Source organism: Lygodium microphyllum, chromosome 7, assembly GCF_053477565.2.
Source record: "Lygodium microphyllum isolate KBCC chromosome 7, Lygodium_microphyllum_v1.1.10, whole genome shotgun sequence".
In the NCBI taxonomy this organism is placed as follows: Eukaryota; Viridiplantae; Streptophyta; class Polypodiopsida; order Schizaeales; family Lygodiaceae; genus Lygodium; species Lygodium microphyllum.
Window position 1 is genome coordinate 44598924 of NC_141141.1, and position 72089 is coordinate 44671012.

Below are 72089 nucleotides of genomic sequence, written 5' to 3' on the forward strand. Positions count from 1 at the left end.
TAACTATAAGATGAAAAAGTGTCTTGATTCCTTGGATAACCATTGGGATACTAAAAGACTAAATTTGTTAAAGAAAGGACGATATGTAACCTATAATTTGTAAGCACATGGTTGCGGATTAGAACTTTCATCAAGGGAGTTTTGAGGTCTCAAAAATGCCTTTTAGGAGATAGAGAGAGAGTGCTCGAGACCAATAGGAGCAAAACCTCCATAACGAAACTTCTATTTTAAAAAAGGCAAAAAATATTTTACTATATATATATATATATATAATATTATAATTTATATTATCAATATCTATTTTTAGCCCCTTATATTTGTGATTACGATATTCTTTGCATTAATTACATACAATCTCAACCACTTTTATTTAATGATATGTCTAGATTAATGATATAATGACTAGTTTAATCTAAATTTAAATTAGTAAAAATTTTGGCACTCAAATTTTCTCCTATTTTCTTTTATCCCTCTCATGTTTTTCCATCCTTTGTGGTAGCCTAGTCCTGTGTGTATGTGTGTGTGTGTGTGTGCGCGCGCACACGCATGCGCGCACGTGCATGCCATGGATATAAAATTTGACCTTCAACAAGGCATCTAAGCTCCTAAATCACATTTATGTTAGTTTTTAACTCATTTCAAAGAGAGGGAAGATGGATTCCTATAATCATTAGCAAAGGCAGTTGAATCACCATGCAGCAGGCAAAATGTGGAAAAAGGCGAAGATATGAGAGCTCATTCATCTCTACTTGGAAGGGTTGAATCTGAGATTTCAAGCTTGGAGTAAATAAGAATAGTATAAAAGAGGTACTGGTGCAACATGTTTATGCATAGAGAGCTATATTTGGAACCTAGAACTTAAAATCTTCCAATGCATAGAGCAAATTGTAATAATTTGATTCTTAAAGTCTTTCTTTTCTTGAACTTGGTTTAAGGTTTTCCATTATAATATTTATTTGTTTTGGAGATGTCTAGCTCTCTAAACTTGAGGAGTGGCAAACCAGTTGAGTCTATTGTTAATGTTATTGATGTTATGCATGGATCGATTGAAAAAGAAATGTACAAAGGAAGAAATATGACATAGATTGTAGAGAATTGAATATTCTTTTATGACCATTCTTACATTGTCTCCATGCATCACAACCAATGGGGATCAATATCCCCCCTTCCTTTGCTAGATTTTTCAAGCTTTGAGTGGTCTTTGCCAAGTCCAGCTACTAGTGAGGGCTATAGATGTAAAATATTTTCTAAGATACAGAGAGCATTAATACCTAATATCTCAAGTAGGCTAAGCAAAGTTACTTTGTTTATGTCTATTAATATATTTGTTGATTTTTTTTCTAATGTTGAGATAAGAAGATCAAAGGCCATGCTTTCAGTGAAGAGACTAACATATGATCATGTCATATAATTTGTTGATGAGGGATGGGACACTAGGATAGAAGGAAAAATTATATGTAAGATAGATCAAGACTCTATAGCTTGTAAATATATGGTTGCTACTCAAAATTTCATCCTTAGCTTTTATTAAAGTAGATGGCATTATGTTGGTGGTAGTTTGGTTACTTTAGACCAAAATCTTGATAATTTTAGCAAAGATCCCATAGTGGATCTTGATGTTTGGTTCAATGAGGACATTATTGCACTGCTAAAGGTTAGATCATGTACACTACATCAAGTGAAGATGGAGTTATAGAATGAAGATATTGAACTATCATGCTCATTTGTGTTCCAACTTAATGACAAACGAGTAAGTTTTTATATCATATTATATCCACTTAGGTGTATACTTGATTCCATTTCTTGATTAACAAATATTGGTAACATATTTTTTGCACATATGAACGAGGAGAGAGAAGAATATAAAATGCGAAGGTACTGAAGAAAAGATATTTTTATTATCAATATAAAATACATGTATAAATTTTGTGAAAGTTTTTTTAAGCCATCTCCATGATTTATACACACAAGGGCTTACAAGCAACGAGGCAAAGCTGCTTCTTTTTTTGAGGACTTTTCTTAGGAGAAGGGACATCCTTTCTATGAGTCATTTTGCCTTTTTTTAATGCTTTAGTTGCCTTAGGTGTTGAAGGCATAGCTTCAACTGTTGCAAGTACACACACCTCCTCTCCTTCATTGTCCAAGCCTCTACTATTATCCATTCTTGCCAGTTTCATACAGTTGACAATTATGTATTTCATCACCTTTGCTCTTACATACCGAACATGCTCACTTATATAGCAATACCTTGAAAATAGTCAAACATTTGTAAGAAAAGTTTCTTAGTTCATTGTTATTATTTACAATGGACTATATTATTATCATCAATGGAATATTTTGCAATGAACCTCTATCTTAAAGTTTAGTATCTTTCACATTACCTTTACAATTTTATCATCATTGAGATAAATAAACTTAACCAATCTTCTGGCATTTGGAATTACTCTCTAGCCACAAGAGTGACTATAATCTTGATGAGAACACTACAACCAATAATATAAAGTAAAAATATAAAAATTGTTTAAGGTAGTTTATATAATAAATTTTATTATTATGTTCCAATCATGCTAATTAAGACCTTACTGCAACTTGTCTATATTGCATTGTTGCAAGTAAATAAGAAGGCATGGGAGGCTCTTTCTCTAGCATTTCCATCAATCTTTTTATAGCTTTGTACAAAAAATACAATAAAATTTAGAGTAATTACAAAATAGATCAAAATATTTAGAGTGCTTGCAAAAAAAAGATCAAAATATCAAGGATACCCTGGATTATATAACTTACAACTTAGCATTTCTATGGCTTCCTTTCACAGAATTGATGAGGAAACATTGCCTCTCCACACAGTCTATTCCAATTAAGCTCTAATGAAAAGTGAAAACAATCATACTTCAGTAATTTAGCAAAACAAAATCTCAAAAAATCTAATAGAATATCAAATTACTTACTTTTCATTGTATGGAATTAGAAGGACCTCCAAAGTTTCAAAGTCAATTGGATTGAATCAATGATCAAATTGCACTTGCATCAAGCTCACTCCTCATATAGTATGAGATAGATGGATCAAGAACCTTAAATTTTTGTTGTATATCAAAGGGGAGCTCATGTGCTACACATCTAGCAAAGGAATGGAGATAGTGAGCATAAACATGAAAGCTTATTGCTAGAAAAATATAGCGAGTAAAAATAAATTTGAGTATATTATACCTCATCCCGGCAAGAATAATAGAGAATACAATCAGAGTCAAAAAATATCATATTAGATCTTTTGTTAATAGCACAAAGTAAAAAGCAACAGACATTGATGCCCTTAGGATTAGTCCTTTCAAGAAGGGTAGATAGCTCTTTTTCAAAAGATGATAGCTGCTCTACTTCCTTTTCTTCTGCTTTCTTCCTTCTATACTCCCTTGATTTATTTACTTGCTTGTTTGTGGCATTCTCCTCTTTCTCATGTAGTCTTGTGACCTTTTCATGGGTGCCATCTTCAACCTTAGGACTTGGATCATCCTTCTTTTTTCTATATGGTGATACATTTAAAATATTGAAAGTCTTCACATCAGTAAAGGAAAGTGGTTCAAGGATCTTTAAAATCCTATTTCTCAACCTCCGAAGAATTATAATGTCTTTGTCCATAAGTGTAAGCCTATGTGCATGAGTAGCACATATATAGGAATCTTGAAAAAACTCAATAAAAAAATGCTATGTAGCCTCCTAGATGCAATTGAGAGCTGTCTTTGTCCATCTAAAACTATTAAGACTAGGCTTGTTACAAATTCATCTGACAAGCCTTTGAAAGGGCAGTTTTGGCATTGCATTATCCAAAGACTTCATTGCACTTCTAATCTCCTTCAGGAATCTAACATGCTGTGAAAACTTTCTCCTTGGCTTTGATTTCCTTGTAACTTTGGAAGGCTTGGAGGATTGATGGATCTTTGAAGCAAGGCCTCTAGGATCAACTTTTTGCTTTCTTGTAGTAGCCTTAGTTCTAGCCATCTGAAATCTCTAGATGAAACAACAAAAACTTAAAATTACGATAGCCCCAAGTCAAACAAGCAAAAGATTGAAATAGCCAAGGATCTTATGCATATGCAACATTGTTAGCTTGATGTATACCATAGTTGCTACACATCATGAGGTATTTGAATGACACTGGTGTTTGCTTCAAAGTGCATGAAAGATTACTTGCACATTTATCACACTATGTTCTACTGGAGTAGGCCTCCAATGGCCAAATATGTAGTCAGGGTAAAGCCCATAAATTTTGATCTTGATAGAACTTTATCCTAAAATAGAAGAATGATTCAATAGTTGGTTGATGGTTGATAGTCAAACAATATTGATTTTGAATGATAAACCCATGAAGTAAGATTGCACATGTTTGGATAACAAATCACACATATGACTGATAATCCATTGCAAAGCTTTGAAAGTTGTTTTGTAGTCTAAGGAGATTCTCAATTGTTTGTAAGATCCCAAACATAATTTCATTGACAAGATGCTTAATGCCTTTCTAATCTATCAAGATAAAAATTTTGGGCTACCATTCAGATGGAAACATATACTCGATGTATGAAACACGAACTACTACTAGGCATTGTGCACGAGAGAGAGCTATTTGCGTTTTGTACGTCAAAACTTTTCGGAGGAAATTAAAAAAAATTCAGACATATCTAGAGAAAATTTCAGAAAACATTTGTTAACAATTTCAAAAAGTACATAACTATTGAGCATCTATGTGATGAAATCTTACCTTATATGATGGGTGCTCAAAAATTTGGGAGAAAATGAAAGGCCCAAGACTTTAGCATCTATGTGATGAAATTTTGAGCTATAGTGAAGTTGCCTTCCTGCAATACTGACTCACAGTAGGAAAAGAGCTTAGTGATCAAAAATTCATTTTAAAAGGACCTTTCCTCGAAGTATGATGCACAATTTCCTTCATATGTGTGGTGGGTATACCATTGTCACTTGGGAACTTATGCCACATGTCATTGACATTTCCAAATGTTATGGCACTTTTATATCATTATTTTTCGAATGAAAGGGAAGATTTATAGCCCTTTCTTTTTTAGTTTAAAATAGCATTTTTGAATTAGTCCATGGCAACCATTGATAAATAAATACACAAACTCAGACTGATGTTTGCATAAACTTTTCTTCTATGCATTTTTTTCTCTCTCCCACAACCACATCCTTTGTTCATTGCAAGCTAACACAATATGTGTGCTCATGACAAAGCCCGTTCATTCTCAGAAAGCAATACATTTCTCACGTAAGAAACTTCTATCTGTCATTTCTTTTGTGTAGGTGTTGAAAATGATTGAATGAGGTATTTCAAGGTGTTGAAAATGATTAAATTAGTTATTTTTCTTGTGAAACTATTCAATCGGTCAAATTTTTGGATGAAATGTGATAAAGACGATCCATAAAGCCCCTTTGACCTCCAATATCGCATTTCATTTTTTGGTTTGCTGTGCCTAGTTCACTTCCTGATGAAATGCAAAATGTGATGCTTGGTTTGTTACTAAAGACTCAACTCACGTTTCATAAGGCAATCCTCTTTTGATTTTGCCCTTGGCATAGCTAAGGTTATTTGATTACAAGTTATAACTAAGTTGTTTTCATACATGTGTGATATGCTATGTGAGAATTTGCAAAATTGGAGTATGATATATGGATTAAGACAAGAAATGAGTAGAAAAAAGTGTTATTTTGGCGCATAGTTTCATATTTGGTGGTCCAAGAGGAGGAAGAGGACATTGAAGCTTTGCTCAAGTTCCCTTGATGAGCATGCTTCACACAAAAGGGTAAAATTTAAATCCAAGAGTGAGTGTCTCACAAAATGTCAGAAAGCCAAAAACGGCATGAAGGGATTGATGGGAGTTTTTTGGAAATCTTGCTTTGATCTTGTATACATGTAAAATGATGTGGTTTTGATATTCTATGTGCATCAAATTACACAAATTTTAATTTCTTATTTGGATGTAAGCAAATGTGGATTGGTACTTTGTATTCCTAAACTTGTCTTGTTGTTTCATAATTTGATTCTGTGAGTAGTCAGGATGACCAAAAGGAACATTTCTCTAGAGGGAATGGAGGAAGTGGATTTGGAGGATATGTGTGATGAGAAGGGGCCCTTTGAATTCCTCCATGCAACTGGAAATTCATCTAGATTCATTTACATAAGGGATATACTCAATGTTTCCTTTGATTTGCAAGAGCTCTTGAAGAATCTTGAAGACAAACTAAAGGATTATAGGGAGTGTTATGATAGACATGTGCAGATCCTAGAGACTGAGAGATTTGTCCATTACAGTGATGTAGTGGAAGCTACCAATGTTGCTAGAACAAATTTGCGAACAAGGTTTAGCCTCAATGATGAGGAACTCAAGAAGTGGGAAGTAGATTGCTATTTTCATTAGAATCAGCATCAATTTCTTCTTGTCCACAAGGATGTTGGATTTATTGTATATCATCAGTATATGGACAATTGTTCTTTAGATACAATACAAGAGAAGAAGACAAAGGATATTGCAAGTAAAGATAAAGAGGTTGAAGAGAAGGGGAAAATGTTTTAAGAGGATATTGAGAACCAACTAGTGCAGGGATTTGATATTGCTTTGTTTAAAAGTAAGAATATTACAAAAGTGAAAGAAAAGGAGATATAGTTGAGTGTAGAGATTGAAGAAGGTCCTCTTGATTGTGTCCCAACATTTCCCATTTACCTCATCAACAAAAAGAGATGTATTGCTAAATTATATTCAACATCTTTTTGATCTTAGAGAAGATTAATGCTTAGCAATCCTTGCAAGATGGAGCCAAAATGATAAGAATGTTATAAGTTATGAATAGGAATTGCTAGCAAGTCTTGATGTTGAGGGAGAGAATTTTCAAGACAGTTATGTAGCCTTGAATTCATGTATTGATCAAATCGTGGAATATGAAAAGAAGAGGCTACCTACAAAGGAAGAGTTCTCACAAATTCAGTAGAGACTTGGTATTGATGGCATGGGATATGAAGAGAAACTAAAGTCTCCATCAGAGGAGAAACCAAAAAGTTCAATAAATATTTAGGATGATAGTCTTCTTTAAGAAGATGAAAACCCCAAGGTATGGAAGATAATTTTAAGATATCCATTGTGGTTTATATTAGAAATTGTTATGTATTATAGACAAATATTATTTGATATTTATCTATTGATATCTTATACTATTGTGGTCTATTATGCAGATAGAAATTGAAGATCCAGACAACTTTCTCGAAAGAGCCAATGGCTCAAGGCTATTAAAGCTGGGAAAAAGTCAAGGCCTTGGTCATTATATTGGAAGCTTAAATAATCAAATAGTTGCAATTTATCATAGCAGGTTGTCAAGCTCTCCAAGCCTGCCAATGATGGGTTTGAAAGCTATTTCCAAGGTAATTGGATCCCAAGTTTTCAATAGAGGATCAAAGGAGATAATTTTGGTAGAGAAGGAAGAAGCTATAAGAGTTTTAGACTTTATGCCTAGATATAGTAGATCTAGGGTATGATAATTTGGAGATCTTGGCTCTTATTTGCTCTCTCATGTAGGAGATGCCAAGAATTTGAAGCTCCTTCCAAGTTATAGGAAACAAGAATTTTTGAAATGTAGAGGTCTTATTGAGTGGGATGAAACAAAATATTCATCTAGAGGCCCTAGTGAGTTGCTTGAAGCTAGAGACTATTTTGTAGAGTTAGACTAAAAGATGTCAAGGGTTTGTTGAAACCCATATTTTTCCATCTCTTTGTCTAGTTTGTAACCATTTTGAAAATCTTTGCTTTGCAGGAGAGTTTAAATATCCCTATTTTTTTCTTTGGGTGATAGTTTGTATAGTCCTTGCCAAAGATGATGTATTATATGATGTGGTTGTGTCTTTGAGCTTGAATTTATGCCAAATTTGTTTATAGAACCATTGGAAGACCTCTAATAAATTGTTTTCTTTGTATCTTCCACCTCCATGACTTGCGTGTCTAAAGTATTTTGTTCTTGCTTGATAATGTGATTTTTTCATACCTTGGGTTGACCAGATAGATAGAGATCCATATTTCTCGATAAAATATGGAGCATGCTTGTATAAAATATGATGTATAGCAAACAAATAAAGAAATTTAATTTTAAAAAATATAAGTTAGACAATGAAGAGACTACAAACCCCACTATGTTCTTGTGAGGATGAGAGGAAATGACTAGCCACCTTACTGTACAATAGACCATGTATAATCACACGATCCTTATGGCCTAAAAAAGGGTTGAATTAGTCATAATTAGTTTGAAGATTTCATTGTGCTTCAAAAATTTTAGCTTGAAAATTGTGTGGGTATTACAAGAAAGAAGACCTTCCTTTTGTATAAGGAAGCAAAAATGTAAATTTGACAAGCAAATTTCTGAAATTGTTCAACATGTTGGATAATATATAGGAGGAGGGGGTAACTTTTGGGTTGGAAGTTTCCCATCTCGAACAATCCATACCATCTCCATCCCCCATGAAGTGTGAATTTCAAAGTGGCAATGCATTAGCCAAACCCCTACAAAATTGTAAGCATATGAAGGTTTTTTAAGCTCAACATAGTAAATTGCCTTTAGTTTCAATGGCCAAATTTACCATATTTCTTTCATGCATGAAATTAGTTAAACTATAAGAAAATTCATGCTGATACCTGGATTATCTGCAAAGAATCGCAATGCAACCCAACCTCCAGCAGGAATAGCTACAGTGTTCATAGATGGAGGGTCGATCAAGTTGAAGCTTTGGGGGTCGAGATTCGGGTTATAGTTACCTAACCCTACCCCAACCACAAAGAAGTTGTGTCCATGTAGGTGGAATGGATGGCTCTCAAAAAAGAGGTTCTTAGTGTTTTGTAATACTAACTGTATGTGGGATTGAAAATCTAGTATCATTGCTTTGGTTGCAATCTCAGCATGTTTGTTGGGTAGATCAACCCCAGTGTAATTGTAGATATTGAGGGGATCATTAGGAAAATCTCCTTGGTATGTATTAGCAGCTAATTGAGCTCCAAATGATGGATCATGGATACTAAAATAATAAGCCTGTTATTGTCAAAATTTCCAAATGATTGATTTAATTAAAAAAAAGAATTAGTACTTTGTAACATTAAGTTTCACACTTATGTAGGTCCTCACAAAATGGTAATCTAATTTTCCAAGTTTGATTTGTGCATTGCCATACATAATAGAGATATGAATAGCCTCTATAATAGTTTTTTGTTTTGTATAATTATTTGATCAAGTGAGGATGGTTTTATAATTAGATGATATTTGTTAAAAATGGTTATAGTTTTCTTAAGCCATTTAGTCCCTCACCTATCTAGCATACAACCATGTTTCCCCATTTAACTTTTGCAAGCATGAAGGATTGAGTTTTCATAAATTGTTTTTGGTTGAGCATCAATAATTAGCTTTCAACTTTTGAGAAAAAGGAATTAGGAAATTCAAGGTTCTTCTTAATTTTCCCAATTGAAGCATTAGAGGTCTTGCGAGTTCACTTACATTGTCTGAATAAATCATCAATAGTAAAATGTAGCCAATACAAAATCATCTGTGAGCATCTTATGGCTTAATAATCTTCTCCTTTTAGGCTTGTTAAAATTTAGGAGTAGGAATATTTGCCAAATTTTCATGATAAATTTAGGTGTGGGAATCTTTAACAACATTTCATGATAATTTTTGGCTGATTTTCTCATTTTTGAATTTTCAATATGACATTTTTTGTAGTATCATCAAATCCCACTAGAAAACAATATCCTCATAATGTCCTAGCTCTTGAAGACTCTTATACTTCCCTTCTAAATTAGCCTACTAAAAGAGACTATATGTTTGTGTTATAAGGTTGTTGGTAAAGTGATGTTGCTATATGCGACATATTTGAATTAAAAGGTTGCTACTAAAGTAATGTTGTTATGTGCAATATATTTTAGCTGAAAGGCCTTTCATTTGGTTGACTTCTTAAGGTTAGATCATATGGCAAGAAGGCTACACATATACTCTAAAGACATTAAAAAAAACATGATTATGAGAATCTAAACCCTCCTCAAAAGATTATGCTAGACCTTTGCATTCTCTAACACTGGAGTCCATGCGGTCCAATGTGTTGTGAAAGGCTTTTATTATGTGTTCATTTAGTTGCAAGATCTCAAAGTGTTTTATGTGTTGACTACTACTCAAATTGCCTTTAGGTGTCACCTTTATATGATAAAGCAGGACATCCAAACATACCAATTGTGAAGACTTGTGATTTTTTTAATTAGTGGATTTGATGGGAATATATGTCATGTTGCGTGTATGCATGTGTGTACAAAACCAAGGGCTTCCATGATTCCTAATCACATGTGTCACACATGAGTACAAGCTCTACCCAAGATCTTCACAAAATGGAAATGTAATTTGCCTTTTAAACAAAGGACCTCTCTGTAGAGGACACATTTTAATAAACTAATCCTTGCTTTGAGAACATCCTTTTGTACCTTAATGAGAGAGAGAGAGAGAGAGAGAGAGAGAGAGAGAGAGAGAGAGAGAGAGAGAGAGAGAGAGAGAGAGAGAGAGAGAGAGAGAGAGAGAGAGAGAGAGAGAGAGAGAGAGAGAGAGAGAGAGAGAGAGAGAGAGAGAGAGCACGTGTGTACACATGCATGCACATTCCAACAACCTAGAGACATTTATCATATCCATGGTCATGTCCAACTGTAAATTTATCCCTTGAGTTTTTCCAAGCAATAATTGAGTATGTCAGCATACTGTCTGTCCCTTAATTATCTACTTCAAAGTTTAAATATTCTCCCTTCTTATCTCTTTAAGACTTTTCCAAAATTGGATAGGACTATCTTGCTCTTTGCAATAAGATGTTTGAGACTAAGACAGTCAACTATGCATTATTATAGATTTATTATGAAACAAGCATTCCAAAAGAAAATGTGTTTTGGGCACACAAGCACACATGTATACTAGAGATGTGATCCACACTTCTAGAGAAATTGCCTCCTAATGTTGAGATTAGTTTTGGGTCCCACCGTTGTAAGCAAGCTTCTGACAAAAGATCTAGGGTCAAGGTCCTCCATCACCTTTAGCTTTTGGGGCCTAGATGGTCAAGCAAATTCTGGAATCTTCAAGTCAAGCATGCAATGGCACATGCAAAGTGACATGGGTGTGTTCGCTTAAGAAGGAGAGGTGTGCCTACAATCCACACTAGTTGGCCTAGGAAGGAGAGGTGTTCGCTTAGGAGGAGGTGTGCCTACAATCTACACTAGCTAACCTGCTGGCCATCTCCAAACATGCCCTCTAGAAAAACCTCCAGTATCTAGGCATCTCCAACTCACCATTTAGGGCCATCCTATTCTTCTTTGTTCTCTTTGTAGATCTTACCAGATGATTGTGTTGTGCATGGTCATGCTCATATTTCTATGACATGGATTTCATGATGGTTTTGGCGCGCTTTTTTTTAATGCGGTGATGCTAGCCTCCCTGGTCCATTAAGTATTTTACCTATCAAAAAATCAAGGTTCATAAAGAAACCAAATGGGCAAAATCATTTCTTCATTTCTCTAAAGGATGAAGGGCCCTTTGAAGTAGTGTGGGAGAACATTTTTCCGAACCGATACAAAAACCTTCAATCTTGATGATTGACATGTTTTCTCTTAGATTTTGTAGGTCTTTTGGCCATATTATAATTAAAATGACCTTAAGAGTTGAAAATGTAAACAATTCCCCTCCTCAAATTTCCTTTTTTTCCCCCCCAAAAATAACAAAAGATCACAGTTGTTTGTGAACATTAGCTTGGAAGGGTAATGCAACCTTCAGAATCAAGTCCGATTTTAATTTTAATGTCAATTTTGTGAATGCATCAGCTGGACTTTTCTCATGTTTCTAATGTGGAGTCTTAGGTGTCTTTAGAAGAAGCGAGTGCATGAGGCTCTGCATTGCATGGAGGGAGTTTTTACCTGCAAGACTGATGTGTGTGGTGACTTGAAGGTGATGTTGCTGACAGAAGCAGAGACCTTAGCTCCTGAGGGCCCATGGCAAGTCTGACCAGATGGGCAGTCCTCTATGGAATAGCCAGCAGTAAACAAGAAGCTTCTGTTCACAACTCGAGGGACTTCATGCTCACTGTTCAAGCCCCTCAAACTCTTCAAGTAGCCCAAGGCAAAGGTGGAGTCGTTGGCCATGGGGAACACAGGAAACTGCAGGTTTGGTGTAGCACCTGTGGGCTTGCCTTTAGTCCCTTCGTATTTCACCACTGCAGTTGCTGCAATGCTTGGGTATGGCACAACCTGTGCAGATGGAGGCGAATAGACTGTGGCTGCCATGTAGTAGTCCCCCACTTTTCGATCTGCAGTGAATAACACATCAGCTGTCTGGCCAGGAGCTAAAACCATCACTTGGGTTGTGTATGGCTTGGCCAAACTGGCATCTGTCTGCACTACTATCAGGCTGTGCTGGGCCACTTGGAAGTAGAGCTGGAAATTCATGGCTGCATTTATTAGCCTCAGCAAATAGGTCTTTCCTTTCTTCACATTCAGGATAACAGTCCCTGCACATACACGAGTGTGCAAACACAAAAAGCTTATTCTTCAGGTAGCCTGATTGATTAATTGTCAGGAGTTCCTTGTGCTGTGTCTCTTTCTCATCAAGTTGTATGCATGCTTGCAGGTTTATGTACAAGAAGTCCCACTATAATTCTCTCCTTGTGAGTAACTACAACATCATGAGCTTTGGCGAGGGAGGGATCGCAGACCTATCTAGGTGCAGTTGGGAGCAGGGGGACTGCCCCCCCCAATCGCACCTACCTCATGATGTTGAATACTGTAGGGAAAAACAAGGGAAAAGCATCCTTTTTCCAACATGGGAAAATGCCAAAAACTTTTTCAGAAGGCCATTTGCACAGGATTGAAGAATCCACTTGATGTGTTGTGGATAATTAGTTTGTGTTATCCTTTTCCTTTCTGTCTTTCTTAACAGTGAGGGTTTCCACTATGGCAAGTTAGAGCATAGCTTACCATCAGACGAGCAATTATAAAGGAGGCCAGGCTGCCCGTTGATTGTCAGAGCATTTGATATATTATAACCTCCCCCATCTGCTAAGCCATACTTCTCCACATCCAACACATCTGCATTCCACCATTCCCCTGCCAGAAGAACAATCAGCAAATTCCTTCTGACAAAGAAAACTTATCATGAGCAAAACTCTGTGATAGCTGTGAAGTTTATCCAAATGCAGCACAAGCAATTGAAAGGCACATGGTGCCAATGCCAATCCCTCCATTATATCTGGCTCAATGCTGTTTTCTTGAAAATTTAAGAAATATAGAATGATTAGCTAGCTCTAGTTGTAATAAGGTTCATCTTGACCTGTATGGATTACCTAAAATGATCGGGAATTCTGCATGTGGGAGCTTGGGAAAAGGGTATGATGTGCCATCTTTGGGCAGAATGAGGAATGCTCCATGGACTGTTGCACGAAGCCAGGTGATGTGCGCATGCCAAAAGAGGGTGCCCATTTCCCTTGCAACTGTAAAGTTGTATGTGAAGGAGCCCCTTGGCTGAATTGGGCACTGCGTGATGTAGGCTGGACCATCTGACCAGCATGAATACAACTGCCTGACTCCATGCCTGAGAACAGGATAATCATCATCATCATCATCATCATCATCCTTCCACTGGCAGACACTTATTAAATATTAGGTTATAGTTTGAGAAGTGAAGTACCAGTGGATCGTGAGGTTTGTGTCAATGCGATTTAGAACTTCTATGATCAATCGGTCGCCCTGGCGCACCTTCAGTGTAGGCCCTGGGAACTGCCCATTCACTCCCACCAGGCTCTTTGTGTGGCACAGCCTGGTAACATTCATGTAATGTACCTGTCAAATTCAAGACCTGGTTTGATTTTGTTAAGTACGAGCAGCAATGGCCTGGTTTGTATCTCCACAATCCCCTTTATGAAAACCCATCAAGATCTCTGACTCGTTCAGAATCTCCTGCCCCTCTTAAGCAAATGTTATGAAGACATGATATGCTCAAGCATGACTTAATCATCCACTAGCAAACAACCAATCAGCTTGTGTACACAATGCACTACACTGGACAAACCCACAAGGAAGTCTAGACAAATTTCCACTATAATTCCCACATTACGAATAATTAGGACAACATCATGAGCTTCTATGAGGGAGGGATCGAATATCTAGCTAGGTATGGTTTGGAGCAGAGGGCTGCCGGCCATCTCCTGAGCAGAAGCTCATGATGTTGATCACTATAGGGAAAAACAGGGGAGAAAGGGAGACATGCTATGCCCAAGCACGGGTTAATCATCCAGTGCGAAACAGACTGCATTTTAATCCTACACTGGACGAGTTTCTAAGAACACTTGATCCTGATTGGAGCATTGTCATCTGTGGCTGTTTTGGTGATGGTACCTTCAACAACCTCCAAGAAGACCTCCATGTGTAGCTGCATAATGTCCTGTGATCTCCGAAAAGAGAGAAACCTATGTGCACTTGCCTAGTTGCCCAATGATTCTCTAATCCCCAATAAAAACGCAGTGTACTTAGTTTAGGATCCCAACAGAGCCCGTGGCTGTGATATATCAGAGAATTACTGTTTTGATGCTTACCCATACCTTAATCTCCTGCCATTATGCACTTAATTTAGGGATCCCAGCAGAGCCCACAGTGACTTATGGGTGAATTCACCGTTTTGATGCGTAGCCATACCTTAAACCTCAAAAAATGTGTGGTAGGGGATGTGTGAGCTCGGGCAGAGCAACATGCGCACAGGAGGGTTAATGCAAGGCCAAGGCAATGGCAAAGATGATCAGACGGTCGTGCCATTTTGTGATTTGCGTGCACGCGCGCGTGCACAGTTATAAAGGGCACCTTCGATGAGGGCTCTCATGCATTCGGGGATGGCGGTGAATATATGAGAAGAGGGATCTCTGCTGATGATGGCTCAACGATACGAAGAAGTGCACGAGGAAAGGTGGTGGTTGGAGGGTTTTTGTGTCACAATCTTTCCTAGCAAAAGGCTTACTCTCTCTGATTCCATTATTAGTTTTATTACTATTAGGGCGATTCGACCTACGGCGATGGCGGTTGTGCCCTAGGCCTGCTGGCTTACTCAGTCAGAGAGAGAGACATCAAGCCGTTGGCCTCACTCCTTTCAGCAACATTCAGAGCCAAACAATACTCTCCTCTTAGAAAATACCCAATGTACTTCATGTTATCTCCAATGTACTACAAAGCCATGTGATCAAAGTCACAACCTCTTAGAGAAGAGTATTGTTTTAGCTAAGACCATACATGCATTTTATCTCCATGTTGAAACCACAATCTACATATATCCTAAACCATCTTATAAGTATCACAATTCAGACAACAACCTTCGTATATTCTAAACCATTTGATAAGAATCATAGCATCTTGCCATAACCCAGTAGGAGTTTAACACTAGCTAAAGAATCATAGCGTTCTGCCATAACCTGGTAGGAGTTTAATGCCAGCTGAAAAATTTATGTGTACCAGATTTTCTTTTTCAAAATGCGAAAGTTTAGTATCGTAAAACCTACAACACCCTTAAAGAACCTCGTGTGTTATAGAATTTGCACAATGTATTGCATATCAACTGTACAAGATTTCGTGTGCGTGTGTGAAAACCTTTCTTCACATATTTTACTCTTGTCAAAAAAGAGCATGACATATGCATGCCATATCCCTAAAGGAGCCAAAGTTATTAATAATACAGATTAGTCTTCAAATGCTTACTTGCAAACATTTGGTTGGTTTTGAGGTAAATATTAGCATTTACAAAGATTTTTGGTATTCCTTTTGTGGCTTTCACCCCTCTCTCTATATAAATCACGAGTGTAACCAATCTTTACTTATTTTGTTGTAGCACCAAACTTTCACATTGATTCCCAATGTCCCAATGTTAGAATGTCCATCTCAATGTTTGTCACCATAGTGACTCACTTTCTATATGGTCAATTTGTCAACTTGATGATAGGTATATTTCGATAGAAGGATTTTTAAAGAACTAATTGACTAGTGAGAAATATGTTCTTTCTTATGTGAGTAAGAAACATTGACATATGAGACTACCAACAATAAAGTGACAAGAAACCCTGTTATTTTGAGGCAATTGATGCTCTAATAGCTCCTACCTTTTAACAAAAAGTAACTCCCTTACATCAGCATAAACTCCTCATCATTACTCCTTGCAAAAATAAAGCTTATTGTTCCTTGAGTTTGTGTCTTTCTTTGGTGTACTACTATGTTGTACTTAGTATTACGACTAGTCTTTGAGAGAAGCTTTTATTCAATCCACGTAAATTAATAATAATTTTGTCAACTGTAAATGAAAAGGCAATTAGTTTTTGTCTAGATTCACAAAAGTAGGGTGTTAAGGTTTTTTTAAAGTTACAAATGAAAATATTGTTCAGGAAATATTTTGTTTTTCTCCTCTTTTACTTGCTTCTATGACATAAGGTATAGTACCTTCATAATATTCCAAATTGTATTCAAGGTTGGGAACACCTCAAACAAATATGAAGCTTCATGATGTGGTGGTCATATATTTCCTTTCATGGTCTTTTATGAACTTCTTAGACGTCTCGATAGAATTGCATCTAGCATGATATTTGCACTAATTTTTCATGAGAATTTGATTAACCTTAAATTCGTACTAATTGTTCATAAACATTTGATGAAGCTTAAATACAATATGAAAAACAATTATAATCAAGCTGACTTATATACATGGATTCATTCAAACCACTTAATTTGGTTGACATGTGATGTAAATTCTAAACTAAATCAAATATTCTCATCTCACACATCACATTGACACTTATCGCACTGGCATTGCCCTTTCTATGATAATAAAGCAACACATTTTTGTGACAATAATAGGGGACTTTGGCTAGCTATACTTATAAAGTTCAAATGAAGAGTATGACTATGTTACTCCCTTATTGCAACATGTAGGTAACCACTAAAACACTTTATAAAAAGTTGGAACTTGGCTATCCAATATACTAGTAAACTAGGCAACTGCATAGATAAATATTTTTAGCTCTTCTAGTATATGCTCAAAAGGCTTGATACACGTTAGAAACTTTCCCTTGACTATAAAATTTTCCCTTGACTGTAAATTTTTTGATTCTTATGATCATTGTATTTATGGCAGGTAGATACGCAGTTTACATAAGAAGTTTGGCATTACATACATAGGTGAATCTCTAACACATTCATTATGATATTTTTGGCCCTATGCCGTGTTAGTCGTCACATATCCCACTCTAGAATGGTATTGCTAATTGCATAAATATAACAATTTAGGATAGAGTCTATAGTATGCATAGCTAGGTAGGCTCACCACAACAATTTTGGGTTGAGACAACTACTATTGTTGTATATTTGATTAATAGATTCCCATGTACTGCTATCAGTTATCGGGTTGCAAAGGATGTATGGTCTAGAAAACCTCCATCCTATTCTCATTTGTGTCTCTTTATGAGGCTTTTAGCTATGTTTCCAAGGGCATCTGTGAAATCTACATACTCAAAAAGTCATCCATAGTCATGATGTTATTTTCCATGAGGAGAAAATTCATAAGTAGCCTAAGTAGGTAGTTGAGATTCATAGGGTGATATTCTAGGATGAGCCTCCTACTCCTTGTTGGAAGAGAGGGAGAGAGACAGAGTGGAGCAGAATATGAGCCTCAGCTCATTGTTGTTCTTCTTCCATTATTCTTCCATCATACACATTGAAAGAGAATTACACACATATGTATGACTAACCAAGACTAACTGTGGTTGAGTCACTAACAACAACGACTTATTGAATGTCTCACACGTGTACAATTGTATCTAGCTAATGTTTGTCACACACATAAAGATAGAATAAGTGAAGAGTCCATGTTTGAAAGCATCCACGTTTGCACATGATGGTGGTGCTATATGGGATGTTGAGATATGGCATAAGTGGATTGGCCATGTGAATGTACAAAAGATGAAATCTATGTAGCAGAAGGACATTGTGCTTGGACTGCCTAAGTTCACGTATCATGACTTTGGACATGTATGTGATGCATGTCAGTTTGGAAAGCAGACACGATTTCCATTTATGAGACATGTACGGAATAACTTACGACCCTTGTAATTGGTACATTCAGATGTATGGGGTCCATCTCATAATGGTTCATTTGGTGGTGCTCGTTACTATGTATCCTTCATTGATGATTTCAATAGGTACACTTGGCTTTACATACTAAAACATAAGGATGATGTGTTTGATGCATTCAAGGACTTCAAAAAGCACACGAATGGTAAAATTTCATGTCTTAGATCAGATGGAGGTGGAGAATTTGTCTCAAATTACTTTGACATGTCCTTGCTAAATTTGGGATGATCAGAAGATAGTTAACTTGCAGCTATACACTGCAACAAAATGGTGTAGCAGAAATGAAAAACATGGTACTAATGGAATCGGCAAGAGCTATGCTAAATGAGAAGAGTTTGCCAAATGGTTATTGGGTTGAAGCAGTTGTCTATGTGTTGAATAGAACCCCTACAGTAGGGATTCATGATGTAACTCCATATGAAAAGTTGTATGGTCATAAGCCTGACATTTCACACTTGAATGTATTTGGTAGCATTGCATATGTGCATGTTCTGATGAAAATAGGAAGAAATTGGATCCTAAAGCTATCAAGAGTGTGTTCCTTGGTTATGCACAAGACCAGAAAGCTTACAAGTGTTATGTACCATCTACACATGAGACATTAATTAGCAGAGATGTTGTTTTCGATGAGCTGGCATCGTGGTATGGTAATCCTATTGCAGTGGCTACTGATGGATCAACCAGCATAGTCATGTTGAAAATACACCTACACTGAGTACATCTATGAGTGGTCCTACAGGTGATGGGTCCTAGAGTAAGTCCTTGGTCAGGACGCTTGCGGAGTCATACTCCTATGTCCACTGACACGGATATGTTAGTGAGGGTGAGATTGAATAAGGGAAAAAAAAGATACTTGAGGATGTGATAGGTCCACTTAGAGCAGGATATTAGTCATCCAACAGTGATAGTTTGGATAGTGAGTTGGGCATTCTTTCTATTATGACACCTGGGGCAAGGCAGAGTCATTATGTACCACCTCATGAGAGGCAAGCTCAGAGTGACAGCTACGGAGAGCTGAGAGAGTCAGAAAACCAGTTTATAGGTTTACATACACTAGTTATTCAGCTCGCCATTATGCATATATGGCTAGTGTGAGAGGTTACAAAGAACCTACAAAGTTTGATAATGCAGTTATAGATGATAATTGGTGTGCTGCCATGGGTGAGGAGGTTGCAGTACTGGCTTAAAGTGAGACATGGGAATTGGTTGAGTTTCCTGAAGGCAAAGTCCCCATTGGCTGCAAATGGGCGTACAAGGTTAAGTGCAAGTCAGATGGTTTGTTAGAATGCTATAAGGCCAGACTGGTTGCAAAAGGGTATGCACAGTAGTATGGCCTTGACTATGAGGAGACTTTGAGTCCGGTGGCTAAAATGGCAATAGTCAGAAATGTCATTGCTTTGGCAGCATATGTAGAGGCTAGAAATCATGGCAAATGGACGTCAAGAATGCTTTCTTGAATGGTGATTTGGTTGAGGAAGTATATATGGAGCAGCTTGAAGGCTATGTTCGCCCAGACTTTCCTACACATGTATGTCAGCTGAAAAAGGCCTTATATGGACTAAAACATGCACCTAGAGCATGGAATGCTCAGATCAAAAGTTATTTACAACAACATAGATTTAGATTGGGTGATGCAGATCATAGTTTGTTCACGAAGAAGACAGATCATGGATGTCTATTTCTAGTGGTTTATGCAGATGATCTTATCATCATTGGAGATGATGAAAAGGGAATTGCTGAAATTAAATCATGTTTACATGCTCAATTCAGAGTCAAAGACTTTGGTGAGCTGATGAAGTATTTTCTTGGGATTGAAGTAGTCTTTATGCCTCAAGGTATATGGCTGCTACAGAAGCAGTATGCTCATGACATGTTACAGAAGTATGGTATGGCTGAATGCAAGCCTATGGAGACACCTCTTGATCAAAATGTCAAGCTGCAGATTGATGTTGGGAATGACATAGAGAATGTGACCATGTATCGATAGATGGTGGGCAGCTTGATATACTTGCCATCCTGACTTATGTTATGCAGTGGGGCTGATTAGTTAGTTCATGCACAAGCCTCGCAAACCACATCTAGATGTAGTCAGGAGGATCATGAGATATGTAAAGGGTACTACAGATTATGGGATGTTTTATGCATATGGAAAATCCCTTGACTTGATAGGGATTATTGATGCTGATTGGGTTGGTTGTGCCTATGACAAGAGGTCAACCAGTGGTTATGCATTTGGATTGGGCAGCAGTATGATCAATTAGCAGAGTAAGAAATAGCCTAATATTGCATTGTCCAATACAAAAGCTGAGTACAAAGGAGCTACCTTAGCGGCCTTGCGAAGCAGTTTGGTTGATGAAACTGTTGAAAGACTTGGGAATACAGTTGGAAAGCAGAGTGAGATCGCATTGTGATAACCTTAGCAGTGTTATGTTGGCTAGCAATCCTATCTACCATGCTCAGTCCAAACATATTGAGGCTCACTACCATTTCATCAGAGAAGTGGTTCTTACAGGGCAGATTGACTTGATTCATGTGAAGACTGAAGGCCAGGTAGAATATATATTTACCAAGTCTCTTGGTAAAGACAAGTTCATATACTTCAGATAGCTACTTGGAGTTTATTAGATGGTTTGAGCTTGAGGGGGAGTGTTAGAATATCAAGCTCCCATTACTCTTCACTTATTCTATCTTTATGTGTGTGACAGACATTAGCTAGATACAATTGTACACGTGTGTGACATTCAATAAGTTGTTGTTGTTAGGGACTCAACCACAGTTAGTCTTGGTTAGTCATATCTATGTGTGTAATTATCTTTCAATGTGTATGATGGAAGAATAATGGAAGAAGAACAACAATGAGCTGAGGCTCATATTATGCTCCACTCTATCTCTCTCCCTCTGTTCCAACGAGGAGTAGGAGGCTCATCCTAGAATATCACCCTATGAATCTCAACTACCTACTTAGGCTACTTATGAATTTTCTCCTCATGGAAAATAACATCATGACTATGGATGACTTTTTGAGTATGTAGATTTCACAGATGCCCTTGGAAACATAGCTAAAAGCCTCATAAAGAGACACAAATGAGAATAGGATGGAGGTTTTCTAGACCATACATCCTTTGCAACCCGATAACTGATAGCAGTACATGGGAATCTATTAATCAAATATACAACAATAGTAGTTGTCTCAACCCAAAATTGTTGTGGTGAGCCTACCTAGCTATGCATACTATAGACTCTATCCTTAATTGTTATATTTATGCAATTAGCAATACCATTCTAGAGTGGGATATGTGACGACTAACATGGCATAGGGCCAAAAATATCATAATGAATGAGTGTTAGAGATTCACCTATGTATGTAATGCCAAACTTCTTATGTAAACTGCGTATCTACCTGCCATAAATACAACGATCATAAGAATCAAAAAATTTATAGTCAAGGGAAAAAAATGCAATCCACTACGTCATCCCCTGTTTCTTCAGCTAAAGCAGCTGCTAGTGTGAGAAAGGATTTCCTCTCGTAAGAGGGCCTAAGGTCTGTGGCGGCAGGTGGTTGGGGTTTGGTAGGACTTGAGCCTTTGGCAACAGAAAGTTGCGGTGGTGAGTGTTCTTGAGCTTGCGATTGGGTCGTTGGGACTATGGCTGGGTTAGTAGGAGCCTCGAGTGATGGCTTGCTACTTTCAGGATGGATTTGGGAAGTCGGATCGACTCTCGCAGGTGATGACTCTTGTGACGGGGCTATCGCTTGGGTTGATAGGCTTGGGTGACTCTCTTGGGTTCGCGCGTGGATGAATTTGATGGTTGCGGGTCAGGGAAGCTCTACGACTTGTGGTTTTGAGGTTTTTACAGTTTTTGGGATGATCAAGCTTGAGGCTAGTGTACGAGTGGTGCCTTTGGCTGTATGGGCCTTAGGTATCCATAGCCAAGCATTGCCCTCATAGTAGCCTTGTGCATGCAAGAGGGCTTTGGGGACCCATCTTTGACTGATTACGCGTCTATTCCTGTAACTGCGTTTGGGCCTCTTAGGTTTAGAGTTTCTGGTCTTATGAGGGTAGGAGCATCGACTCGGAGGCGACTGTTGCGGTTGTTTAGGCATCCATTGAAGGCGAGGCTATGGGGCCTTAGCTTTGGCTGCTATGGGTTGCGGTCTATGAAATTCGGGGAGTGGCGGCTGCGCACTACCCCCCTCCTTAGACTTGACTACATATGTTTCTATCGGTGGCTTTGTGGCCCGGGATGAGGTCGTGCAGCCCTTTGCTGAAAGCTGTAACAATGCGAACGTTGCCTATTGCGAGGTGGATGCGCTGCGACGTGTAATCAACATTGCAGTGAGACTTCTTTTTGAAAGTTCGCCCCATCAGCGACTTCGTGCCCGCGTCTTTAGTGTCTGGCAACATGTAAAAAATCAGTGGTACAGTCAGAATCGATAGAGACAGTGGCTCTACACTTGCCCAGAAGTGAGTATGAGTGGGCCCCATATGGGCTTAATTTGGCAGTGGTGGGTTAAAGTAGTGGTTTTCCAAGTTGGGTCCAATGATCGTGAGTTAAGACATTGCAGTTTGCTGCCTCGTCGATCAGGGCATTAAAAGCACATGTTTGGTTGGCCAGTGACCATGATATGGAGGTATGCAGGCTCTACGGCTTCCTCATTCTCATCGTCGATTTCAGTGATTGTGGCTACTTGTACTTTGACAGGCGGTTCTAACATCGGTGGCTCATGTAAAGGATGCGTAGGAGGGTAGTACTTCTTGACACGACTGCCATTGAAGAAGCCTATTCCTTCACCATCTAGGGTCTCAAGTTTGACATTTCTTGTTCAGCTGATTGCACGAACTTTGAAGGGTCCAAGACCTCTAAATTTCATTTTTTTCTTATGCTCCTTAACTGAGTAGAGGAGCACTAAGTCAACCTATTCGAACTCGTGTTGCTTGATGTGCTAGTCAAACCAGCTCTTGCATCGGGCTTTCTCACATATCAGTGCATGGGTGGCTAGAAGACGAGTCTCCGAGAGGCGTTCGAGTCCAACTAGGCATTGTGTCCATGCCTCCTTCCCTTCCCATCATTCTTGAAGCTCTATTCTTAGGCTAGGAACGAAGAATTCTAATGGTAGAATCGCTTCTGTTCCATATGTCAGCCTAAAGGGGGTTTGACCACGACAACCATTTTATAAGCTGTGCGGTAAGCCCACAAAGCTGCCATCAGCATGTTGTCCCAGTCACTGCGTGAAGTAGAGACAACTTTGGTTAGGACATTGACAAGAATCTTATTCGTCGATTCGGCCTGACCGTTTACTTGAGGGTAGTATGGCAAGGATTTGCGATAGATGATGAGAAAGGTGGACAGGAGATGCACGATCACTTCATTGATGAAGTGCGCGCCTTGGTCACTGACCAGTTTGATGGGGCAGCTAAATTGTGAGATCACTTGCTCCCACAAGAACTTAGCAGTCATTTTAGTGTCGTTTTTTCGTGTTGCTCTCGCTTCTACCCATTTCGTGAGGTAGTCCATGGCTACAATGATGTACTTGGCCTACGAATACTGTGCCGCAGGACTGATGGGTCTAATGAAGTCAATTCTCCATTTTTTGAAGGGTTATCGAGCAATAACTCCGGTTAATTCCATTTGATCATTGTGAATTCGAACCTTCGTCCCACTGGCACTCGTCATAGTGCTTGACAAATCGTGCTGCGTCGTGAAACAACGTGGGCCACCACAGTTGAGACTGCAGCACTTTTCGTGTTGTCGTATCCGCGCTAAAGTGCCTTCCAGCAATGCTGCTGTGTGCCTCTGAGAGCACATCGTGCATCTCATGCTCGCAAACACATCTACGCAGCAATCCATCTTGCCCCAGCCTATAGAGTTGGCTTGCAATTAGCTGATAGGGCTAGATCTTAAGGATTAATCGCCTAAGTCGGGATTTTTCTATCGGTTGGTTAGGTAGTCTGTGCTCAAGCACTTGGACTATGTCATCTGCCCAATATGGCATTAGATTAGCCTTAAATAGATCTCTTTTGCTAGAAAGGTTAAATAGATGGGCATTGAGTAAGTCATCAACAACACCTTGTCCAACGGCTTGGGAATGCGTGACATGTAATCAGCCATGTAATGTTGTTTTCCCTTCCGCACCACCACGGAGAAGTCAAACTCGAAAAGAAAAAGGAGCCATCAAGCTATGTGTCCTGTAGCGCAAGGTTTGTTTACTAGATAGAGTAAGGCTTGATGGTCCACCAAGAAGGTAAAGGGCGTGGCCAAAAGATAATGCCGGAATTTCTTCACTGTGAATACCATGGCTAATCCCTCTCTTTTTGTCATCGAGTAGTTCATTTCCGTCTTATTGAGTTGTCTGCTAGCAAAGCTCACTGGATAGTCTAAATTGTGTTCGCCAGGTTGGCACAACACTGCCCCCACAGCAAACTTAGAAGCATCGATATGCACGTGGAAAGTAATGGTCCAATCTGGGGCTCGTAGGATTGGTGCTGTGGTTAGAGCCCTCTTCAACTCTTCGTATGCTCGTTGGCATGCTTCGGTCCATTCGAAGACAATAAGCAGCTTGTACAAGGGTCTAGTGATCGATGCATAATTCAGTACAAACCACCGATAGTATCCAGTATGGCCTAGGAAGCATTGAACTCCTTTGTAGTTGTTTGGGGGTGAAAGGTCAACAACAACCCTAACCTTCGAGAAGTCAGTGGAAATGCCGTTCTTCAACACCACATGCCCTAGGATGCATCCATGCTTCACCCAAAACTGGCACTTTAAGGGGTTCAAGGAGAGACGATATAAGCGACACCGCTCAAAGACTGCTTGGAGTTTGTCTAGGTGTTTTGATCTTGGTTGAGTGGACACAGAGGTCATCGACAAAGACTTCTAACTCCTTGCAAAGCATGTCCTTAAAGATGGTGCACATGAGGCGTTGGAAAGTGGCAGGGGCATTAGTCAACCCGAAGGGCATGACTATGTAAGCAAAGATGCCCCACTCAGTGGCAAAGGCCATTTGCAGGATGCACTTGCACCTGGTTGTACCCTGAGAAGCCATCCAGAAAATTGTAGGCTTCCTTGCCTGCCACTCTCTCAAGCATGTGCTCGATGTACGGCAATGGATAGTTGTCCCTCTCTTGGTAGCAGCGTTTATCTTCTTGTAATTGATGCACACTTGGATTTTTCAATTCTTCTTCATCATGATGACTATGGGCGATACCTAGTCTGTGTGCTCAATTTCATAAATGAATCCCACTCTCATCAGCTTATCAATCTCTTCTTTGACAGCATGAGCGTGTTTTGGATTCATAGGGTATGGTCGTTGCTTGATCGGCGTTGCATCTGGCATCATGGGTATGTTGTGAGTCACGACACTTGGATCCACCCCCTTAAGCTCTTCTAAGGACCAGACAAACACGTCTATGTACTCTCGCAAGATAGCGACAAGACTCGTCTCTTCTTCATCAGTCAAGTCATCAGCAATGAAGATTGGTCGGGGTGTTTCCCCTTCCTGGGCTAGGTCCACCTCCTTGACCTTGGCTGGTCCCTCGATTGGTTCGCTCGTTTGCGCTTGACGTTTGGCACCTAACAGAACTACTACCCTATCCCCTTTTTTGAATTTTGTAAATCGTTTAGGGAGGTCCTGTAGTTTTCGCTGTTCTTCCGTTCATGTATCCTTGGGTTGTTTTGCCTTTTTCTGCCTTAATCGTCTGCGCTTTAGGTGGACGAGTAGGTCCACCTTGGTGCGTCTGGTTGTGGGTGGCCTAGGGATTTCTGGATCACTATCCGAACTAACCTCCGATTCAGAGTCGAACCCTCCATCTATGCTATAAGAGGTGGTCTCCCCTAGTGGGTGTAGTTCAGATGGTGGTGATTCAGTCCTAAGTACTGATGTCATTCCTGGATGGGCTAGGCCTGCTTGCTCAATGTCTATGGCTCCTACGTGTTCCAACCAGGCACGATCACATTCCATATGCATGACTCCTCGCTCTATCCTGAAGATACTCTTTTTCTGCGGCTTGGAGTGTGCTCGTATTTGCTCTATTTCTTGTCCTTTAGTGCCATATTCCATGGTATCTACCTCACCCTCACTTTCATCACTGAAGGATTGGCAGTCTTCGTATTCGTTGTTAGAATTCTCTTCATCAGACTGCTCATCGTCTCCTAGGGCTTGGTATATCTCTGGTCGTTGGTCAGGAACTAGGGCTCAGCTATACATGAGGTTTAAGTCATGCACTCTGGTCCATTGCCACTTGGATTCATCTAAGAGATCCTAGAGTGGTTTGAAATTTGTAGCTGGATTGCTAGCTAGCTTGTCCATTAGGTATTCCAGTATCTCCTGGAGTTCCCTTTTGTTGGTTGGGACCTGGAGGTTGACGGGCTTCGGTTTTCCACGAACGCTTCCTACCATCATGCAGGCTGGTACGGAGGGTGTGTTGTTAGCCTTGTCGATTGTTTTGATGGCTTGCTCATATGCCCCGTGATCAGAGAACGGCAGGTCGATTGTAGCAAGGACATGCATCCAATCCCGCTCGTCCTCTGGGCATGGGATATACTTGGTCAAGAGCCCATAGGACTTCTTGACCTGAGCATTACCCTTGAGCATAGCAGAGATGGCATCTAAGTCAACTGGTGAGGTCTTCCACGTGTCCATCTCTACTCTCACGGCGTCCGTCCTATTTCTAAGAAAGATCAAGTCGTTACCCCAATCTTTGATGACTCTAGCGTTGCGCATTCAGGGTCGGCCTAATAGGATGTCGTAGTCCACTCCCTTCATGACTATAAAGTCAACGGAGAACTGGACACCTGCGATCTTCACTGGTCAATTCTTAAGCACTCCGAATGGCTTGACTCTCATACCGTTTGCTAGTGTGACATTAAACCTAGTAGTCTCAATAGGTGGGTTTCCCCAAGTCTGAAGCACTGTGTGGCTAAGCACACTAACCCCAGCCCCCATGTCCACAATTCCCTTTCTTGTTGTATCGCCTAGGGCTAAAGCCAATAAGACCACATGCATCTCGGAACCTTCCCAGAAGGCATTGACGTGCAAGGATTTAGGCATAGAGTGCAGTATCAAACTCGGTATTTGTGTCTCTGCATCATGGTCATGAAGGTCTACCGTGACCTGCTCTTGTGACCCTTCAACCCACTGCTTAAGATCTTGCCATAGGGTGGGGTGCTGCCTAAGAAGATCTCCTAGGCTAAGTGTTACAAGGGTAGTCATCAGCGTGGTCAGGAGATTGTTGGGTGATCGTCTCTCTCCTAACCTGGATCGTCCTGACCAGTGGTGGCCGTGACTGGACCATGGCCCTATAGCGCCGAGGCTTGGCCTTAGCGGCATTGCTTGTGGTGCAGTTGCTTATCCCGACTTTGGTTGTGGAGGTGAGGTTGGTGTACTTATGCTGGAGAGATCATTGATCTAGTCCTCTATGATGGGCTCAATGTCTTTTAGATGCTCTTGGGCTTCCTTCACCCATTCCTTCACCTTTTCTATGGCTTCTAATTGTCGCTTCGGATGCCGTTATTCCCCTACCTTAGCACTTCCCTTTACGACCGTCTTAGGGGCTGAAGTCTCTGCCTCTGTGTTAGAGACCTTCTTTCCAGCAGGCAAAGTTGTAGCACTCTCTATTTTTAGTGCGATTTTAGCTTCGGATCTCTTCCTCCTCCGTCTACGACTCTTCTTTTCTATCGTGGCTGTATTGAGATTGCTGGGTCCTGGTAGGGAGATGCCGGCCTACTTCGTTTGGGCATGGGTCATGACCCGCAATGGGATAGGTGTGGCCTCCCCATCGAGGTTCTCAATACCAAATAGCCCCAATGGGACTGATGGCACATTGGCTGAGCTACAAGACGACTTTCGCTTTGGGCAATCGATGAAGAGATGGGTGATTCCACACTCAGTACACCTTTGGTCAGTCTTGTCTCTATTTTGCTCCTCCCTTTCAGGGCAGCTTGATGAGACATGACCTAGGTGACCACAAGTCCAACAGGTGATTGGATCCTGCTTCTGCCATCCTAGGCCTTTACCTTGTCCTCTTCCTAACGCCATCACAGGTACGGGGCGATAATCCATGAGGACAGTGTTGCCCTCGTCGTCATGCAAGACGTAAGGGTATACGTAGGTCTCTTCTTCAGTTGGTTCTTCCACGTAGTGGACAGGAGCGTCACTCAGTGGATGGGTTACGTAAGGACCAGGTGGTCTAGGAATGCCTGTAGGATTTATCTCCATCCTAGGAACAAATGACTTAATGTCGTTAAGCGCAGGGAGGGCCAATGGGACTCCCCTTCCAAAAAACGGCTGTGGCCTATTCGCTAGGTAGGGCTGGCTGTATGGCTGTGAGTATGGAAGTCTTCTTGGCAATCTACAATGCGTGACGTCATGACCGAACCTACCGCAATTAGCGCAAGGTCTTGACCTAGGGTCTTGACACTCAGTTGGCAAGTGGTTTTCGCCACAGTACACGCATTGGATGTGTGGGCGCGTTGGTTGTCTCAACATGTCTTGCAACTTGGCTAATTCCATCTTAACATCAGCCAAGTCTTGGTTTGTCTCGGTGGTTTTCCCCTTATCCTAGGATGGTGGGACTGATCGCTCACTCGAGGTTGACGCTCTCTTTGAATTTCGTGAATTGCTTTGCTCAGAGTTTGAGTTCCTAGAGCTTTGTTCCTTCAGCTGATCATCAACTCGGATGGCTTCCTCAAAGACCCTAGCTAGCGCATCTCGCTGCAAGCTCGAGTTGCCTGCCAAAGCCTTATATAGTTCCTCGTTTTGAATCTCACTGATGAATACAATTGATACTGCTCTTTCAGTCGGCCGCTCTCCAGTAGGGATTCTCTTAAAGAGACTCCAGGTCACGTAATCGCAAATGTCCTCCTCTTTCTGTTTGACGTTCATCAAGCGTACTAGTAGATTATCGGACTATCTGGGCTCGGCAAATCTCTTAATGAAGAGATCCTTGAGGACATCGAAGTTGGCTCGCTCTACGGCATCTAAGCTCGTATACCACGTCCTACCCTTGTCGCCCAAGCAAAGCCCAAACGCTTGAGAGCGTTGAGTTAGGTCATTGAGGCTGTTGGCTTCGCAGACTTGCTCGAATTGCTTAACAAAGCTGTATTGATTGTCATGGGGTTGGTACTTATCGAGTTGTTTGGACTGGCTCTTTGAGCCCTAGTTTGCTCCTAATCCTGCGAGTAGCGATGTCGCTAGTGTTGTGGCACTTTGCTTTGCAGCCGTGTTATCGAGTAGCCGCTTCATGAGAAGCTCGCTCAGCGTTAAGTCTCCTTCTAGTGCTCTCTCATGGTCCGTTCGATTTTTGCTAGCCAGGTTCAGCACCCGCTGCACCTCTCGCAACTCCTTGCTTTGCCTTTGGCTCCTAGTCCGCTGATCCCTATTGTATTTAGCCATGCTTTGCAATGCTTTGTGGGCCAAATTTCTCTCCTCTTCTAGATTTGCGATAATAGCGTCAGTTGTCCTACCGCGGTGCTCATACCGGGCATGAGCGTCGTAACTACTGACCAGCTCTGCTGAATAGCATCCAGAAAGACTCCTAAGTCGAATTCCTCATTAGATCTGCAGTCTGAACTTTCTTCTGCCATTGTCGAGTTCTCGTGCTCCACCAAGCTATTGATTAGGTTCAGTAGACTTGTCAAATCCACTTTGTCGGTGCCCCTTGCTTGGTCCTACTTTTGCACGTTGTTGGTTTGTCTATGTCTTGGGTCCTCTCCTACTAGTGGGTTCCTTGAGTGATTTATCTGGGTGAGTTCCTTTAGTTATTGAATATAATCCTCAATTTATGGCCACTCAATGTGTGTGTCTTTTCCTGTGCACTTGTGCTCAATCAGGCTTTCAGTTTCCTTAAGTGTATTTCAAGTGCGGAAATTCAAGGTGAGTGTAGCAACCAATTTCTAGGCATCTTACGCACTCTCGCATTGTTTCGGGCCTGATAGGCTTGTTGGTCAATTTTCTGGCCATCTTGGCAGGGTTTAGGGTTTCCCTAATATGTTGTCTCATTCGTTTTTGGTCCAATTAGGCTTTACAACTTAGTGGTTTGCGTCTAAGTCTTTGGGTGTCGCAACTGTCTACTTCTAGCTGCCAAGCAGCTGCGCCCTATGATTTTGCCTATTCCATGTGTCAGAATCAAGTTCTGAGCATCCTAAGGGCTTTCAACAGTGTGTGCTGCTGAGTTCTAGCCGAATCAGGTCAAATTTTTAAAAATTTGATAAAAATCTACACTCGGCCCAATTGGTCCGAATTGTAGGGTCCGAGTGGGTCACTCGGACGGGTCAAGGCGCATGGGCCGAGGGCCAAATTTAGAACTTGGATAGGGTGGGCTCAGACGGGCCGAGGAGCGGACTCGGACAAAGTCACTCGGACAGATTCGCTCGGACGGGCCGAGTGGTCAATTCGGACGAGGTCACTCGGATGGGCTGAGGCAATTGGGCCGAGGGAAGTGGGCCGAGGGTCGAGTTTGAGATGTGGCAGAGGGCTGAATTGGTCCACGGTCCAAATGGTAGGCTCAGATGGGCCTAGGTTTGGGCCGAGTGGGCCGATTAGGGTTTGGGCCAAGTGGGCCGAATGGTAAGGGGCCGAGGGCCGATTCTGGGACTTGGCCCAGAAGTGATCGTTCGGACGGGCCAAGCACGACACACGTCAATAGCGCGAGTTTGATTTCGATCGTTCCTTGTGATTTACTCAATGGTATCAGGCACAAACCTCCATATCCTACCTAAGGGGATAAGGGAAGGGATTAATATACCTGGATAGAGTTGTGGGCTCGTCGTTGGTGCGATCGGATTGAATCGGGGGAAATAGCTCTCCCTCTCTCTCTCTCTCTCTCTCACTGAAATGGTCACAAATGGGCTCTCCCTTGGCCTCTTGGCTCCTATACCCCTTCTCGGGTATGGTGTTGGTGCCCCCAATCACTCACTTGTCGATCTTAGGCATTACAAGCGAGCTTTTTGCCATTTTTTGCACGATTTTTTCCTTGTTTTGCCATGTTTTGCAACAGTAAACCTTACCCTTCTTCGATACGATTTCCTAATCCTAACCTACTCTAAATTCAACAAGAATCAAAAGAAAAACATTGAAATGATTTCTCCATGTTTCCCAATCATCAAACAAACAAAATAACCCAAAATAGTTACTTGTTTTGAAGATCAAAAACACCCAAACTTCCTACCTATCTCAAGCTCCATTTCGGGGATGAATCCCTTACTTCGATGCTCGATATGAGGCGCACAAGTGCTCAAGCTTGAATCCGTTGGTCCCAACAATGGAACCAAAATGTGGGAGCTTTCGCTCAACCGCCAAGACCCACGGATTGCTTATTGTTTCAAGCGTTCCAAGCGAGCTCTAATGGCTACCTCTCACATAGCTGACACTCCAAGCTCCATCACCGCTCCACGCTCCAAGCTCCAAGCTCCATCACTGCGAGCAAGAGAAGAGAAGAGAAGAGAAGAGAAGAGAAGAGAAGAGAAGAGAAGAAGAGAGGAGAAGATGGAGAGCTTCTCCACCCCACGGTTCCTCACCCTCACACACTCACTCCCTCACACTCTCACACTCCCTCTCTTAAGCACAAGCTCAAGCAATCAAGAAGAAGAAGAAGAGGAGAGCCACTTTTTGCCACACATAAGAATGAGCTCTTATTCGCTTTTTGAACTTTATATATACAAACCCTAAAATCCCATGGGCACCCATCCCTTTTTTACATGACCGACCATTGTGGCAAGGTCCTTTTTCCATTTCCCTCTTCTAGCCTTATGCCTCTAGCCTACACCCATCTAATATTTTACAATTGGCACAGGAGGGAGCCTGGCGCTCTTTTACAATTTTTTTTCGAGTTTTTTGAGGCGCCTTTTCATTTAAAGTTGTGCTTTTTGCCCTGGTTCATCTTTAGAGGATGCCTACGTGTCTTTGGTCTTTTTCCATCATCCTTTTACTTTTTCCTTCATTTTTCTGCCATCTCGACTTGGGGTTAACAGGATTTATGGCTAGAGTCCTCCTAGCACCCTCGCCAACTCCTAGCTAACTATATTCCCTACAAAGAGACCTCTCACCCTCACAAAGCCGGTCCTAACATTTTGACTGGCAAACATAGCCCTTTGGTAAAGGCTCTTGCAACTATCCTTGGGAAAGGCATAGTGTGTCTCTAGATTTTAACCTAGTTTTTAAATGTAAGTCCTAAATTATTATAGATACAAGCACAAAGAGTCTTATTAATGCCTCATCCCCTATACATCAAACAATGTTCAAACGTAAGCAGCTTTTGAGTCTATCTTGTAGCAAAATGTACATCCTCAATCCACTATGATCGACTTGAGGGACCTAGGACTTGACACTCTCTATCAACAATCTATCACCCAACCATGAAGGCCCTTTAATCAAGGCTGAGAGTAGGCTATTATCACACTTGCTTCAAAGAGAATGACAGACAAAGAAAAGTTGTACTTGACTCCTCTAGCCATAAAGCATAATCTTAACTTTAATCTCATAAAATGATGGTAGTTGGGTTTTTATGACACTCACCCTAAGAAGTTATCATATATCCCTACTCCTAATTCCTTCTCCCAAAAAGCACCCAAGTAATTGGGTCCACCCATCCATTGGACAACATTGATGTGATGACTATCCACCCACTTCCCAGACACGTACTTGATTTTCTAATTAAAGCCTACCACACAGTGAGACATATACTAGTAGCTTCAGTTAATTAGTCTCATTAGACACAGTCCATTGAACATATTTAGTTCATGTACATAAAAAAATGGAACCAGTACGAAGGAAAAATGCAACTAACCTCAAGTCGAAGATTACTGGGACTCTTCAACTTATCTAAAAATAAGTTCTCCTTCCTCTTGATATCCAGCCATTGAATTGCTCAGCTCTAAATCAGGTCAATCTCACCCTTTTGACCCCTTTATTCTAGTTGGAGTCTCTCCAATGCCCATCACCATCGTGCTTGTCGAGGATTTCATCCTTGTAATAGGATCATTCACAAGAATTACCTAAATGACCAAAGCCCCAATGGTTCTCGTACTGCCATAAGGGGAAACCTTCCTTGTATATTGAAAATAGTAGAGAAGGTGCACAATGAAAGGAGAAATGGCACAATATATGGAGGCTCAAGAGTTTTTCTTCTTCTTCTTACTTCATTCTCAACTAATACACACACAAGTATCCTCTAAAAATATAGATACCTTTTGACCTTTAAGACTATTTACACATAACCTCTACTTATTTATGCATACATAGGATATGACTTATCCTATGCTTTATTTCTCAACACTCCCCTCAATCTTAGAATGAGCTTGCAAATACAATACCTCGAGTGCACTCCTAAATTATTCAAACTTATCATTACCTAGTGATGTGGTACAGATATCCGTGACTTGGTTGTTGTTTTTGACATTTACCAAGTCTATCTCTCCATCCATAACCTTCTTTGTGATTGATTAAGTGATAGTGCACTTTGATATGCTTTGTCTTTGCATGGTAGATTGGGTTCTTTGCCCAATATAATGCTGCCAATGTTATCACAACACATGATAACTCCACTATCTATCTCTATCTCCATATCACATAGTAACAATATCAGCCATGTATGCTCATATGTTGTCAATGCAATACCTCTATAATCCATGTCTATGCTAGATAGAGAAACTATAGATTGCTGCTTCAACTTACCATGGCTAAACCAAATGAGAATGCATAGCCACTAGTGGATCTCCTACTTCTAGCCGAATATGCATATATATAGCCAAACTATGTAGGCTTGATCCCTTTCTCATAGAAGAAGCCAAAGCTAATTGTCTTCTTCACATATCTCAAGACTCTCCTCATTGCATCCAAGTGTGACTTGCATGGTTTCTACATAGTCTAACTAATGACTCCCATTGAGTAACTCAAGTCATGCCTAGTAATGGTTAGGTAGATTAGGCTACCGACCATCTTCCTAAACATAGTGGCATCTTTTACTTACTGTCCATCATCCATCATCTTAATGTCTTGATCTAATGGTATGTCCATTGGCTTACATCTTGGCATTCTATACTACTCTAGCATCTCCAATGAGTATTTTCTCTGCACTACCCAAACTCCATGTGGATAATAAATCACCTCACTGCCAAGAAAGTACCTCAATAAGCCAAGGTCCTTAGTGTCAAACTCCTTGTGCAACCCATGCTTTACTTCAACAATGTCTCTCTCTAGAGTACCTATAATGATGAGATCATTGACATAGATGACCACAATGACCATTCTATCTTCTACATGTCTAACATAAAGTGAATAATAAGCCATGCTTTGTTAAAATCCCATGATATATGAGAACTTACTAATCCTCTCACATGAAGATCTTAGTGCTTGCTTCAATCCATACAATGCCTTCCTCAATTTGCACACATAATGCAAATATTTATGGTGAACATATCCTTCTCACTGATCCATGTATACCTCTTCCTCCAATGTACCATTCAAGAAAGCAATCTTTACGTCCATTTGGTATAATTTCCAACCATAGATAAAAGCCAATGAAATGATAGATCTTAGCTACTAGACTAAATTAATCTTCATGATCCAGACCATACGTTTGATAATAACCTTTTGCAATTAACCTTGCCTTGTATCTCTTCAATAAACCATATGATTTCCACTTGCATGTCATAAGTTCATGGTCATAAGGCCTCTCTTGCATGTCATTACTAAGGGAAGTGGTCATATTTGAACATAGTGTCATAAGATGCATGATGATAAGTGGAAAGAGAAAGGCAAGGGTAAAATGCAGGAAAAGTTTGATAATCATGACATCTTTCCTAGTAAGTCCACTATAAAGATTGAAGAGATAAATGTAGTATAGTCTGAGTTAGATGATGTGTATATCTTAGTAGCTTCCTCTCTTGATGCTTGATCTTCGTATTCTCAGTTTTGGTTGCTTGATTCAAGGGGATTCCTTTCATATTACCCCTCATAGGGATTGGTTTCAGTCCTATCGCAGCATGACAAGTTTTGTTAAACTAGGAAATGACTTGGCATTGGATATTGTTGGCATTGAAAATGTACGGTTGTAGTTTCCTTTAGGCAACTCTTTTATTTTTCATAATGTATGTCTTGTACGAACTTTAACCAAAAGCTTTCTATCTACTGGACAATTGGATGTTGCAAGATATTATCTATCTTTTATTGATTCCACATGGAAGATTATCCATGAAAATCTTGTTTTTGCTCAAGGTGTTAAGGCTAGTAGCCTCTATCACTTGCTTGTATCTAGGTCTATTGACCATGTTTTGGCTGTGGCTAACATACCACATGCATCTTTATGGCACTGCCACCTTGGGCACATGTCCTTAAAATGAAGAAAAATGATTTTTCATTTGTAGTATCTCCTTGACTACAAATGTTTTAATTCATGGCAAAAAAATACACAGTTCTCATAAGAAGTTTGGCACTATGTACATGGGTAAACCTCTAGCTCTTATGCATTCTAATGCGTACATGGGTAAACCTCTAGCTCTTATGCATTCCAATGTATATGGTCCTATGCCTTGTCAATCAGTAGGTGGTGCAAAGTACTTTGTTATGTTCATTGATGATTATTCGCATAAGGTCTTGTCATATCCTATTAAGAAAAAAACAGATGTCTTATCTGCCTTTCAGTATTGGCTTACTCTTGTTCAAAACTAGTCTACAGGCTAAAATGCCTAAGGTTTGACAATGGAGGTGAACATGTCTCTAAGGCATTTGAGTAGTTTTGCGATGAGAGGGGTATTAAGTATCAATTGATTGCTCCATGCACCCCACCCCATAATGGTCTTGGAAAGCGCATGCATAGGACCATTCAAAAATGAGTTAGTAATATTCTTAGTCAGGTTGGCTTACCATATTATTTTTTATCTAAGACAATTGCTACATACCAAATATTTGATAAGTAGATCACCATGCACTCCTATTGGTTATCATGTTATAGAGGAGGTATGATTTGAAAAACCTCCCTTATATGCACGTCTTAGAGTCTTTGGATGTCATCCTTTCTACCTTTTACCCAAGGACAAATACAATAAGTGAGCTGAATCTTGATTTGCTAAAAAGGAGCCTTCATGGTCATGAGTTTTGTTGTTGACATAGTAGCCTTGTCTACCACCTCTTCCATAAGAGTTTTTGCCTTTTCTTTCCCTTTGCTTCTTGTGACATTCTAAAGAAAAATGACGCATAGATTACAATAATGGCATTGTACTCTTGATTTATCTTTCTTGTTGTGGTTGCTTTGAGAAGTCTTCTTGGTTATTGTTTGCTTCTAGGAAGGATGTAGATGTTCCCCCTCTATGTGAGCCTCTTCCTCTTCCTCTTTCTCTTGAGATTGATAAAGCTCCTTTATTGGACTTCTTATTGCTTCTACTTTGTCCTATTTCTGTCTTTTCATTGGCAATTCTATGCTCTTCAACAAACTAGTAAAGTCTACAAGTCTTCAAGTGATGGAAGCTCCTTTTGGATGGCATAACTTTGGACAAGATTCTCGTAGCCTTCACTAAATTCGTTGAATAGGACTTACATCAATTCACTTTCTTTCATTTTGTTATCAATGCTAGCTAGCTCACAATTAAATTGTTTTACTCTTACGTGAGTAGGAGCTAATTCATGCTCAAGCTATAACTTTGGTTTATTCTAGTCCTCAAAGTGAGACCTTAGAGAAGTATTCTTGGGCTCATAATTTGTCTATAATGACTCTCAAGCTCATAAATGGTCCATAATGACTCCCAAGTAGTATTTACATCAGTATCATAATTGATTTCCTTCAAAATATGGATGGACACATTCATTATGATAACATGGAGAGCCACTTTCCCTCTCTTATTATACTTGACCTACTCATTGAGTTGATTCGGTCTATGTTCATTGCCTTGAATAATAACCCAAAGATCATGGTTCATGAGTAGTGAGTCCATTTTAATATTTCATATGAATTCTTTCCATGTAATGAATCTATCTCACCACTTTGTAATGAAAGAAGCTGAGAGGAGAGAGAAGAAGAGCTGAGGAGAGAGAAAGAGAACAAGAAGAAGAAGGAAGAAGACTAGAAGAAGAGAGAGAAAGAGAGGAGGGAGGAGAGAAGGGAGGAGGAAGCCATGGAAGCTGGAGATGAAGGTGAAGGGTATGATCTCAATAATAATTGGTTGCCCTAATCTAGAGCTCTTACACCTTAAAAAACCCGGCCAGTGTGACCGTGTGTCTAAACCCTAGTCGGTGTGTATCTCGCTTGTTACAATATATCCCCACTCGAAAGGTTTTTGCCCTAAAAAACAAGGAGAAATAGAGGGGAGTGATGGGTGGGCTAAGGGAGGGTTGCAGAGTACTACTCAGATCCCTTTGATAATGAAAATTAGGTGTGGAGAGACTAGAGACAACATGTAGACCGAAACCGGTCTGCTGAAGTAAACTGGTCATAACTTTTGATGGGCTACTCCAAATGGGGTGCACCATATGTCAAAACGAAGCTTATGACGAGTACTTTCAGTCTGTGTAGAATGCACATGCATGTAATTTGAGTAAGTACAAAACTGTTCTAAAATAGTGTGCAATCTACAGGTAGAGGGTGGGCAATTTGGGGCATGACCGGCTAGTCTTCCAGCCATTGGTGTTCACGGAGGTAGGGAAATTCATTGAGGATGGTTGCTAGGAACCAAGAGGCTTCTTCCAAGGGGAGACCTTGCCATTTGATGAGGTATTCTTTGATACATTGGGATCATAAGTGCTTATCTCGCTGCCCAATGATTGCTTTAGGGACATATTGAGTGATGCCCTCTTCATCTATGGGGGGAGTTCTTCCACATAGTCCACTGAGGAGCCTACAAAGAGTTTCAGCTAACTGACATGAAACACATTGTGGATTTTGGTGGTAGGGGGGAGTTATAAGCAGTAGGCCAAGCCGCCAACTCTCTTCAGGATTCGGTATGGGCCATAGAAGCGATGGGCTAGCTTGTTACTGCTGCCCTCTGAGTTGAGTAGCGGGACTTAGGCACTTTCAAAAGAACCAATTCCCCCTCTTGGAATTCCAAGTGCCTTTGTTTTTCATCAGCATAGAGTTTCATGTGTGTTTGGGCCTTTTGAAGATTCATTTTGCATTGCTGAAGTAAAGCTTACATGCGATCCAATTCAGCTTGACTTTGAGGGTTGATCTTATCAGTAAACAAGACTCTAGGAAGGGGAACCTTATACCCGTATAAGGCCTCAAAAGGGAAAACTCCAAGGCTAGAGTGTGTGGAGTTATTATATGCAAACTCAGTTAAGTGAAGCCACGTATCCCAACTATGTTGTATATCATGGCAAAAGTGCCTCAAATATGCTCAAGCCATTTGTTCACTCTCTCAGTTTGCCCATCAGTCTAAGGGTGGTATGCAGTGGATGGAGCAAGCTTGGTCCCCATGGAGGTGAAAACTTTCTCTGCCAAAAGTTGCTCATAAACTTTGCATCCCGATCATGTACTATGACTTGTGGTAAGCTATGCAGCTTGAAGACATTTTCCATAAACTGAGTGGCCACCTAAGAGGTAGTATATTGGATCTTAGTGGGAATAAAGTGGGCAGCTTTGGTGAGGCGATCAACTACCACATAGATACTATTCCACCCTTTCTTAGTCGCAGGAAGGCTAGTGATAAAGTCCATTGTGATGTGAGTCCATTTCCCTTCAGGAATAGGGACAGGCTGCAAGAGGCTAGCGGGCCTGAGTGTACTATCCTTGTTTTGTTGGCATGGCATCACAATGAATGGTAAATAGCTTAGAGAAGTTAGGAAAAACAAGGATGGGGGCTGAAGTAAGCGCATTCTTTAACTATTTGAAGCTATGATCCACAGTGGCATCCCAAAAAAATGACTCATTTTTTAAGCGATCAGTTAAAGGTGTTGCAATGGTGGCATAGTGCTGAATGAAGCATCTGTAGAATGAAGAGAGACTAAGGAAGCCACGCAAAGAAGTGGTGGTGGAAGGAGTGGGCCAATCTTTAACACATTGCACCTTTTTTGGGTCAACATGTATACCTTTTTTGCTCACAATGTGTCCCAAGTACTCCACAGATGTTTGCATGAATATGCATTTGCTCTCCTTAGCAAAGAGTCGATGCTCTCTCAATATGTCAAACGTGTGTCAAGTGCTCCATAGATGACTTGCTGTAAATGAGGATGTCATCAAAGAAAACAAGCACAAACTTGAACAGAAAGGGCTGGAGGATTTTGTTCATGAGGCTTTGGAAGGTGGCAGGGGCGTTAGTCAACCCAAAAGGCATCACAAGAAAACTATAAAGTCCACGATCAATCCTAAAGGCCGTTTTGACCTCATCTCCTGCCCGCATACAAATCTGATCGTAGCCAGAGCGCAAGTCGATCTTAGTGAAAAAGCATGCCCCTTTTAACTCATCCAGCAAATATATGGGATAGGGTAGTGGTTCTTCATTGTAATTTTGTTCAAATCTCTGTAGTCAATGCACATGCGAAAGGAGCCATCTTTCTTTTTGACTAAGAGGACAGGGGATGCATAGGGGGAAGAACTCGGTTCAATGAAACCCATCTCCAACAACTCCTTGATTTGCTTTGCAACCTCTTCACGCTCACACTTGGAGAGTCTATAGGGGGGTTTGTTCACTAGCTTGGAATGGGGCTCTAGGTCAAGTGGGTGGTCCACTTGTCTCTTGGGAGGGAGGGATGTAGGCATCTCAAATAAGTCATTGTATTCCTCAAATAAGGCCTACAAGGCAGAGTCATGAGATACTATGGAGGGCTAATCAGAAGTGTCCTTATTTAATTGCAAAACAAAGATTTGTGAGCATTTCTTAAACTCCCGTTTGAGTTGCTTTGCTGTTATGAGCTGAAAATCAGCATGATCTTGAACTCCCTCTAGGTGGACAGGATGTCCATGCATCATAAACTCCATGTAAAGCTGAGAGAAGTCCATAGCAATTTTTCCCAATTGTTTTAGCCAATCACAATCCAAGACAACATCAATGGGGCCCATATCTAAGGCAATCAGATCAACCGTGCCACATAATTTTTAGCCAGGCATAGGGGAACTGCATGACATACATGTGTGTTGATTTATTCTTCTCCATTTGCTACTTGGACCTTCAAGGGGTGATGTAATGCCATAGGGGTACATTTCAACTAATCAATGGCTGATTTATTGACAAAGCTGCGAGTGCTTCCACTATCCACAAGGATAAAAACATGCTTTCCATTGATACTGCCTTGAATGAGAAGGGTATCGGGGTTGCGGGAACCCATCCAAGCATCCAAGGAGATCGAGCAAAGGGAAGTGGGAGATGGGTGGGATGTTAAATCAAGTATCTGTGAGGGAGCACCACCCATGTCAAAGGGAAACCCATCCTCTGGGTCATAGAACTACTCATGATCAACATTCTCTGTGGGCTCAGCCTGGTCAATGGCTAGGTCATCCTCTTCATTATGCCAATCTTCCATGACATACATACTATGAACTTTAACCTTAGCTGTCTTGTACAGGCATTTGGAGGCATGATTAGCAGTGTACTTATCTCCAAACTTAAGGCATAGGCCCTTTTCTTTTCGTTCCTTCACAACATCTGGGGAGATGAATTGTTGACTATTGGATCCATGGGAAGGTGATGCAGTGGATTGTTTATTTTCAGCATACCTATTTTCAGCAGTAGAGCCCGATGCTGTCCCAAAAGTGCCCATTTTTCTTTCGGCGTGGAAGGCGGGGTAAGTGGGTACTTTGGGGCTATTATTAGGCATAGAAGTGCCTTGAAAACCACCTCCGTATGGGGCTGATCGTGAAGGGATGCGGGGAGGTCCAACACCTTGCTGAAAATGCTCATTCTTACAGTACTTTCTTGCATATCTCTCAGCTAGTTTGATTGCATCGAACAGTGTAGTAGGTTTTTGGGCCATGACATCAGTCGATAGACTCGGTTCCAACCCATAGATGTACTTGTGCAATTTAGCATCGTCACTAATGCTTTCCACATACATGGTCAAGTTCATGAACTAATTTGTGTAGTCACGTACAATGAGAATTACATTGGTCAAGAGTGTACCATCATCTTGCCAACCGTTCTTTTTCCACAGGGACACAAAAACTTGGACCATATGCATTTTGAAATCTTCCCAATCAATGAGCTGTTGATTCTCCCAATTGATATAGCGCCACCAAGTGTGGGCAAAACCTTCCAAATGGAGAGAAGAAAAAAGTATTTTCTGATCATTAGTGCAGGGGTAGATTTTGAAGTAGGACTCCAACTTGGACGTCTATTCTTCCAGGTCAGATGGTGAGGGGGATTGCCCATTGTGCTTTGTTAGGATGACCTTGTCATGCAGATCATAGGGGCCATGCTACCCATGTAATCCTTGCTGTCCATGTAGTCTGTGGTGGCTATACATGCCCTGCTATCCATACATCCCTTGTGGTGCATTAAGCCCATGTTATCTATTATAACCATGTTGTCCATGATTGCTAGGCTGGCCATTTGTACCATATTGTCCTTGATGGGTCTGATTCATATGGGGTGCATGGGGACTCCTAGGTAGAGCGGGTGAAATTCGACCCAAGGTGGGAGAAGGTCTCAAGTGAATGTTGCCGGCATGGTGGACGAGGGAATTCAATAGGGGCTCATCATGCTTATGAGAGGGTTCCCTGATCTCATAGGTAGAAGGGAAAATTCCCTTAGAGCCAAGTATACCCTGTGGGCCACATACGACTGTTCCTGATGTGGAGGATGTCTAGACTCATGTCTAGAGCCATTGGTCTTCTCTTGGGATGAAGCGGTGCTAACTGAGCAATAAGAGTAGTGAGCTATTCCAAGGTCTATTGAGTTTTTGAGTTTGAGATAGCCATGTGCTCAATCGCTTCATCAAACTTGGACATCATTTGGCGGTGGTTGGTGGCCATATCATTGTGGCGTTCCATATGACAGAGCTCATGTTGGGATGCAAAGGGTGTGATTGAGAAGGGTATACATGTCTGTTTCAGGCATTTCCTCCTGTATGTCATCATGGTAATCTTGTACTGAGCTTGGTTTCTCATTCATGGAGGTCCGGGAGTCTCTAATCTCCCTCTAGAGTTCCTCTTGGGCCTTTCTTTTGCCTTTCTAGCTAGCCATCTGGATGCAGTCCACAAGACCTGCTATTAGTAAAAGAGGCATAACTCTTTGTAGGAAACTTTGATTGATGAGGTTTTGGGCTCAAGTCGGAGGGGACAATGACCTCTTCGAGATGAGCTATTAATATTTATGACAGAAAATGATCAGAATTTTTTGTAAGGGGTTTACAGTGCCTGTCCTAGAGCGGGGTCTGCATCCTGTCCACAGTGATCCTAGTGCACAAAAATGGGCATAACTTTCACACCGTAGCTCTGATTGGAGAGGTTTTTGATTTAAACCGGAGGGGATGAATCCCTCTTTGAGGTGAGCTATAGGGTTCACCCCCAAATTTGGGGCAGACTTTTTTGCAATGGGATCTTTGTGACAGTCCTGCAGGACTGTGACCAAAAACACTGCCTGTCCCTTAGTACCAATGTCTTACATGGATAGAGCATAGTTCAAGGGGCCTGATTTGCCACATAAATAGCATCTTGAGCAAACTGAACATAATCTCGAGCATCATTGCATACCCATCAAATCTGCCATTAATGCATAAGTACATTCAGTGTCATACATCTCCTTTGACTACATGTACTTCAAGTGTCATACATGGGTGCCATTAGCATTGTGGGGTATCCAAGAAGGATCATTGGGGCAGGGGAGTGGAGCTCATGGAAGTACCTACACATGCATTCAAGTATTGGGCTCTGGATCACCGAGAGGTGGGCAAAGTTCCCCCCAGGACAGGTTGTGCACCCCTTCAGGGTCTTAAGTGGTAAGGGAGGGTCACCTCTCTTTTGTCTTACCACCTCGCTTGACATCAGCCTTTTTCATCAGCCGGAGTATACATGGCAGAGATTTTTAATAAGCAATCAGCATGAGATGCATTGGAAAGAAGACATTGGGCCTTTTCATGAGATGCAAGGAATGATAAAGGTTGGGGTAGGGGTTACCTTGGCAGTCTAGTGACTCACTAGCTGCTACTTACACAATTTACAATGACTATTATTCATCTAAGATCACAAGATAAGGTAGGGGGTTAATGTTAGCCATTACAATGAATTTTAGGAAGAAGTATGATGCTTGCACACGAAGAGGATAGAACTATTAAACCTATGCAATCTTGAATCTCTCCAACAGTGGATTAAGCTTAGTAAGTGGCTAAATTGAGAGATTAAGATCAAAATGGCATACCTCTTTAGTGCTTGGAAAGACCGTTGAAACATGAATCATCGCGATTCCACTTGCTCCCTTGATCAAGTTTGGTTGTTGGTTGGGCATCCGTGGAAGAATACTTCAGCATTTGAATTCCTGCTGATGAAGAAGGCTCCCGTGCTTATCCCCGAGCTTCAAGAATGGGAAGCTTCAAGTGAAACTTTCATGGCTGCCCGTAGAGCTCCCATGCATGCTGAACTCAATTTCTTCATCTGGGCAAGAGGAATCATTCATGGGATGAAGGGCTTGTGGGGTATGAGCTCTCAAGGTCAGGGATGGCTTCACCTTGAATAATCCATGGCTGGCCCAAACTGTATCAAACAGTCCAGCTGCTATCCATCTTGAAGGTTGAATCGCGGGATCAAAAATGCCAAGGGGAAAGAGGAAGATCAGCTAAATCAATGCCCAAGAGTGGTAGGGAGTGGCCAGGCAGCAGTGGAGGAGTGGCAAGAGGGTTGGGGAGGGGCAGGACAGTCAGCACAAAATGCGCCGAAAATTACGGGGTTGTCCTGTAGGCCTTCTGGGCAACAAATGCCCCTAGTCCACTACTTGATTAGTAGCTTGGGGGGTTAGGGAAGGAGTCCCAGGGCTGGTTGATATCGGGGAGCACCCTTAGGTCAGATCTTGGGGTTTCTTTGGGCTGGCAGCCATGGCAGCTTGTAGGAGAAGAGAGAGAGAGAGGGATGGGGCAAAAAAGTGATTGAGGTTTTGCCCTCTTCCAACTCCTGGGACTCTAAACTTGGCCTGGAACCCTTAAAATTTGCATGAAAAGAAGTGACGACCTACTATTTTAATTGTTTTACCTCCAGATATGTTTGAGTCTCCAGAGATAGCTCCTCCTTGCTCCAAAAAACTGGAGTTAACTGCAGTCCTTCTTGTTGTACCTGTACTTGTAAGTTGAGTAACTAGGGTTTTTGGGATTTGAAATGGGAGAAAGGGGAAAGAGGAAAAGGACCAAAGCCTGAAGCTCTGATACCACTTGTAATGAAAGAAGCTAAGAGGAGAGAGAAGAAGAGCTAGGGAGAGAGAAAGAGAACAAGAAGAAGAAGGAAGAAGACTAGAGGAAGAGAGAGAAAGAGAGGAGGGAGGAGAAAAGGGAGGAGGAAGCCACGGAAGTTGGAGATGAAGGTGAAGAGTATGATCTCAATAATAACTGGTTGCCCTAATTTGGGGCTCTTACACCTTAAATACTCCGTTCAGTGTGACGGGGTGTCTAAACCCTAGTCGGTGTGTATCCCGCTTGTTACACACTTTCCATTGTCAAATGAGAGGACTTGAACTCCATATTTCACAAGAACTAAAAGCTTTGTGCGTAGAGAGCTTGAAGAAGAAGAAGAATAATAGCATAGCGTATGCATCCCTTGAGGAGACAACACTTCTATAAAAATAATGGCCTCTTAATCGCTAATCATTTGAGAAATATATGATAGCTGTATGAATACAAAAAGGCCATTAAGAGCTTGAATGGCTATGATACCATGCAAAAATTTGGGGGGTAAGGGAATATAAATATGAGGCTCAATTACAACCAATAGAATAGTGATAATATAGTGACCAAAATACTTTGTAAAAGTTCTTTCTATAGAGACAAAAGTGTTTCCTATATACAAAATCACTTTGTTCCAAATACAAAAGCACTTTTGTAAATGCAAAAGTACTTTTAGTACTGATAACACAACTAACTATTTAATAAAGCCATGGTTGCCCCAAACCAAAAAGAAACATTAAGTTTATGCTCAGCATGAAAGGAAATATTTCCAACAGCTTAAACAACTAACTTATATAGAATGCCTTTAGGAAACAAGCAAAAGCAAGATTAGTTTGCTCAAGATAAGCCATTGAACAATGGGTACATTAGTAGAACAAGAATGATTATGACTAAGAATCAAGATGAGGAAATACCTTTTCTTGGGAAAGGAAATACTTATATATATGATGATAATGAAGGAGTAAAAATAAAACTGAACCCATAGTTAAGTCAAACAAAATAGTAAGCTAATTCATATTGTAACTACACACTATAGCTTTGGAGGTGTGTGCCTCCTCCATCAGGCCTAGAAGGGTCCTCTAGTAGTCAACCAAAATTTGTGTCCATATACACCAGTGTCCAATCTCCCTGAAGGAAAACCCGGACTCTACTTCATGCTAAGCATAAATTGGTCACCCCTAAATAGTAGTCTGGTACCTACCTAAGAAAGATCACTCTGTTATTGATTTATAATCACTCCAAAGGTGAGAGGATGGCTAACATTGCACTTGGTTCAAGGACAATGAGAGACAAGGAGAGCATAACTTGATCCCCCTCCTCATAAGGTAAAGTCTCAGGTAGACTATCTAAAATGGTATTAAACCCAGTAACTAGTCCTATTGAATTTAGGAAGTCATGAACTAAATAGTTCTATCTAGTATTGGAAAGTTAGTTAGCTTATCAGGTCCACCTAGCTACATGAATTCCCTCATTAGGGCCAAATCCTCCATCTTTCCTAGATTGGGTTTTCTTTGGTTTTCTAATTAGGCAAAGCATACTACCACACTATTTTGACAAGTAACACTAGCTTCCGTTTATTATCATATTAAATAATGATAATTAAACTCAAACTTAAGCATACGATAAAAATTTAAAAACTAGTAATTATATCATAATGAAATAACCAAAGCTTTCACTCCACAAAGTGGTACAAAAACTCTCCCCATAGAGAAGACATTGTCCCAACCTAGGATAGGACCTTCCAATACTGCAAGATTGGGTTGTATGTGATCACACTCCCTTTGGAACAACATGGAATTTATTGGCTTTGAGTCATGCTAAGCTTCCTTGAGTCTCTAGAGTTGTCCTACTTAATAGGGGTGCTTATCACTTATCACTTTGCCCTCTCAAGCACTCAAGTAATCAAAAAAGTAAAAATACCTATCTCCCTCGAGGACGTAGGATCTCCACCCACATGTGAAATTTTCAATATTCTACAAAATGCTAAGGAGCATTGGGCTTGAGATGCTAATATCTTTGAATCATCATATTCTACAACTCATATGACTCTTACAAGTGTTGAATCATAAGATAATATATTCTCAATACTTCTCAAAAAGAAAAGCAGCCATAATCATAAAAACATTGTTTTTAGAGTACTTTTCACATATGCAATGCATATAAACTACCCTTTTTCATCTAGTGTTCTTTTCCCAAAAAGAAAAAAAGATATTCTAAGGTGTTTTAGTATTTCCTACTATCATTTTCAAGTAAATTATAGCCATATTTAATTTTAAGAAGAAAAAGACTCACCTTATGTACATTTTCTATCATTGTGTGATTATTTTTATAATTACCATGAAATTCATGTGAGTGACCGAAAAATAATTAAGAAAATTACACAAGTTTAAAAATTATTCTAGAAAGTTAGAAATGACCTTTAATTGTTGTAGCAAACTTGATTATCATCATCTAGCCATCCATCATTATTGTGGGGTATGACCATAACCTTGAGTTGCTATGCAATAACTATTTCTTTGAGTTTTATGAATTCGGGGACATCTTCAAGATGTGCTTCCACTTCAAGTTGAACTTCACCATTAGCCACCTTTCATTTTTGGTAAGAACGCACACAACTTCTCTTCTACATCTCTTAGGAGCTATAAAACTGGCCTTCGTAATATGGTTTTCTCAAGTGCATGTGAACAAACCTTAAAACATGAATTTGCTATTATCTAGGCATAGAGTAATGCTATAGCAAGCTTTGCTAAAATTTTTAGCTTATTTTGATATCATTTGGATCCTTTGGGACTTTTGGGCTTGTTACTACATAGAAAGACTTATAATAAGTTTGAGTGTAAGACGTTGTAAATAGACTTTAAATTATGTAATACTTCATATTTGCATGCACAAAATAGAGAGAGATCAACAATAGGATGAAAATTTGAAAATTTATTAATAATAAATGCGATCATCACAAGCAACAATGCTTTGAACAATTAATGGATCTAGAATCCTCATATTGAGAAGGTTAGGATGGTCTATGGGTTCAACATGATTCAAAGGGAAGAGAATCCATGGTTTTTTTGCCTAAAGGGAATGTTTATATAGAACAAAGAAGTGGGGGAGTCCGACTTACTTCTAGCTTTCCAATTACTTTTTTTGAGATTTCTTTCTTTGAAGGAACTTAGGTGAGTATGTCTTCCTAAAAGCATGGCCTTTCTTTTTGGCTTTGTCTTTAGCCTTCTCTATTTTTATGAAAAAGTAATTTTGAATTTCCATTTACCAACAAATTTTTTTCCCTTTCTCCCTTATTCCTTGTTTCAAGAGTGGTTCTACACTATATCTTATGGGTGAAGTCTAGTGCGCACCTGATATTGGATTTGCATGCTGTAAAATGGTAAAGTGATTAATTTTTTGGGACAAATAAATGTATGCTAAAAATATTTTCCATATTTAAATTTTTTATTTTAAATCTATAGCCTCTTTTGTTTAAAATTATACAAATTTGTGAATGTAATAAGCATTTACATCCCATCAATTAAATCACTTTTCCAACAATTTTTGCACATAGATTAACTTGTTTCAAGAAATGTATATTATTGTATTTTAAGTGGAATGTGTACACATATTTTTTACTATAATATAATGAGTAATGGAGGCATTATATTTAGGATAATCCTTCAATTGTACAATATGTTCCCTCAAGATTTGATTGTTTCAAGGTTTTTCCCTTGTTTGTAAGATCTTCTTGAGTCGCATTTCTAGAACTCATTTGAGAAGCATGACTATTTATTCATCATAAAGTAAAAATTCAAGGTTTGGGACATAAAATTAAAAAAAACTCACATAAAATATATTATGGATCTTAAGATGGGATGGTAGTTTAAGCTTAAAATTTTGTTTTTCCATCACCTTAATCACCTATAAAGTCCATAGTATCTTGCACTAAGCTTCTTATGGTTTCCTAGGGACAATGAGCTCATTTCAGGTCTCATCCTTGGGAAAAATTTATCACCTTTCTTATATGTTTTTTTGTGGGTCTTTCAAGGTTAGTATAGAACTTTTATGGATCTTGGATAGCTTTAGAGTCATGTTAGATAGCTTGCATCAGCTGATCCATCTTTTCAAGCATAGCCTTGAATGCTTCTAGTTTAAGAGTTTGATCTTTAAAATTTAGAGGTGTATAGCATTCTTGTCAATACAATGCTTGAAATGGTGATATCTTTGAGGGAGAGAATAAGCATTTATAGCTTCTACACAAATAGGATCAATCTCCTCACATGAAAGGATGTGAAAGAGGCACCACCTAGCCAAATTAGAAGTGGACTAGGACACTTTTAACACACAATGTAGAGAAATGATTATGTAAAAGAGAAAGAGAGGAGAAGGTGTGGTTCAATATAAAGCAAATAATTGAATATTCTAATATTCAAAGTTACAACTAATGCATCCCAACCCAAAATGGTGGGGGAGGGGCATGCATACATAAGTGGATGGATAATGGTGGCAATGATGTAGGAAGGGAAAGAGGAGGAGGGGGTGGAGAGGATGATGATGTGAAGGGGGTTAGGGGTAGTGAAATGGGAAGGAAAGGGATAATGGAGAGATGGATAATGAGAGAGAATGAGGGCAAGGGTAGGAGAGGGTGAGGGTATGATGAATGTAATGTGCCCGCCCCTCAAATTGCGGGACACGTCTTAACAGTCCATCGAGAGATAAATCTAGAAGATGTCACCCGGCACTCCCAAGGAATGACATGGGGTTTGCCAACTGGGGTCTCTTGAGTCTGCCTCGCAACGGAACTTATCCGACCATTCCCACTAGGATCGACCCGAAGTCCAGGTTTCTAGTAGTCGGGTCTTCCTAACAGCCTTCTAGCGTTGGTCTACAACTGATCCACTTTGCACAGATACAAGTGGACCAAAGTAGACTCATACCGCACTTGGTTCAAAGAGAATGTGAATGAGAGGGATGCATCGCTCGACCTCTCTGCCCGTAGGGCATAGTCCCATTCCGGTCCCCTAAAATGGTATGAATCAGGGTTCTAACCAGCATTGTCTAAGGTCATCGTCTGGCTTTTCCTAACATTTCTCGTTAACATTTCCTTTGAGGAAAGCTCTTGGCTAACCAAGAACACCCTTCCGTAGGATAGACCCATCGGGGTCACATCCGCCACGGTTTCCTCAGGGTTGTTTTAGTTATCTAATTACCTACAACACATTATGTTCGACATATAAAAGCAGCTTCATTAATTAACCCGTTAATCACAAGTTCCTTTACGTAATTTAGGGCATGGACACAAAGACAAGATAAAAAAGTTCCTTAACTTATCTTCATGTTAATGTTTGTCTCCCGCCCATACAGGAGAATTAAGTATCACTTTCTGCCTCCGTAGAAATAATCCTTCCGTATCCTAGAAATAAAAACCCGAAGGTTTATCCTACCAAGATTTTGCTCTGTAACTAGTATCCAGAGCCTCAGGATCCCATCCTGAGTCACGCAAGGGGTTAGGCAGTGAAAGGGATTTACAGTCTATGTCCCCTCGGGCACCCTTAGCATTGTGTCTCCTAAACGTAAACCCTGGGGAGAGACCTCTCATAGCAGGAGTCGGTCCAAGATCTCGGTGCAGAAAATAAAATTACCCCCTTGGTATAGGGCATCAGTGCTAGCTGGGGGAGTCGGACTAGAGGAATCCTTCCTTAATTAATCCTTTTAAGAATCAAGCACAATCAAGGCAACTAGCCCAATGCCATCTTCTAAGAAAACATCCTTTGTCCCCATGGCAGCCAATCATCACAGATCCGGCCATGAAATCATCAACCACACTCCACTTGGATTAACATCACATCCAAAACACTTGCTCAAGGAATCTACACACAACCTTTTCTAAGGTAGAAATCCTTCTAAGATAACAATTGCCTAATCAGCTTAGGTGGCTCTTCCCCTTAGGGTTTATATGACTGGACTCCAAGCCTTCTTTGCTAGTCATTAAGTTTCATCATAACTTAGGCCCTATTTCAAAGGGTGTGTTTTAGGTCCAAATGTCTACTACACATTAGCTCTCCAACCTTTCATCCCCGAGTATGATACTATACAGAATTTTGCTTAGCACTCCATTCTTTTTACCTAGAATGCATTCCACCTTAAACTTAACATCAACAATATATACATATCTTAGGGTTTACCTAGCAAGGATTTTTGCTAACAGGACCATAGTGCATGCAATACTCTTCTTCTTCCTGGGGTTTTCCACCCTTAAGTTCTCTTAATTCTTCTTAGAGAAATCATGTTCCCCCTAGTGTTCATCTAGTTCCCCCCTAGGAGTAACAACTTGATCCTAGATTGGCTTGGTTGAATAGAAATTATCCAATTGATTGCAAGTTGCCTTGGTTTGATCCACAAGATAAGTTTCCAATTTACCAAGAGTTGAGGCTATCATAATTTTTAGGTTTTTAATCCATTTAATGATTTCTTGTTCTAATCAAATACATCAACAAGATCCTAACTTATCAGGCCATTGGTTATCATAATCTATCATTTCATGTGACTATCTCAAGGTGTCGATGTAACAACTATGATTTTATGTGAACGATTCACTAATCTAGCCACATACAGAATTTCATACGATCATCTACATCTATGAACAACTAGGAATGAAAGAATACATAACCAACATATAGCTTCTATGAGTATCCTTTTCCTTCAATGGGTATTAAAAACGAAGACTATGACCTATGAGCGTGAAGAACTATAGAAGTTCTTTCATTCCGGCTAATAGAGCAATAAGCATAGATAGAAAAAGGGTTCAAAAACATCAAAGTTCTTCAAGCACCATCTCCTAGTTGAAACCTTGGTCTTTCTTCGACTTGTTGATACTTTCATAATCTCCAACTCCAGATCTACCCTTGACGCAAGAAGCCCATTGCTCCAAGAGTGCTTTCCTCTTCTCCTTCTAGCATCGACTTGCCTCTCTCTCTCTCTCTCTCTCTCTCTCTTCTTCTCCTTCTCTCTCTCTCTCTTCCTCTTCTTCTTCTTCTTCTTCTTCTTCTCTTATTCTCCTTCTCTCTCTCTCTCTCTCTCTCCTCCTCTTCTTCTTCTCTTCTTTTCCTTCTCTCTCTGCCTCTTCTCTCTCTCTCTCTCTCTCATTCTCTCTCTCTCTCTCTCTCTCTCTCTCTCTCTTATCAGCATAACGGCCTGCTCATGTGTCCTTCTTGCATAAAGGCTGATCCCTTTATATAGTATTTCAATGAGAGGGGGGGGGGGGGGGGAGGGGGTCACCGTGTGGCCCATGCATCATTATGGCGAAAACTTGGGAGTCCATCTGCCATGACTGCAGTCTGGATATGCTTTTCTGCTAGAGGGAAGGAAGCTTTGTCTACCGATTCATGTGGATGATGATGATGACGATGATCACCAAGCTGATGTGGACGAAAAGAATCAACACGTGTGCTAGCGGCGCTGGTGAAGACGATTATGATGATGATTACGATGGAGATAAAAACGACGATCATTAGCATGGTGACCACGTGGAGTTTAGAGGTGGTGCAATTTGTTTTCGACGGCTCCAATTATAAAGGTAAGCTTGATTAATTGTTAACGACTAACTATATATATATAACTTATACTATATAACTTATAAGCTATAAGTTATATGACTTAACTAACAACTACTAACTATTCTAACTCTTCTTAATGACTAACCCATACTAACAATTTTTTTAAATAAAATAAAATAGATTTAGATTGAGGATAATTGAAAAATGGAGATGGAATTAAACTTCGGGTTTAAGTGTAATGTCGGGGACATTACAATGAAGCAGGGGGCAAAGAGGGTGATGGAGTTGAAATATGGATGGGGGGTGAGGGAGAGGAAGATGGCATATGTGATGAAGTGGGGAAGAAGGGTGATGGAGTGGAGAGGGATGGGAGAATGGTGAAGGAGAGAAAGAAAATAGAGGTAGTGAGAATAGTAGTAGAGTAGAGTGTGTGTGAAGGCTCAAAGGGATCTCTTTTTATAGGCACTTGATTGGATTATATTATTTGTTAATCCCAATTAATCAAGTGTAATATTGATTGATTAGAGCCTCAAATTGGATAATGCACCAAGTGATGTAAGGCAGTGCATGGAGTCTCCCTTCATAATGCATTTTGTTGTGTTGTGTGCATAAGTCTCCATAGTCAAGCTTCCCAAAATAATAATAAAAAGGAAGGTAAACTATAAATGTTGGAAAATGTAAGCGAGAGTTGTGCATGTGCATTACTAGTATAATGTGAGGTTTTACAACATGGGATGGGTAGTTTTACAAGGGTTTGAGTAGAGAGAATATGAAAAGGTATATGCACTTCTTGCAATGTGTTCCATCGTCCAAAAGGAGAGAAAGCTTGCTTTAGAGAAAGAATCATGGGGAAAAAGACTTTGAATAATAATTGAGAAGAGTCTTAAATATTCACCATTTTAGATGTAGCCTTTGTTATGAATCCCTTTGTGCACCAATATATTGTTACATTTTCTTCTTTTGGTGACCAAAGTGTTTTCCATGAATGCACCATTTATGAAACTCCAAATATTAAAAGGAAGAATGTCATAGTTAATAGGCTATGAAAAGTGAGATGCATGAAATGAGAAAAATATAAGAGAGAATAAAAAAGGGAATCGGATGTATGCACCACATGTAAGAGTTATTGGAGTATTTTTTAAAAATACTCAAAGATATGTGTGTCCAAGCTTAGCACCACCTCTTTCTTTCATTTTCAAAGATCTTAGCTCCAAGTGACTAACAACTTTGAATTTTTTGTAAAAGCTGTCATCATATCCCCTTGTCCTCATGTTTCTTGTATGCTTAGCACCATTTTCTTAAATGTGAGGAGACTTTTATGCATCATTCCAAGGTTTTTAAAATGTCACGTGGCTCATCTTCAAATCCATCCAAGCCTAATGCTAGAATTATTATAGATAAATATTTCCAAAGAGGATTAATTCTAAAAAGGAGGCTTAAACAATGCACCCAAAAGCTATATACATATTGTGTGATTCTAAGAGGAGGTTCATATAGAAAAAATAAAAGGTTGTGAAATGCACCTATAATCTTGATTGTTTGCTTGTAAGCAATATTGTAATAAAATTCTATAAGAGGTAGATGCTCAATCCACTATCTTAGTTCTCTACCATAATAAAACCTTAAGATACCTTCAATGGTTGGTTCACCCTCTCAATTTGTTGGCCATTAATTTATGGGGGTGATATATGATACTAAAGTATACCTATGTTCCGATGGCTTGAAACAAATAGTCCAAAACTTAGAGGTGAACTTCTAGTCTTGATAATTGGTTATGCTCTTTAATAGTCCGGATAGTCTAAATAAAGACTTAGGTAAACATAAAATGACTTATAAGTTATCTTGACTAGAATCTATGTGTGACCTTGGTTAATCTATCCACCACTACTATAATGAAATGTTCATCATTGGTGGCAGCAGAGGTAATCAAATGAAAAATTTCATACTTATGTATTTCCATTTTATTTTTGGAATATCTAAGGGTTATGATTCTCCATGCATTTTGATTTAATCTACCTTGGCCCTTTGACAAGTCAAGCATTGGGTTACATACATCTCTTTTTAATCCTAGCCAATGATAGCTTTAGTGAATTGCATTGATATTTTTGGCATATCTTAGCATATCTCTTTTTAGTACTTGCCAATGATAGCTTTTGAGAACTATGTTGAGACTTTTAGCATATCATAGATGTCTAGCAATTGGCTTGTCATGAGCTTCCTGATTTTAGGCTTTACTTCATGTCCTTTTGGAACACAAAGGCAAACTTAGTAATAGAAACAACCATTTCTTTTATCATAGACCTTAATCTTGGCTCTTTCTTTGTTAAATTTCTCACTTTGAAGTACTTTGCTCATGAGCTTCTCATATTCCTTATCTTAAGAAATAGCTTGGCTTACAAGTTCAAGAATAGGATTATCCATTATGGGCATGGTTTTAAAGCTTCGTACCTTAACAATACTATTAAGAAAAGCTTTCAAGCTTAAGGCATCCATAATATTATTGTTCTTTCTCGATCGATATTCGACTTCAAAATTAAAATCTTGCAGTATTTCTATCCATCTCTTTTACTTCATGTTTAGATTCAACTTGATCTTAAGACTCTTATTATCTGTCTTCATCATCACTAAAGTGAACCATCTTCCTAATAGGTAATGTCTCCAAAATTTCAATGCATGGATTATTGTGAGTAGTTCAAGGTCATAGTTTGACTCATAGAGCTTTAACTTCCTTGAAGCATAGACCACTAGTCTTCCTTCTTGTACAAGCACCCCACTAATCACAATCCACTTACATAAGTGATTAATTCAAATGGTTTATTGAAGTTAAGGATTTTTTGCACTAGGACATTGCTTACAACTTCTTTAATCTTATCAAAGATTTCTTAATGTTCAATTACCCATATGATCACAATGTCCTTCTTTAAGAGATTAGTTAGTGGTACTACAATGAGGGAATAATCCTCGATGATCATTCAATATCATCAAATCAATCCCAAAAATCCTTAAATTTATTTGATTGTCTTAGTTATCAACCAATCTAGGATGTCCTTTACATTTGCATGATCTAGAAGATTCCATTGGCATAGAGAATTTTGTCAAAAAGGTACATGCATTTTCTCGTCTGTGCATATAGTTGATGTTTGCACAGTGTTTGCAATGTGATCCTTAAGTGACTTCAATGTCTCTCAAATGACTTGTACACGAGTACATCATCAAAAAATGCTAATATAAAATTATCCAAATAGGATTGGAAGATATCTTGCATCAGTCGATTGAACATTGCCACGGTATTAGTAAATCTAACTAGCATAACCAAGAATTTGTAATGACCATATCTAGTACTGAAGGTGGACTTTCAAATATATTCTTCCTTGATTTGAATTTGGTAATATCTGAATCTTATATCTATCTTGGAAAATACCTTGGCTCCATGTAAGTGACCTAGAAATTCATTGATCCTAGATAAGGGTACTTGTTCTTGATCATCACCTAGTATAGTTCTCTAAAGTCAATGCAAGCTCTAAGAGATCCATCCTTCTTCTTTTGGAAAGAAACAATTATGCCCTAAGGGGGATTACTTGGGAAAATCAAACCTTTCTCTTTCATTTACCTTAGTTTCTCCTTAAGTTTGATGACTTCAAGTACAAATACATATACAATCCCTTTGGCTCTAGGAATCAACTCTATCTCATGGTCAACTTCATAGTTTCGAGGCAATTGGGTCATTTATTCTAGAAATGCATCTTCCAAATCATCAATCCAAGAAGGTAGAGTGCATTCGTTATTCTTTTTGACTTTATTTAACCGAATCATGTAAACTAGTTGATCTTTCCTTAGCCCTTTTTTCATTCAACTTGCCTTGGCTAGTTGAACCAACTTTTCCATGTGCCTTTACGGTATCTCCTTCCAGTTCTTGGAAGATCACTTTCTCTTTGGCATATGGAATCTACTCTTTATTCTTGTCGAGCCATTCTATTCCTTGAATGTGGCCATAGAAAATCCAAAATTTTGCTTCAATTTATGGTTGAGCATCTCGAATTGAAGTTTTACTACAATTTTAGGTGAGGCAATTTCCTTCTTGCTAGCCGATTCTACTATCATTTTCCTTATTTTCATATATTCTAAATGCAATCTCTTAACTATTTTAGGTGCAAGAAAGGAATGAGTACTATCATAGCCAATCAAAATTTTGAATGGTGTACCCTTGTAAGTGGCTAGATATTGGATACAAAACATGGCAATTTGCTTCTTTCTTCTCTCCTGGTAGCATGTATGAACCTTCTTTCAATTTCTTCACCTAAAGTATACCCTTTAGGTTTCCTATCATGGTATTTACTCGGGCTCCAGACACTCTTTCACATCTATGGTGGCCTTGGTTGTTGTTTTCATTTCCATGGTCTCTTCTACTAGGCTAGTTTGAGTTTGAATTTTGTGGATGATTCAAATAGTTGTCCCGTGGGTGTCTAGTACTTTTGCATTGGTAGCATTACATGTTGTGTGGGCCATTTGGTTCTTGAGTGATGGCATTGGCCATTCCATCTTCTCTATCATTATTACCCATGTTGGTACTACCGTTCAGATAATTCTTCCATAGTTATTGTTCATGAGGCATCTTCAAGATTCAGAAGACTCATTGATTCAAGGAGTGTGTCTCTAAGGGTGGATTCAATTCTTGACAAAACCTTGCAATTTGTTGTGTTAAGATAATGGGCAATGCATACTTTTGTAAAGAATCACCAACTTGGAGTAATATCCTTCCATGTTAAGTTAAATTGGGGCAAGCTATAGAAGTCATCCATTTTGATCAACTCAAAGGATGGAGGAATGTATCAACCTTTCATAGCTTCTTTGATTTGCTTAGAATTTTAAAAAGCTTATATGATTCCCTTGTCTCAATACCACTATTTTCACTAGAGCTTAGCTTCACTAGTGAGACAAACGCATATAGTCATGGATTTGTTTGTGATAATAACTGAGTAGCCAAGAAATAGTCATCCATGGCTTTGATCAAAGCTTTTGCATCTTGCTCCACCTTAAATCCTTCTCTATTAAACTTAGGTGGTGGTGTTTGCTTTAGAACAAACTTCTTCTCCTAGAACTCTTTGTATGTATCATCAATTCAAATCAATTTGGCCATTTTGATTAACACATGAGTTGAATGTTAGACTCACTCGCTCAAAAGTTTAAACCATTCCTCTCTTAGATAGTTTTAGGGACTATGATAGCTGTTATTAATTCAAAGGAAAGGAATACAACAAAGTTTTAGTCATAGATTTCATGCAATTGCATATTTACAAAATAAGGAGGTTTCTTATCTATATCTAAGGCTATGTAAACTAAAGGTAAGGGGGATGATATCCTCTTATGGCATAGATATTTTGGGCATATCTCCTGTGAATTACTATGTTAGAAGGTATAACTTGCATGACTTATGTACAACCAACGATGTAAGGAAATTGTTTCTCCATTAATCACTACAATATCATTATCCTCAACTCTCGTTCCTTCAAACAAGAAGCATAGATCTATCTTCAATTCTTCAATCCATCAGATTCTCCTAAGATCAACTTGGAGGTTTCCCATTTGGTCAATTGATTGCAAAAAAGTTGTGAGCCATTTTCCATGGCATTCCTCTAAACCATCTTTTTGGATTTTACAATATTGAGGGTCTAACATGTTCTCCTTGTCATCATGGTTTCCCGAAACTGAATTAAAGGAGTGATAAGCAATTATATACACGATCTTAAATACCATGAAATGACTATAAGCTTAGCCAATATCCTATTAAAATATCATAATTATGCTTATCAAAAAAGAAAAATATCTTTATTATTGTGAGGATGTACAAGAGTTTAACAATGTATATCGTCAAGTTCTTTGATTACAAAAGAAGGCACACTAGCCCTAGTCTTCAAAAATTAATAATGCTTCAAGAGATTAGGGTACTCATGGAGTTCCTAGATCTTCAACTTTAGACATCCAATAAGAGTAATTCTATTAGTAGGAATAGCCTTCGTATACTAATCATACACCCATTAATTTGTCCTTAGAAACTTTCCATCTATAAATTTTACATTGTCCCTTTGAAGTGTGTCATAAAGTAGAGTCCTATTAGCTTGAGGTTCTTAAGATATTTCAATAACTTGAGATGGGTCTTCACATCTTCATACAAACTTGAGTCTAAGTAAAATTTTGGATCTCCCATCCCCAAGTTGAACTCAATTAGATTTTGAACCATATTCAATACATAAAACCCCCTCTCTCCTTGCCGTCTAGGGTTTGGTTGGCGATGGGTGGGTTAAGAGGTGTTTCCATGTATGTTTCTTCATAATGAAAGCAATAAATACACACTAAAATGTACAAATGGGATAAGGTGAGTAAATATTCATGCCTTACCTCCATTCTACTTAAAAAATAATAGTCCTAATTTTCCATGTGCGATATCTAAATTTTTCTCAATTAAAACTCATTTTTTCTCTATTTTTCATAATTATTTGTACTTATTTTTTTTGCATTTCTTGACGTAAAATACTTAAGAATACTAAGATTCATTATTATTCCTTGTTTGCCTCCTTGGGAGCACAATTTTCCATGATGGAACTCATTAAATTGACCATTTAGCATAAAATAGAACTTTTGCGTGTTTTGAATAAAGCGTATAAATGATTAAGACTTGTTGGTCATGTTGATATTTCTGATGAAATGAAACATTTTCAAACACTTCAAACCAATTTCAGCCATAGGAAATTGATATACATCATAAAACGAGAGAAAACCCACTTAGTCTCATAAAACAACATACACATGCTTCGTAATTCAAAAATGGGAAGCTGCTAATGCTCGTTTATAGCCATTGATGCTTTGTTGGTGCTTTCTTAATCTATTGCGTGCATTCCATCGTGAATTGATACCCATTCCTCCTCATTCTCTCAACCCATATAAACCACATTTATGGTGAGAGAGAAAGAGGAGAGAGAAATACTAAATTTTTTATATTGCTAAATACTACATCATTTCTTGCGAGAATTGAAGTGTTGAAGAGTGAAAAATTGATGCAACCAATGCCAAGGGGGAGAAGAGAATAGTTGTAGATCTAAAATTTCCATTTTGGGGGGATGGAGGAGGCGTTGAAAAAAAAGTGCCCCTCCTCTCAATGTCATTTCATTTTTTGATTAGTTTGGTCTTAGTAGTCAAGCTTAACATTAAACCCCCAAAAAACTAGTTCATTTCTTGCTTTTCATACTTGCTTGAAGTGGTTTTGACCCGGTTGAGGGGGCAAACAAGCTTGAAATTGTGATCCGACTAGACGAATGACTTTCTGGTGCATCGAAATCTGTCACCCTCGTCTTCTTCGCATGCTTTCCAACTTCCATATCTAGTAGCTGCTCATAATGCCAAACCTTATGGCCATCAAATGAGGGGTCAAATGGGCTCTGATTTATGAATGGACACTTGCGTTGGATTCTCGGCATAAAAATGCATTTATAAAAACTCTAGCTCCTTGATTCGCAACCATTTCATTTTCCATGAAATTTTGCTCTTTTACACCTCACGGACCACTTTTGCACTTTAAAATCGGCTCCAAAAATCCATTCGCATTGTGTCCATGATAATAAATTATATTAAGGAACTAGTGTTATTTGACTAATTAAGGAAGCTATCCTATAGATGGGTGGTCTTCATAAGACAAGAGTTTTCCTTTAAGGCAATGGAATTATGAAAGGGTTGAATGCTTGATTACTTAGTACATTATCTTAAATCCCGATCAATGTCATTTTATGGGATCAAAGTTGAGACTATATCCTATGGCTAAAGGGGCCAATGCATATCACTCCCCCTCATTTCTCACTTACTCTGAACCAAATGCAACATTCATCTGCTCCAATTTGAGTTGACCTGTGAACATAGTGGCTCAAGAACTAATACTAATTAAGCTATTAGGCAACCTTAGCATCAAAATAGGAGCCCAGATTTAGGGTCAATCCTTATGAGTTATGGCTGAAACCTTCCATTGCGGAGTGGACTCAAGAGGGCCTAGGTGACAAACCCCATGTTATTCTAATAAGTATTGGGTGGTGTTGTGCCACTAAGGGCTGCTCAGTCAAGCATGTCATAGGGGCTTTGGGAGAGAGGGGAGCTTCCCCAACAATGCTTTCTACCTTAAAATTTTAGCTCAAAGAATGGGCAGCATCCATCCTCAACAAGCTAAAAGCTACTAAGTCAATATGGTAGCTGCAACTTGATACTTTTGTTTGTTGGGTAGACATCTCCATTTAAAGAGAAAGACGTTGAGCAAACTCCAATAGTTTCACATCACCATCTACCAAGCACACATTATTTTAAGAAAACCATAGCATTCGTAGTAGATCAAAGCTAAGATTGATCATAACCACCAATGCCTACCACATTGGAAGAGTATCTCATCAATAATTTGGTGTATTTGATGTCATTAGTGAGCCTAATAACAAGCCACTTTCCATCAATGAAGGATAACTTGCAACAATTTAACAATAATGGAATGTAGTGATTTGTATTTGTACCAAACCCATGGTGACATGGGAAGAGGGTCCTCAACATTGGACTGGATCCATGTGGCAAAAGAATCCATGACCTGTCAAAATTGTTAAAGCACAATTACCTAGTAATTTAGATTGAAAAGCGTTTCAAGCGAGCTTTAGTAATGGAATAACTCACATGGTACATCTTTGCTAGACAAGTTGTACAAGTCCATGGATGCCTTGATGACACAGGAAAAGTGTAAACCACCAATCATCACCACCTTTGCTTGATGCTTGCAAAGATTACCACACATGGCACACTTGCATGAGCAACATGCCTACTCACAATTTACATTCTCCACTTTGTGCTATAGTTCAATTCTTCTTTGTCTCTTCACCAATATACTTGTGCTCAACATCTAATAACCTTACATCATCATCAAAGATTGCTTGGGTACAATGTATCGAGCTTACCAACAACATCCAAGATATTAAAGTTTTTTTGAACCCGGCCTAATTCAACAAATCCTAATACTAGTAATATGAATGACAAGGACCTAATAGCTTTTATAGGAGACAAGACCATGAATTGTCTTGCATCATTATGAAAGTGTGATTTCAAAATATCATGATAAGACTCTATGCTACCATTTGTCTCCTAATTTGAGTGTGGCAAATCATGGGTTGCTCGAATCCAATTTCTTGGAAACTCAAAAGTAAAAATTAGGATCATAAGAGAGGTAAAAGTATTAAGTATGATACAAATTCTCACCTATTGATGCCATCCACTGGTCCTTAACGTACTTAACAAAGTTCACATTTCTTAAAAAGTCAAAAGTAAAATTAGAATAATAAGAGTGGTAAAAGTATTAACTAGAACACAAATCCTTACCTATTGATGCCATTTATTTCTCCTTAAAAGACTTGACAAAGCCCTCCTCCTCCTCGTACCTATGTACGAAATCATCCACCATGTCCATGGCTTCTCACTCTATACTCATGTGATCAATGTTTACTTGGCTTTGCATGCTCATTATTTGACTTAATGCTCTAAACATGTCTACCCATTTTGATGCATCAAAAACCTTCTTGATTAAGTTCTTTAACGAAGTGCATCAAACATGCTAAATACAAAGGTATATTGGGATGCCAAAGACCTCCTTATCACAAAAAACAAAACACAATGAACTATTATGGAATTATATTTTATTTACAAAATTTATGGAATTTAAACAATTTTATTAGTGTGGATTTTATTGTTGCAAGAAAATTTTCAAAAGAGGTGATTCTATATTCTCCATATTAACATTGTTAGTATTTGAAGGTCTCAACATGGTAGAATAAATTCGATGTGTAGGAAATAGCCTTGAATAAATCTCGCATCATATGAATAATCACTACTTGTGCACATGGAAAACACACACATACATGAGATATAGAAGCAAGTGTATCGCAATCATCCTTAGTTATTATACACAATCAAATATGAGGAATGACCTGTCTCTTGCATGATAATGCAATCAATGCATGTGCTTGTGCATCTTTCCCATCTCATCTTACGTGATGAGCTATGGAAGGAGGAGGAGGAGTAGGTGCAAATTGTTAGGGGTAAAGGTGCATGTGCCTAGCCACCTACATTTACTCACTATACACTATATTGGCTAACTTGTATACTACAAGTGGTGGGTGCCTATCACTATTACTTCATTCTTTATTCTTTCAATGAGACTATTGAATAAGGGAAGGTTGATCACACACTATGACTATTGGAGTTCCCACATATGGTGTCTCTTTCTCTTGCTCTTTTCCTCCATATGCCATAGCTCTTGCTTTGCTTGTCCGCTTTCACTTAGTCTCTTGATCTTACTTTTGCTTGTCCGCTTTCATTTAGTCTCCACCTTTCAATTGGTATTAGAGGCTGGACTCAAGGAGCTTCACCAATAAGCTGTTTCAACAGCTCGTGAAGAAGCTTTAGCTCAAGGTTTCATAGTCGCCATTGTTTCTTCCTTGTATGTATTGAGTTTTCCCTTATCCTAGCTTGTTATCACTTATTCTTGGCTTATCAATGAGCTTTCCATGGCTTAGTTGAGTATTTATTAAGTTGAGAAGCAATCATTCTATCCATTTGGAGTATAGAGCGCATGTTGCAGAAGTCATGGATAGCTATGACAACTTGATAGCACTTTTGGATATTGGCCTAACTTTTGCATACAATATTGGATCTAGGGGTTCTAGAGTTGGAAACAAAGGATACGATAAGAGCTACAAATCTAAGCATTCATAGAATTGATTCTATGTATTTTTTAGTTTTTTGTTTTATACATAACAGAATAGTTTCCGTTTGGATATTAGGCATTCGATGGTTTCTTGCTCCACTGATGATTATGGAGAATGTTTGCAATGCTTGGATAATGCATTAATGCTTTGGAAAGTTTTTTGGGCTGATGATAAGAGCTTGATTAGATCAGTAATTGAAGTATTTATTATTGTAATAAGAGTTTGGGTAGCAAGCATATAATAGTGAGCTTCAGGCTTTAAATGCTTGTTATGTCTACATGGTAATTTCGGGTATGCTACATGTCTACGGTGATGTCTAGCATTGATGTATAGGCTCGTATATGCTTATGACATGCTTTGAGCTTCCATGCGTACTCACTTATGGGTATTGAAGCTTCATTGGACACTTATGCTCTCAGATATATTTGTGATGTGCTTGGGCTTCTTGGATGCTTTGATGTATATGTCTTGAGCATTACTTGCTCACTTTGCATTCGAGATTTGCTTCCAATAGGAGATGCTTATACTTACTTAGTAGAGCTTGGTTCTTTGAGATAGTGGGACTCTTGGCTCATGTATATACCCTCTTGTATGCTATTGGACACAAATACCTCAATTTGTGGGTTTATTTGATTTCATATGCTTTGGACATTGGCACTTACCTCTGTAGTAGTTTGTCGGTGATATATACGTGCATATTGGTTATGTATTGAGTGCCATTGCTTTTTTCTTGGTTGGTTGTGCATTTGACTAATCTTTGCAGTTTCTCTTGATGAGCATGATGTATATGCTTATGGGATATTTGGTTTACTAACACTTTGAGTTTGTCATAGTCTTTGGTATCAATGGTCTATGCTCAATCATCATTAGTTGCATTCTTTGTATCTCAATTGCTACTCAGATATCTCTCATAGTAGTGGGAGCTTGCTTTCTTGGTTATTTGTCCATAATTGGATTGACATATACTATTGTCTTTATTTAGCATTGGTATAATTACAGTTTTGAGCATTCTTTTGGAGAGTAGACACTTTGTTGTGGTATTCTTTTGATTGCAATTTATAGACAACTATACCCCCTCTTGTTCCCACCCTTTTGTCTGCTATTTTAGATTAGCTTTCGAACTATTTTACTAAATTTACAACAATGGTACTCTTGTCATTTACAAGCATTTGCAATCATTACAACATGTTCATAAATAGATAGTGCTATTTTCAACATTGAAACACATGGTAGTAACTTCCAATATTGGAAGATGTTGCTATGGCAAGTCTCAATCCAGAAGAGGCACATTAAGCCATTGAAGTTAGAGAGCATAAAGCTTGAGCTTTATGATGTAGACAATTGGGAAAAACTTGATGAGCTATGCAAATCCACTATCATTTTGTCATTATCAAAGCATGTGTATTTTAATTTCATTGACAATGAGGGTGGTGCTTATGCATTATGGAAAAACATTTATGATCTTTATGACAAGAAAAGTCATGAAACTCAATTTTATTGGTTGAAGAAGCTTGTGGAACTTTGCATGAAGGAAGGTATGGCTATGTCTACTCATTTTAATGAGTTTCATTCCATTTTTAACTAGCTTGCATCATAGGACATTCAATTTGAAGATAATATCAAGTCTTTGTTCTTTCTTGTTACATTGCTTGAGCCATGGGACACCTTTCGTATTGCTATGAGTACTAATCCCCCTGAGGATGGCTTTAAATGTAGTGATGCAAAGAGTGCTCTATTGATAGAAGAGGTAAGTAGGAAGTATAATGATGCAGCCCACACTTCTCATGCATTTATTTGTTGGAGGTAGAAATGGTGGTAATGGTAACAATAACTATGGTAGAGACTCACAACCCAACAAGGGGAAGTCTTAGTCTCATGAGAAATCTTACGTAATGTCATTGTTGTGGGCAATAGGGTCATATTAGGCTGTAGTATGATAAACTGCACAATGATAGATACAATGAGAATGACAAGGGGAAAGCATAAGACAATACAAAGTTTGATATTGTAGCATTGCCCCTAGTAAGTCCAACATGAAGATTAAAGAGATAAATATAGTGCAACTTGAGTCCGATGAAATGACTATATTGTACTTGCTTCGCCTCTTAATGCTACTCAATTGATCGATGCTTCATCTACTTAATCTTAGTGTTGGCTACATGATTTGGGGGATTCTTTCCATGTGACCCCACATCGGTATTGGTTTCATACCTATCACAGCATTATAGGTTTTGGAGACTGGAAAATGAGCTTGCATTGGATGTCATTGGTCGGGGGATGTTAGACTACAACTTGCTTTAGGTAGCTCTTTTGTTTTACATAATGTACGTCATGTACCAACTTTGACTAGAAGCCTACTCTCTACTAGATAGTTGGATTATGCAAGTTATCATGTCTCTTTTGATTCACTTCATGGAAGATTACTTGTGGTGGTCACCTTATTTTTGCTCAAGTTCCCAAGGCTAGTAGCCTCTATCCTTTGTTTGTATCTGGATTTGTTGACCATGTATTAGCTACGACTGATTTACCATGTGTATCTTTATGGCATTGTCATCTTGGGCAAATGACTTTGAAAGGAATGAAAATATTTACTCATTTATAGTATCTTCTGTCTCATGATTACTCTCATTTTGATTTATATAATCATTATCTTTATGACAGAGAGAGGCATAATGCTCATAAAAAGCATGGCTCTATGCACATGGGTGAGTCTCTAGCTCTTGTGCATTCCAATGTTAATGGTCCCATGCCCTATCAATCATTGTGTAGCACAAAGTATTTTATGATATTTATTGATGATTATTCATGTACAGTTTGGGGTTATCCCATTAAATAGAAATTAGATGTTTTGGCTTCATTTTAGTGATGTGTTGCTCTTGTTGAGAACGAGTCTTCTAGATATAAGTTGAAATACTTAAGGTCTGATAATGGGGGATGAATATGTCTCTAAGGCACTTAAACAGTTTTGTGATGAATAGGTTATTAAGTATCAATTGACTAACCCATACACCCACCCCAAAATGGTATTACAAAGTGCATGAACATGACTATTCAAGAAATATTATTAGTCAAGCAAGCTTACTACAGTACTTTTGAGTTGAGGGAGTTAATATAGACTTGCATCTCATTAATAGATCCCCATGCATTGCTCTCGGTTGTCAAGTTGCACAAGAGGTATGGTCTAGGAAACCTTTTTCATATGCTCATTTATAGGTCTTTAGATGTGAGTTTTTTTGCCATATTCTCAAAGTCAGGCACAATCAATTGAATCCAAAGTTTATCAAATGCATCTTTCTTGGATATGGGGATGGAAATAATATGGGCTATCACCTTTGGGAGTTGAAAACTCGGAAGGTTATTTATAGCTATGTTCTGATTTTCCATGAGGAGAAGATGCATAAGTAGCTTAAGTAGATAGTTGAAGTACAAAGGGTGGTCTTTTAGGAGGAGTCACTTATTATAATATAGCTAGCTAGACAACCTGTAGTTGATGATATAGTGGCCTAGGATCTACTTGTTGTGCAAGATCATGTTGCTAGATAGAGAGGATATGCCATACAAGCCCCATAGCCAGATTTGAGGTACTCCATTTGAGCTTCACATTTTCTTGATTGCTACTATGAGCCCTCTATGGATTATGTCATGGGGTGATAGCCTATGCTAATCCAATTACCTATGAGGAGGCTATGTGTAAAGGTGATTCTCATTCTTGGGAGGGCTATGCAATCTGAGTTTGTACTTAGTTTTCTTATCTAATGGGAAACATGCATTGCCATGCAAGCAGATGTACAAGTTAAAGAGTATGCTTGGTCACTCTAAGGTAGCAAATAAGGCTAGATTAGTTGTAAAGGGTCTTAGGTAGAAGCATGGTGTTGAATTTGATGAAGTCTTTTTTCTTTTAGTTAAGATGACCATCCTGCAATTGGTCTTGGCCTTACTTTCTCACTTAGATCTAAAGAAGGCTTTCTTACATGGGGACTGTTGAGATATTGAGCTCCACTCATGATACGCCAGGGTGACCGTTGTGTATTTATGTCATCGACTTGTCAGTTGCAGACGCGGTTGGTACACCGTCCATGAATAATAGCTACATGATAGCTATCCTTATCTACTCTAGTTCGTGGCTCAGTTAGTATGCCACCTTAGTTAGTTGAGTTTGGTTTGAGACCCATATATAGGGTTCTTCTATTTCTTTGTACTTGAGTTCTTTTTGGCTTACACAACTAAGAAGAGAAAAACTGTTTTCAGCCTCCACCCTTGTGTGTATTCCCCCATTGTGCAAGCAAGAAAGCTTCAAGTGAGACTCCTTCCTTCTCTCCCACAATCTTGACATGGTATCAGAGCCTTGTTCGTGGTAAGGAGCTCAAGAAAGCAAGCCAAGCTCGCGGTGTTCTGGTAAGAGGAGCAGTGTTGCTTTCATTTTCTATTTTGGGAGCAGATCTCTGTAGGTAGCACAGCCAGAAAGTGCAGGAGTGCATTGTCTCAGGTTGAGACGCCCTTCGCGGTGAAGCAAAATCATCCCTGTTGCCTGTTGATGCAAAATCGTCACTAGGAAGTGACTGTGTGGTCAAATACCACTTTCGCCAGTTTTGCAGATTTTCCCGTGTGAGGGTGAAGCTGTGGTTTTTGCAGTGACAGAATTTTTTTCCAGTCTTCTGTAATGGCATCTGATTCTCTTTCACAGATTGTCACTGAAAGCTTGACAAGAACAACTTCCAAGCATGGAAGTTTAGAATGACAAATTTCCTTATGGGAAAAGGATATTGGGAATTTGTTGCAGGAAATGAAGAAGAACCAGTTCTTCCTGATGTTCCCAATCAACAGCAAATGCAGGCATTCAAAACATGACATGAGAGAGCCAGGAAAGTTATGTATTGGCTGTCTATCAGTATTTCAGACTCTATGATTGTGCATATTCAGGATGCAAGTACGCCAAAGGAGGCATGGGATACTTTGTCAAAAATGTATAGCACAAATACGCAAGCCAGGAAAATGCAGCTCAAGCAAGAGTTGCATAATGTGCAAAGAGAAAGTATGAGCATCAACGACTACCACATGAAGGTGAAGAAGATTGCAGGTGCACTTGCTTCCATTGGGTCGCCAGTGGAAGATGATGATTTAGTTTCCGTGACCTTGAATGGTCTAGGAAAGGATTATGCACAGTTCCGAACATCCATTTCCGTCCGTGAAAGATTTCCTGATTTTGAGGAGTTGATTGCTCTTCTAATTTTTGAGGAGCAGAGAAATGGTGGTGCATCTTCTTCAGGAGGAACTTCAAAAGAAGCTGTCTTCTACTCAAATGCTGGAAGAGGTAGAGGCAGAGGTAGAGGAGGCCGTGGCAGAAATCAGAATATGCAGCAAACTCAAGAAAACCAGTCCTATGGAGGAGGACGTGGTAACTCTAGAGGCAGGGGGAGTCAAAGAGGTCGTGGTGGATGGCAAAGAGGTCAAAATGCAGACAGTAATGTTGAATGCTACTATTGTGGTAAAATGGGTCATATGGCTAAAGACTGCTATAAAAAGCAGAATGACATCATGAATGGAAAACTGCAACAAGGAAATTATGCATCCTCTAGTAGACAGGGTGATGACAGAAATGAGCATCTGTTTATGGTGCAGCACATGAACAATTCTGTGACAAGTGCAGAAGAAAGCAACGATGTATGGTATGTTGACTCAGGTGCATCAAACCATATGACATGTCATGCAGAATGGATGGAGGATGCAAGGAAAATGGAAAAATCAGGATTTGTGGAGATTGGTGATGATACTGCACATCCTATTGTGCAGATTGGAAAAATTCATTTGTCTATGCAGGATGGGAAAAAGAAATACATGTCCGATGTATTTCATGTCCCGAATATCACCAAGAATCTGGTTTCTATTGGTCAAATGGTTGAGCAGGGCTTGCAGGTCAGATTTAATCCTCATGGATGCTTTGTTGAGGATATGAAAAATAAAGGTCGCTTGATAGCAAAAGGAAAGAAGAAGGGCAGAATGTTTACATTGGATGCAGACATGTCTGAATTGAGTGCAGCAATGTTTGCACATGGGACCGGTGTAGTTGCAGATATTGATATCTGGCATAAACGCATTGGTCATGTTAATGTACATCGACTTAAATCAATGCAGGCCCAAAATATTGTTGCAGGTTTGCCAAAATTCAAGGTTGCAGAAATGCATAAGGTATGTGAAGCCTGTCAGTTTGGAAAATAGGCAAGGAAACCATTTCCTAGACATGTTCAAGAGAGTAAGAAGCCATTGGAATTAATCCACTCTGATGTGTGGACTACTAAAGCTGTATCTCTTGGAGACTGTCATTATTTTGTCACTTTTATTGATGACTATAGCAGAAAAGTTTGGGTGTATTTTATGAAAAAGAAAAGTGAAGTTTTTGGGCATTTCAAAACTCTTAAAGCTATGGTTGAAAAAGAAATAGGCATGCAGATAAAATGCCTAAGGTCAGATGGAGGGGGAGAGTACTTCTCAAATGAGTTTGCAAGGTTCTTGCAGGAGCATGGCATAAAGCAGCAATATTCATGCAGTCATACCCCACAACAAAATGGAATTGCAGAAAGGAAAAAGAGGCATATTGAAGAGGTATCTCGTGCCATGCTCAATGAAAAAGACTTGCCAGATTTTTATTGGGCTGAAGCAGTTGCTACAGCAGTCTACATAATGAACAGGACTCCCACTGCAGCAATACATGGAATGACTCCAGAGGAGAGGTATACTGGTAGGAAACCAGATATTTCTCATTTGAAATTTTTTGGTTGCATTGCTTATGTACATGTGCCAGATGAGTTGAGATCCAAGTTGGATCCAAAAGCTGAGAAGTGCATCTTTATTGGTTACTCTCTGCAGCAAAAAGGGTATAGATGCTATAACCCTTCTACTCGTAAGTTTACAGTGAGCAGAGATGTTGTTTTTGATGAGATGAGTAGCTGGTATAAACCAGTAAATGTGATTGATGATGTAGATGCACAAAATGGTAATGCTGCACAGAATTCACAGCAGCAGTCACAAAATATTAGTGGACTTGGAGCGTCCTCTAGCAGTGGTTCACATTCTTCGCCCTGGACAGACAGATTGAGATCATGAGAATCTTCTCAAAGCAATGCAAATAGTGGTATGCAGGTATCACAAAAAGGAAAAGAGAAGGTTGATCAGCCCATGTTTGATGTGAATGCAGGTCACTCTTATGTGGATGGTGAATCCAGTGGCTCAGAATAGAGCATTGATGATGAGTTGGGTATTCCTTCTATTGTTACACCTGGAGTAAGGAAGACCAGGGATGTTTTGAGAGCACCTGGGAGTGAACCTATTTTGCACAGGTCTACGAGAGCTAGGTATCCTGTGGATAGGCTGAAATATGATGGATTTACAGCCATTCACTATGCATATATGGTTAGAGTGATACAGGAACCAGAAGCCACTTCTTTTGAGGAAGCCATGGGAAAAGAAAAATGGGAGAAAGCCATGGATGAAGAAATGGATGCCTTGGAAGCAAATGCTACATGGGAATTGGTACCTTTGCCTAAAGGTAAAAATGCAATTGGCTGTAAGTGGGTTTATAAGGTGAAGCACAATGCAGATGGTTCTGTGAACAGATACAAGGCAAGATTAGTAGTCAAGGGGTATGCACAAACATATGGCATTGACTATGAAGAAACATTCAGTCCCGTTGCAAGGATGGCAACCGTAAGAGTAGTCATTGCTATGGCTGCATCAAAGGGATGGTCTTTACATCAGATGGATGTAAAGAATGCCTTCTTGCATGGTGATTTGCAAGAAGAGGTCTACATGGAGCAGCCACCAGGTTATGTGCATGCTGTTCATCCTGAGTTTGTTTGCAGGTTGAAGAAAGCCTTGTATGGCTTGAAGCAAGCACCTAGAGCATGGTCTGACAAGATAGGACAGTATCTTGTCACTATTGGCTTTCAGATTTCCAAGGCAGATTTCTCACTTTATGTGAGAAAAACAGAGAAAGGTATTATGCTACTTGTCATTTATGTTGATGATTTGATTATGAAAAGTGACAGTGATGAAGATATCCTTCATGTGAAAATGCTATTGAAGCAGAAGTTTGAGATGAAGGATTTGGGAGAGCTGCGTTATTTCTTGGGCATTGAGGTGATTAGATCACCAAGTGGGATACACCTCTTGCAAAGGCAGTATGGATTGGACATGCTGTCCAAATATGGGATGACAGGCTGTAAGCCTATTTCAGTTCCTTTGGAGCAGAATGTGAAGCTGAGCACAGATGCAGGTGAGCTTCTAGAAGACCCTACTATGTACAGACGCATAGTAGGAAGTTTGATTTATATGACTATTACCAGGCCAGATTTGAGCTATGCTGTTGGATTGGTAAGTCAGTTTATGCAGGCTCCAAGGAAACCACATTTGGATGCGGCTAGACGCATACTCAGGTATGTGAAGTCCACATTGCAGTATGGACTATTTTATGAGATTGGGGTTCAGATACAGTTGCATGGATACACTGATGCTGATTGGGCTGGTAGTATTTCTGATAGACGATCTACCAGTGGATATGTGTTCTCTTTTGGGAGTGCTGCAGTCGCTTGGAGCAGCAAAAAACAGCCTACAGTTGCCTTGTCGAGCACAGAGGCTAAGTACAGGGGTGCAACAATGGTTGCATGTGAGGTAGCTTGGTTGCATAAGCTACTTTATGATATGCATCAGTCTACAGATGGACCAGTTGTCATTTATTGTGACAACATGAGTAGTATACACTTGGCAAATAACCCAATCTATCATGCTAGAACAAAGCACATTGAGGTGCATTATCACTATGTGCGAGAGAGGGTTTTACTAGGTCTTATTGATCTAGTTTATGTCAGCACAGAGGATGAGGTAGCTGACATATTCACGAAGGCATTGGGCGCAGAGAAGCTGCGCAAGTTCAGAGACCTGCTTGGTGTGCAGGAATTAGGATTGAGCTCGAGGGGGAGTGTTGAGATATCGAGCTCCACTCATGATACGCCAGGGTGACCGTTGTGTATTTATGTCACCGACTTGTCAGTTGCAGACGCGGTTGGTACACCGCCCATGAATAATAGCTACATGATAGCTATCCTTATCTACTCTAGTTCGTGGCTCAGTTAGTATGCCACCTTAGTTAGTTGAGTTTGGTTTGAGACCCATATATAGGGTTCTTCTATTTCTTTGTACTTGAGTTCTTTTTGGCTTACACAACTAAGAAGAGAAAAACTGTTTTCAGCCTCCACCCTTGTGTGTATTCCCCCATTGTGCAAGCAAGAAAGCTTCAAGT

At 39.5% G+C, this 72089-nt stretch overlaps 1 protein-coding gene across 6 annotated transcripts; it reads right to left on the reverse strand.

Annotated features, from left to right (window-relative positions):
* Positions 1–2987: 2987 nt before the first annotated feature.
* LOC148033402 (putative laccase-11) lies at positions 2988–15172 on the reverse strand. 6 transcript variants are annotated; one of them, XM_087681312.1, is made up of 7 exons: positions 14739–15172; positions 13735–13886; positions 13391–13638; positions 13026–13154; positions 11970–12559; positions 8679–9069; positions 8179–8546 (listed from the first exon to the last, which is right to left on the reverse strand). In XM_087681312.1, exons 1-7 carry the CDS (start codon positions 14853–14855, stop codon positions 8416–8418), a joined length of 1758 nt encoding a protein of 585 aa, XP_087537438.1. In that variant the 5' UTR covers positions 14856–15172; the 3' UTR covers positions 8179–8415. The 6 variants fall into 6 exon arrangements, with proteins under 6 accessions (XP_087537443.1, XP_087537439.1, XP_087537441.1 ...); XM_087681317.1 differs by lacking the exons at positions 8179–8546; positions 8679–9069 and adding an exon at positions 2988–3117 and having other exon boundaries at positions 14739–15169; XM_087681313.1 differs by lacking the exons at positions 8179–8546; positions 8679–9069 and adding an exon at positions 3339–4002.
* Between the last annotated feature and the right edge of the window lie 56917 nt (positions 15173–72089).

Excerpts from the sequence above, each read along its gene's own strand:
- LOC148033402 (XM_087681312.1), bottom strand. The coding sequence starts at position 14,855 with ATGGCACGACCGTCTGATCATCTTTGCCATTGCCTTGGCCTTGCATTA. Across the intron at positions 13,887-14,738 it reads CACATTTTTTGAGGTTTAAG|GTACATTACATGAATGTTAC; the intron begins GTATGGCTACGC and ends TGAATTTGACAG. Across the intron at positions 13,155-13,390 it reads AGAATTCCCGATCATTTTAG|GGGAATGGTGGAATGCAGAT; the intron begins GTAATCCATACA and ends TTCTTCTGGCAG.